This window comes from Eurosta solidaginis, chromosome 4 (assembly GCF_040869045.1).
Source record: "Eurosta solidaginis isolate ZX-2024a chromosome 4, ASM4086904v1, whole genome shotgun sequence".
In the NCBI taxonomy this organism is placed as follows: domain Eukaryota; kingdom Metazoa; phylum Arthropoda; class Insecta; order Diptera; family Tephritidae; genus Eurosta; species Eurosta solidaginis.
This window is the reverse complement of record NC_090322.1, coordinates 242,844,919-242,904,686: the sequence shown is the minus strand read 5'-3', so window position 1 is coordinate 242,904,686 and position 59,768 is coordinate 242,844,919. Positions and strand designations below refer to the sequence as shown.

At 37.3% G+C, this 59,768-nt stretch overlaps 3 protein-coding genes across 5 annotated transcripts; 1 reads left to right on the top strand and 2 right to left on the bottom strand.

Moving 5' to 3' along the window:
* The first annotated feature begins 4,109 nt into the window (after positions 1 to 4,109).
* LOC137251162 (centrosome-associated protein Alms1a-like) lies at positions 4,110 to 10,336 on the top strand. Of its 3 annotated transcripts, none has more exons than XM_067785292.1 (5): positions 4,110 to 4,485; positions 4,548 to 5,898; positions 6,842 to 8,980; positions 9,057 to 9,205; positions 10,082 to 10,336. In XM_067785292.1, exons 1-5 carry the CDS (start codon positions 4,159 to 4,161, stop codon positions 10,142 to 10,144), a joined length of 4,029 nt encoding a protein of 1,342 aa, XP_067641393.1. In that variant the 5' UTR covers positions 4,110 to 4,158; the 3' UTR covers positions 10,145 to 10,336. The 3 variants fall into 3 exon arrangements, with proteins under 3 accessions (XP_067641393.1, XP_067641391.1, XP_067641392.1); XM_067785290.1 differs by having other exon boundaries at positions 6,785 to 8,980; XM_067785291.1 differs by lacking the exon at positions 10,082 to 10,336 and adding an exon at positions 9,323 to 10,030 and having other exon boundaries at positions 6,785 to 8,980.
* Positions 10,337 to 10,456: 120 nt separating this feature from the next.
* comt (comatose) lies at positions 10,457 to 52,557 on the bottom strand. Its single transcript, XM_067785294.1, has 11 exons — positions 52,402 to 52,557; positions 40,079 to 40,268; positions 39,913 to 40,001; positions 39,525 to 39,743; positions 39,287 to 39,432; positions 27,831 to 28,312; positions 27,233 to 27,757; positions 15,948 to 16,238; positions 15,682 to 15,866; positions 15,437 to 15,595; positions 10,457 to 13,547 (listed from the first exon to the last, which is right to left on the bottom strand). The coding sequence occupies exons 2-11, from the start codon at positions 40,085 to 40,087 to the stop codon at positions 13,412 to 13,414; spliced, it is 2,241 nt and encodes a 746-aa protein (XP_067641395.1). The 5' UTR covers positions 40,088 to 40,268; positions 52,402 to 52,557; the 3' UTR covers positions 10,457 to 13,411.
* Positions 52,558 to 53,336: 779 nt separating this feature from the next.
* Positions 53,337 to 56,021, bottom strand: CycK (cyclin K). Its single transcript, XM_067780623.1, has 2 exons — positions 55,552 to 56,021; positions 53,337 to 54,556 (listed from the first exon to the last, which is right to left on the bottom strand). The coding sequence occupies exons 1-2, from the start codon at positions 55,912 to 55,914 to the stop codon at positions 53,534 to 53,536; spliced, it is 1,386 nt and encodes a 461-aa protein (XP_067636724.1). The 5' UTR covers positions 55,915 to 56,021; the 3' UTR covers positions 53,337 to 53,533.
* Positions 56,022 to 59,768: the final 3,747 nt, after the last annotated feature.

Here is a 59,768-nt window from a genome sequence, read left to right as displayed (position 1 = left end):
ATATGTCCCATCCCAAAGAACAAGATTATAAGCAGTCACATTTTTGAACGTATCCCTATTTTCGGTACTCTCAGTTAGAAGTGACGCCCCCAGAGATGCTTCTAGATTTAAAAAAAAAGCAACATCTCTAAAATGTATTCTTAATTACCGATTATCAAAGAAAAATGTATATGGAATCTTGTCATTTAATTACCGGCTAGGAGTTAAGTACGAAAATTAAATTAAGCTTGTTATGCATATATGTAACCTAGGTTTAAGTTAGTAAATAAACGTTACTAACTTTCTCTTAAGGGCGAATTAAAGGGGACTTATAAGATGGCCCATACATGACACAAAAGCCATGCGCAAATATAAAACGACGGAATTTGTGCAAATTGAAGTTTTGACATACACGGCTCAAAAACACTGCGCAATATTCATTTTTAATGTAGCGCAACAAATGAAACATGTGTATTAATTGTATAAAAAAGGCACTAATTGTATAAAAAAACACTATTTATTTTCCACAGTGCTGGTAATTCACAGTATAAGTGGAAAAACTCGCACCAGAAGCGTTTATTTTCCTTAGTATTTATAATTTTTATATTTTAGTTGCAAGACCAGCTCAACTCATTGCAGCACTGCGCAATATTCATTTTTCAACTAGCGCAACAAATGAAACTTTTTCTAATTGTATAAAAAATTATTCACCCCTATTCTGCATTTCGATTACGTTCCCGTTCTACGCTCCGCTTAAATCGAAGTTCCGTATTCTGCATTACGACGGAATCGTAACGAGAAGAGGAAGAGCAAATGATTTTTCGAAATCAGCTGTTAGTACGGAATGTGTGAACAATGGAACAAAATAAATTAAAGAAAATTTGTAAAAAAACACTGAAAAACGTTAATATTTTATTATCCAACAATTTTGTACAAAGAAAAGGAATAGAATATATTGCCGCCGAGTTATATTTTTTTGAGTGAAGAGCTTTCATAATTGTTAGTGTGTTTTTGTTGTTCTTTTGTCCAATTCCCTGCCGTGGCCACCAAGTTTTGTTAAAACGGATTCCTGCACGAATATAGTTGACATTTTCTGAATTTTATGGATGCTAATTTCATTGCAGTGGCCTAAAATACTTTATGAAGATTTATTTATTCTTTCCGCAAGGATTGTTTACGTTTTCGCTTCAACTTCCTCTACTCCGGCAGCATGCTTTGGCATATAACTGGACCCAACAAACAGACAAATTATAGCTGTCTATTATAATGGAAGCAATAGCCTCGGCATTATTTGTGGAGTTGGAAAGCAACGCATACGAAAATGGCCAAGCGAGAATGGAAAGGCTAATATTGCGAGATTTGTGTAATCCATTTGAGAGGAGTGAATTGTAAGATATTTAACTTAAAAGTGGTAAAGTTTAATGACTTTTTTTCTTATTTAGGTTCAAAAAAACTTTCGACTCAATAAGGATGCTTTCAAGTATGTTTTAAATACTTTTGCGGGGCAAATACGTCCAAGGACTTCGACATCGACATGTTGTTTTTGACCTGGAAACATATAAAAAAAAATCATAATCAAACCTTTTACGTTTCTCAACAAGTTTTACTTATATTTTTGCTAAAATTCTGTTATAAATTAATAAAAAAATAAAAAGAAAATATTTTTCCGCCAACCAATTTTCAACTTAGAAAAACGGAACTACGATCGAAATGCAGAATACACAAAATCGAACGATTCGAAGTTGGATCGAAAGAGATTGGAACACAGAATACCAAAATCGCCAAATCGAAAAAATTCCAATCCAAGTCGAAATGCAGAATAGGGCTGATTATGTATTATTGAATTTGTGGGAATTCCTGTTGCAAGCTAAGATGGTCCTTATGCCTTCGATATTAACATTTTTAAGCAACAATGTTATATTCAGCCCTATTCTGCATTTCGACTTGTATTGGAATTTTTTCGATTTGGCAATTTTGGTATTCTGTGTTCCAATCTCTTTCGATCCAACTTCGAATCGTTCAATTTTTTGTATTCTACATTTCGATCGTAGTTCCGTTTTTCTAAGTTGCAAATTAGTTGGCGGAAAAATATTTTCTTTTTATTTTTTTATTAATTTATAACAGAATTTTAACAAAAATGTAAGTAAAACTTGTTAAGAAACGTAGAAGGCTTGATGATGATTGTTTTTTATGTTTCCAGGTCAAAAACAACATGTCGATGTCGATGTCCTTGGACGTATTTGCCCCCCAAAAGTATCTAACACATACTTGAAAGCATCCTTGTTAAGTCGAAAGTTTGTTTTGAACCTAAATAAGAAAATAAGGCATTAAACTTTACTACTTTTAAGTTCAATTTCTTACAATTCGCCCCTCATCTCAAATTGATTACACAAATTTCGCAATATTTACCTTTCCATTCTCGCCTGGCAATTTTCGTATGCGTTGCTTTCCAACTCCATAAATAATGCCGCGGCTATTGATTCCATTATAATAGACATCTATAATTTGTGTCTGTTCGTTGGGTCCAGTTATATGCCAAAGCAAGCTGCCGGCGTAGAGGAAGGTGAAGCGAAAACGTAAACAATCCTTGCGGAAAGAATAAATAAACCTTTATAAAGTATTTTACGCCAGTGCAATGAAATTAGCATCATTAGAATTCAGAAAGTGTCAACTATATTCGTGCAGGAATCCGTTTTAACAAAACTTGGTGGCCACGGCAGGGAATTGACCCCAAAGAACGACAAAAACACACTTACAATTATGAAAGCACTTCACTCAAAAAAATATAACACTGCGGCAATATATTCTATTGCTTTTTTTTGTACAAAATGGCGTGGATAATAAAATGTAAGCGTTTTTCAGTGTTTTTTTGCAAATTGTCTCTAATTTATTTTGTTCCAATGTTCACATATTCCGTACCAACAGCTGATTTCGAAAAATCATTTGTTCTTCCTCTTCTCTTTACGATTCCGTCGTAATGCAGAATACCAAACTTCGATTAAAGCGGGGCGTAGAACGGGAACGTAATCGAAATGCAGAATAGGGGTGATTATCAGAAACAACGGGTAAACTGTGTAACATTCACCACACACGAAGAAAAAAGCATGTGCAATATTTGCAGACATGCGTAAATATCAAAATCGTTTTGATTTTAGCGCAGTTCTCTGCGCAAATAGCGCAACCAGTGCACACACCGGGCAAATCCTTGTGCAAATTGGTAATTGGCACAAGGATACTTGAGCCGTGTAATTGGCGTATAACCATAAGCCATAACCAGATAAAACAGCTGATCGAACCTACCTTATGGAAATCAATGTAATCGATTAATGGTGCCATATCATAACGCTAACTCGATTACATTGATTTCTATAAGGTAGGTGTGATCAGCTGTTTTATCTGGTTATGGCTTTATGGTTATAAGTCACCATTAATTCGCCCTTTAAGCTTCCTGCGAACATAATTTTTGTAGCTAAGTTGCAAAAAATATTTCTGTCATTTGAGTGAAAGGAATTTTGTTTTATGAACGGAAGTTCAACCAACTTCCAAATGAAATAATTATCCTTAAATTTTAAGGAAAACGACTCCTTAATCTATTTTGTACACTTCGCCATAATATTAAGAGGAAAAATTTTATAAATAACTCACACATTAGAATGTCAAAGAACTGTCTGGCAGCCGAATAAACAAGTTGAGTAAATGTTCAGGTGGATCAAAAATACTCGACGGTGGGTTCAGAAAGCTCAACGACTGATCAACAGTTGTACTTGCTGAAAGCGCGCAATATCATGAAATACGTGGTACTACCATAAATTGCCAATTGTCAAATAGAAAACGATAACAGCAGCTGGGTTTATTTGATCGAGTTTAGGGTTGACAAAAATTAGTGAATAACAGAATTGTCAAAATTATTGTTAAACAAATATAACGCTGTCAAATGATGTCAAAGAAGGTAGTAAATAGTGCTATTTATTGATTTGACTATAGCGCTTCATGCTCCAGCTTTCCCATTCTTATTGCAATTTGAGTATCGATAAATGCCCATCAGCCATGTCCAGGCGGGATGGTATCGCGCCAAAAGTATCGATACATGCTTGTATTCACTAATATCATTTCATCCCCAATTTTTATTTTAAACTTTCTTTAACGCGCCCAATGGCGCCGAAATAAACGTAAACAAAAATGCGTAAAAGAACGCATCTTCCACGTACATCCCGGGTCAATGAAAAAATAAGAGAATATTATATGAAATTCGGACAAGATCGAGACTTGGAAAAGTATATGCGTTTATATTCTCCATGCGGACAACGAAGTGATTGTAGAAATCTCAGTTCAGCTACCTCAATTGGCAATTGCCAAAGTGAAGAAGAAGGACGCGCTTTTAGACGATTGTTTCAACATGAAATTGAAGTAACCACAGAAAGTGATACTGACTTGAAAGAATTTAATGTGCCAATTAAACGGCAAACTGAAATGTCCGCGACCGCTATGAAAGCAAAGGGAGATGAGGTGAGTAAAATTCTATTCTTCTGATTACAAGAAAAATTGGCTTATTTCTTTTTGCTATTTAGTGCACATCGTCAGCTCCGGATTTGCACACTCCACCACCAAAGACTCAGAGATCCACTGATAGTAAACAAACGCAGACACCTGAATCAATTACGAAGTCACATAGGCGGCTTGAATGGGATTCATTGGGAGATGTCGGTTATAGAAAATCTTTGTCTACAAGCAACATTAGCATATTGGAACGTTCTGTACTCAAAGAATATTTTCAAGAAATTTCAACAAAGAGCGACTCAAAACAGGAAAAAGGAGTAGTTAATAGTAATGATAAAAAAGTTAAGAAAAACACGGAACAACCTAAAGCAGCAAACAATGTGAAAAATAATATAAAAGAAGTACCAGTTAATCATAATACACCACCACTAGCATCTAGCACAATGATGAGCAAGGATTGCGGCAAGGAAAATATTCCAAGCGGCTCACGTCCTAAATTGATATCCAGAAGTACTTCAATGTCACTACAGAAACGTTACGATCAGGGTGCACAAACTTCCATTCAGCGTATGCCACAACTTAGATCACGCGAAGTACAAGTAACACTATCATCTACGAGTACAACAACACCAGTTACATCTTCAAATGCTGCCGACACAGCAACGCCCAGCAGTTTTGATTATTATTCTTCACGCTCAACTAATTCCACAGCAGATGGTGAAGTTGGCGTAAAAAAATTGGCATCTTTCAAAGGACCCATAAATTTAATTAAATCAAAAGCGCATCAAAACCAAGTACATCCATATGTGGCAGGCATAAATGAAATGCTTAAGTCTCGTAAAGTAATTGATTCAGGCAGAATTGCTAAAACAGCGAGCCTGCAACATTTACATGATACTATTCAACATGTAGTTAATGATAATAAAGAAAACAGCAGTTCCACATTGAAAGGTGATAGCATGAAAATTGATAAAACAAAGAGTCTGCAACAAATACATGACACCCTGCAGCAAGTTCTCAATGATAATAAAGAAAGCAGCACTTCCACCTCAACTATGCTAAATTCTCCACAGTTGGATTTAGGAATACAACTTCTCTGTTCATTGATAGATGCGCGTTCTTTAGGTCAGAAACAAAAGCAAAAGCTAGTGCGAGATATCGTGAAACGCATTACTACACTTAAAACAAAAGCTGACGCGGTTAATAGAGAGTATGAGGTCCCATCTTATAATGATAATAAGTCCGTAACATTAAGAGACCAGCCGAGGGTGGAATCACAAAATGCGGAGGTGTCAGTAAGGACAACGTCGACAGTTAAGATGGCGCGAACAGCGAAGACTGCATTGGATATGAGTGATTTAGCACGACATTTGCCCTCAAGCACTAGTAGCGGCAGCATTGAGCAAATAATGCATGTTGATGGTATGTATGTATGTATGTATTTATTTGAAAATTTGTTCCTAGCACAACAATTTTGACAAATTATTTAACAGTAATAATAATAAATTAGATTAATCAAATTAAATTAAATATAACGGACAATAGTGAATTTTGGCTGGTTATAGATTGAATAGTATTTAACAAATAAAGAAAGAAGACACAGAGAAATTCATACTATGAAATACCATCACCCCAGCGGGTTAGGGGGTTAGAATATACCTGCGGTAGGTATGCCTGTCGTAAGAGGCGACTAACATACCAAATAGATTCAAGGGGTTGTGTAGCGCAACCCTTTCAGGTTGCCAGCACAATATATAGCTTCTCCAAATCGAATTGTCAAGCTCACATATCCGTGGCGAATCCTGTTTCATTAACGACTGAGGCTCTGGCGACCCCGAACTCGTCATGGATCTTGGGGGTAGAAGGGCGGGATGGCCTAGAAGGTTGTTGTTGTTGTGGCGATAAGGTTTCTCCCCGACGGATTTGGGGAGTGTTATCGATGTGATGGCCCTTTGCCGGATACAGATTCGGTACGCTCCGGTAACACAGCACCATTAAGGTGCTAGCCCGACCATCCCGCCAACGATTTATGTGGCCACATAACCTTCGGTATATTATGACCCGCTGGCGGAGGCCTAGAAGGTCGCATGTGATTGTTGTTGTTGTTGTAGCGATTAAGACACTCCCCGATGGCCTTGGGGAGTGTTATCGATGTTGATGGTCCTTTGCCGGATGCAGACGTTCCGGTACCAATCCCGGCAATCTCGGGAACGATTTGTTATGTTTATCAAACTCTACAACACTCCCCAAGGCCTTCGGGGAGTGTCCTTATCGCTACAACAACAACAAATACCCTCCATATTTTAAGTATTTCAGAAACCATCACCACCAACAACATCTGCTAAAGCTATAGCTAAACTTACAGATGAAAAAGCTAAGAAACTACAGAATATTTCCAAGAAACAGATGACACGAGCTGGCACTTTAGAAAAACCTAAGGAGGAATTAAAGCGGACGAATATTGCAGATGCCAATTTTAAGAAAAACTTTGAAAAGACACCAGGAAACGATCCATCGAAATTAGGTTATAATTCCGACAAAGATTCGTCTGCATCTAAAGCAAGCACAACATCTAAAGAAGTTACCACGCAAAAAACGTTAATAAACCAAGAAAATGTTGGATCATCCGATACGGCTTCTGACATAGCAGCACATGCAACAATGCGTGAATGGTTGAATCCTATGACGCAATCTGAAATTGAATATGAGCAAAATAAACTTGAGCTGGAGCGTAATTCTGACAAGATAAAAAAATGCATAGATGGGGAAAATTTCGATACAGAAAGAAAAACGCAACTAAAATGGATTCAAGCAGAGATTCAACGTTTAGAAATACTACGTTGTTTGCTATTGAAGACGAATACGGAATCCGCCAGTAAAGCAAATATCAATCATAAGACAGATACTGATGAAAACGCGCATGAAAATTATAATTTATATGATACAGTATTCACAGATCCAAAACGCCGTTCAACCTCAACAACAACAACGACTATACCGAGCGCGCATAGCTGTTGTGGTGACGAAAATGATGACAAGCCATTACACGAAATCGAAGTAATAATCGAAGAATCAAATGAGGATATTATTGAATTAGATGAAAGAATTAAACGTTCTAAACAACGTAAACGTGAGACACAAATCGTTTATGACAAACCTAATGATGCAGAAAATGTGTATGACAATCTGGCTGCTGGTAGAGCTCGTTTTCGTACAATGACTGAAATTGTTACTACGAATGAAGAACAAATACTACAACAAGAAACAACAGCAAATACATCACCGTTAACACCACTACCAGCTTCATCACCAAAACAATTACCAAAAGACATACAACCACAGCAACAGCAGCAACGATCAAAAGTGGATACCCCCTCAACTGATAGTAATGATTGTGCTGAGAGCGTAGGTTCTTTTGCTAAACAGCGCAAACGTGAATTTCTAGAACATTATCGGCATAAGAAGCGTTTACACTATGAATCGCTATTGCATCAGCAACAACAATTGTTAATACAACAACAACAACATATTATACAAGAATTACAGCAGCGCTGTGAACGGACAACGCACCAAAATAATGCACCAGCTGCACCTGAACACTATTCTGTACCGTTTAACATGCACAATACTGCTCTTTGTGGATGTGCTAGGCAGGAGCAGCAATCCTATCAGCAAACATATTTTGAGCAACCATGTTATGGTATGAGAGCACCAGAGACACATATGCAACGTGCAGCTCCACCAATTCAACCACATGCCCGACCGTGCGCTCCATATCCACAATATCAACAACGCATCCCCAAATCTCACACAGTTGCTGCCACATCAAATAATGCGCATAAAACAAAAACAATACACAGTGAACAATCTACATCGTCAATATTTTGCATTTCATCCGAAGTTTCAATCCCTATGGGTTCAAGTAGTACAACAACAAGTTCTACAACAACAACAACTACACATCAGTATGATGATGTTGCAGCAGTATGTGAAGCTGCTACAAGAACGGCGGGCGTAGGCGTACAAACTGGAACTTCCTTACGGCGCACACAACCGATCTTCGGTAGGCGCGTATTATACTCCACACAACGCAGAAATGTGCCTAATTTGGCCACATATAATCCACAGCCAATAAGTTCTGGTCAATCGATTAGCGTACAAGTTAAACCTAAAGCAATTGCATATGTTATACAATTCGATAAGAAGAAAACGACGTCCACCACTACTATCACCACCACTACGACAACAACAAGTAACACTACCCTCATGAAAATCGACAATGGGGAGGACATCGATGATATGAGGGATGCTCCATGCGCCCTACAAGATTATTTAGAACGTGCCAAACCACAATTTGTTGCACAAACGAAAGAACGTAAAGCTATACTAAATCAAATACAAGCGCTACGTCTGGAACGTGGTAAGGAATTACGCGATATAATTGAGAATGCAAGTGAAAATTCCATGGATACACGTTTACGACGTTTACCACCGCCCGCAACCAGTAAGTTCTCGGTACATACTTTTGTAATTTGTTACAGTTCTAATTATTTATTTTCTTTTTTATTTCGCACGACTAGAACGCTTACGTATATTTGCTACAAAAGAAATGAAAGCAATGACACAGCGACATTTTGAAAACTTGCCAGAGGTCGTAGAGCAACAAGAGCGCGCACGTGAAGAACGTCGTCGACATGGAAATCGCATCATTAGAGATATTTTCAATCAGGTACACATATTTTTGCCTTAAAACTTGTTTAAACAACACATTCTTGTGTATGTGCCCTGAACTCTTCAGTGAATATCATTATTTAACAATTTATTATGGTTATATCATGGTCTTCAGGCCTATAGGACACCGACTTCAGCCAGCTGATCATTAAAATCCAGAATGCTTTGCGCTTTCTTGTACATGAACCTTGAACACATCTTTATTGCAAAAGGCAAACTTTAGAGCACTTTCTGCTATGTAACCCAGTGCCTTCTAATGAAGAAGTGGTGCGCCGAGATTAGACTAAATATCAATCCTGGCATAATAAACACCATTGCAAAAGTAGAGGGTGGATCGCAAGGAAAATTTGGAGTCTGGGCGGAATTAGGGAAAGTAGGACCTGAACCCTTTATAGCAGCACACAATAGATGGATGAGCTTAAGAAAGTATAAGCATATCTGAGAAACCAACAGTGGATTCAAGCCACATGGTTGAGACAAGCATTGTTAGGGGGGCGCGGAACTCGTGGTGATATACTATCCAGTTTTCAAAAAAGGTATTTATTGACCGGCCAGTTTAACCTTACCTACAGCCACATAAGGATCGAACTGGGCATATATTGCAGTAGCAGGATAGAATATCCGGAGAAGAATTTGTATTTATTTTATGACTGAGCAACTTTTCAGGTAATCTTTTTTGTTTGCATTTAAATTCAGAAGTGGAATATATTGAAGGATTTCTAATATTTGTTAAAATGCCGAGCAATATTTTAGATGGTTTCCTGCTCCGCCCGAACCGGCCACATTCAAATGAGGACGGTTCACCCCGCGCTCATCTCTACTTCACCTCGTCCGTCAGCTTATTTTATTTCATAACATTTTGCCTTCTTTTCAGCGTTTACAACGACGGGTTCGCACTGGAAAATTGTCGTTGAATCATAGTAAAACAATTATATAATTTTTGGACTGCATTAGGAAATGGAAAATAATTTCGCAGATGTGTTCATATGTTATTGTAACAACAATTTCACAAAGGCACGACAAGGGAAAATCTAAAGGATGAATACATAAATATTCACATGAACAAATATATTTCTTTAGTAAAACTGATTTTTAGCAAATAAATGTTGACAAATAAATGAAAGCTGTATGAATTTGAATTGATTTGAAGAAATATTAAAATATCAAAATGCATTCTTAACGGTGTCATAAATGCTGATTTCAAAACTGAAGTTTTCTAAACTCATATATACCCAGCAGATAGAGTAAGTTTGATTGGTTTTCTTTTATTTTTCTTTATTACATATTGAATTAGCATTTTGTTTATTGTAAATTTTAATTTATATTTTGAAATAAGTTCATATTTTATCCTGGTTTGAAGAGTAGTCAACAATATCTAATGCTATAAATTTTATATACATATAACATTTTTATAAATTAATAGTGATTTTACACAAATCAGTTTTCATCTTAAGCATAGTTTATCATACAACTTCGCTCAAATATTCTATACTCTTTTAAATTATAAAGGTATATATGGATCCACAACCGCCACAAGCACTTCAGTGAAAAAAAGAAAATTTTACAGTATTATAGAAAATAATTTTCACTTAAATGATAACTAGGAAACTATTTCTGAAAATTACAGTAAGCTATGGATCTAACGAGGAATATCTGTCGCTAGTTCACATATGTCATTAATCTGATCCACCATTTCAGAGCTATTGTGATTTAAAAAATGAGTTTGGATCACGGATCGTTAAACGTAATACGGGCCTTGATTTTTTCACACGTCTATGGAATCTTTATCGGCTCCTATCAAAAATTGAAAATTTTGCCGCTCAAGTCTTGTGTCGTATGTGGCTCAGCATATGAAGGGTTATCGCGAATAACGTTTCTAGCGCCCATTTTTGGAAAACCCTTGTTTTGCAGATTACCACTAATATTGAACTCTGAACATTGCTCAAGCACCAAAATAGCCAAAGTTATGCACCACATATACAGTTAGAAATAAGATGATGGAAAATCGTTCCAATATATATCAGGTAACCATCTTATTATCAGCCGATAACCTTAGAAATATCATTTATCAGGTCTTAGAAATAAGTTTCATCCGTAGTACCTAACGACAAACATTTTTAATTTTTTCTTTGTTTTTTATTGGCTTCGCTTATTTCATAAGAATGTAACACAAAGTTAAGCAAATAAGAAACTTGCGAAGTTTAGCCTCCAAGCATAATTGACACTTTTTTGAAAATAATAATAACCACCGTGGGAGTTTTTCGCTACCAAAATATGCAATATTTTTGGCTTTCAGAATTTACAGTATTTTGCTTATACCGCGATCGTGGCACACTTCTCCAATATAACATTTAACATGGGAAATTCCATGATGTAATATTATATAGCCTTTGAGTGAAGTTGGTTCCACTTTATTAGATCTTTTAAACTAAGTTTCGGTTTCTTCGTTTCCTAAACCATATTTAGAAACTTTTTTTTATTAACTTTTTGAAAGCATTAAGTAAATTCAATTTATATATAATTTTAACATAATCAAAACTAAATAAATTGCAATATAAGAAGTAATTAATTATTAACAGCTATGAGCTATTCACAAGTTACCTTTTTTCAAAAGTTTCAATTTAAGTCGGCTGCATGCAAATGATCAAACAAATTTTTATATATATTTTTTTAAATTATAGATTGCAGATTATGAAGCAGCTAATCCGTCCTTTCGTAACAACAGTATCAAATCTGCCAAAGGAGGATTTTACATTATTTCATAGGTGGGAAAAACTTCAAAGGTAATTTGCTTTGCTTGAACTTAAATTCTGAAATGGAATATCTTGTTTTGATTTGTAATATTTATTTAATAGCCGGGAAACAATTCAGACGTTTTATTCTATGCTGGAACTGGAAAGATATGGAATATTAGGTTGAGATTTTGAAATATTTGAATAACTATCTTTGTCTAGGTAATAGAAGCAGGAAAGCAAAGCGTTACGGTTTTGGTGGGAAAAACTTCAAAGGTAATTTGTTTTGCTTGAACTTAAATTCAGAAATGGAATATTTTGTTTTGATTTGTGATATTTATTTAATAGCCGGGAAACAATTCAGACGTTTTATTCTATGCTGGAACTGGAAAGATATGGAATATTAGGTTGAGATTTTGAAATATTTGAATAACTATATTTGTCTAGGTAATAGAAGCAGGAAATCAAAGCGTTACAGTTTTGTAAGTGCTGGTCTAATGTCTAATGTATCGGAAAAGTAATTTTACTTCACATAATCCCAAATCTATTTCGCTTTCCGAAAACAAACGCATACAGTTTTTTAACAGCGCTACAATCTTTTCAAATAGAAAAATATTCTTGAAAAAGGATTTTAATAAGAATTATTCCTCGAACTAATTCAGCCAAAAATAGTTTGAAATGTCGTACATACTGCAATAATTATTTAGCTGTGAAATGCATTCGAAGTAGCGGGAGAAGACTAAGCGAGTTTGAGACTCGTAAGGAGATATAGTAAGCAAACACAAAGTGAATTTTCAAAAAAGCGTAAAGGAGAGCATTGAACTATTAACTAACCTTATAGTCTCATAGCTTTCGTAATAATACATTTCGCTTTTGTTTATTTCTTTTCGTATGTATGCGTGTATGCAAATATTGTAATTTAATTTCAAGTTAACTTTCATAATATCACCACTCAGTAACTCTTTTCAATTACAAATTTTCATATTTTGTGAAAATTCGGTGCTAATCTACAAATTGAATCTACTTCGATTTATATTTTCCACCTCAACAAATGCCCGCCCTTGTATAACTATAAAATTGGTGCTTGTGTAATTTGAAATTTAACTACCGCCCACCATCATTCCACGTTTTGTATGAACAATATTGCTGAAATGTTATTGCTTGGAATAAGCTTTGCAATAAATACATATTACGTACTACAAATTTTAACGCACGGCAAGCAAGATTTCCAATTTATCAGCATATTTTATGTGTTATTATAGTATATATGTTTATATCATATTCATTAAATCTTTGACAGTTATTAATTTTATAACTTAACATCTTTTCGTATATATTTATGTTTTTAGCTAGTGTACATACATATGTTTTAAATATTTGTAACATAATAGTATTATTCTCCACATATTTATATGCTTTCAAAACACATCTTTTAGTTCCACTATTGACATATTTAATTCTCTAGGGTATAGTTACTGATCCTTATGACTCATTCCTAAAAAATCTTCTTCTTCCATTTTTGATAAGAATTTTATGGCGCGATGTTGAGGATCTGTTTGTCGCGCCATATCGATAAGTCCAAGCAATGTTTTGATGCCAATAAATACTCTGTGAAATAAATGCTTGTAATCAGTGAATTTTCACGCAGCGAAAAATAGGGCGAGAGTATATTACAATATTCATCAAATTTTTCTTGATATACAAATTTCGTTATTCTTATATGCATATAGAAATTACAAAAAGTAATGGGCGTATCACCTCCAAGACAAAACAGATAATATTAAATTTTCAAAACCATGTTTTCCTTGTTGTAGCAGTGCTTCGCCCCATCAAATAGGTGCGACCAATCACAAATTGTCGTCAGGGTGCTCTAACGGGAGTTCAAGGAAACTTGCTGTTTCAACAGGGGTGGACCATAATGAGATGGGTGTTGGAGGCGTTGGTTCCATAATACAATTGAAGATATGGTTGGTGTCATGCTGGAACACATTGCAAGCAGGACATACATTTTGTATGTCGGGGTTGCTTCTGGATAGTTAAGAGTTTAACCTGTTACAATACCCAGATCGAAGTTGAGCTAGAGTGACGCGTATTTCCCTAGGGAGGGTGCGTTTCTCCTCTGCTAGCTCTATTTGTTGATATCACTGAGGACCTGTTTGTGCTTTTTTGCTTCATATGGCTGTGTTCTCAGGTGCCGTATTTCCTCATAATGCTTGCGGAGATGTCCCCTTAAGCCCCTGGGCGGTGTAGCCTTATCAATCAGATGTCTGTCGGGATGCCCGGGTTTCTGGGTATTCAACAGAATCTGTTTGGTTAGCATTTTTGCATTTCTCTCCCTAATGGGGAGTACCCTCGCCTGATTATGTAGATGGTGTTCTGGGGACCGTAGCGGTTCTGAGGGCAGTATTTTGACAGGCCTGTATTTTCTTCCAGTGAATAACATTTAGGCTTGGCGACCATAGCGGAGACTAGTAGCATACAATCGGCTGAGCACTTGCTTTGTTATTGGTAATGAGCGTTTCTTTACCTTTTCAGTGAAACCCCATTTAATTTTCAAAACCATCGCTGCCTTCCCTGAAACTAACCATTCGATTTGCCGGAAGTTAGGCACCAATGTAGCTTACACCTTAGACCTTTTCGGATCCGATCAAATGGCAGAAATCGAAAGTGGTTTTCATACCAAAATTACGAAGAAAGGATTATTCTTTTATGTATAATGGAACGATGTACCGTCATCTCTTGTCAAATTTGGTTTGAAGAAAAACCCGTTTGTAGCAATAAACGTTTTGGGGAGTGTTATCGATGTTGTTGTTGTTGTTGTAGCAGTGTTAGGGGTCCTTTGTCGGATATATATACGGTACGTTCCGGTAAAAAGCACCTTTAAGGTACAAGACCGACCATCTCGGGAACGATTTGATATGACCACATTGAATTTGCCATCCCGCACCCCATATCCTAGTTCCCTGCCAAAGAAACAAGATTGGCCGCGGGTAGGTGGGGTTGACAATTGGGTTGGAGAAGCTATAAATTACCCTTGTCTTGGAAATTGTATTCCGTGTTCGGATCTCATTTAAGATAAAAATGTAACCCTATATACTAATGTGTCGAATATTTAGATCAGATGTATTTCATAGCCTCAATGCTGGATTATTTCTCTATCAAAATCAAATGTATTTTTTATAGCCAGCTTAAAGATGCCTAAGTGTTTTACCGTAGAACCAGGCACTGGTTAAGTAAGACTAGGGATTTTGTCAGTACAAACTTCGAAGTGAGCATTCAACAAGATGGTTTGGTTCAGCCAACAGCTGTCCCTAACACACGGGTCTGAGCACCAAGAGTCGGGCTTACTGCGATTAGATATTTATTTTATCGCGTTTGTTGCTTTGTACATATATGAAATTTGCATCAAATAAAAAAAATGAATATTGCAAATTACTCACTGCCGTTGTTTCTTCGCTGGATGTAATTTCAGAAATGTGTATACTCCACTTCCATACCTTTTTCCGGCCATTTTCTTGCCAATGGCCTGCAGTTCACCCTTGCTGAATATTTCTGAATGTTCTAACACCGCGACAACATGCTCAGGGCTCGATAGATTCGGTACGTGTAAAATAGATGTAAACCCTGTCAACATTTCCATTTCTTCCAAAACCGCACTAAATTAAATAAATAAAAATATACCACCAAATTGTTATTTTAATTTAGGACTTCACTTTTCGCCCGAATTATGTGATTTTCTTACCGTCTGCTTGATGTTACTAAAATGAGCAATTTACGTCCCTTCGGTGGTTGTTTCTTTAACAAAACCAACAATGCTTGTAATGTCAAATTGGAATATCGTCGGCCGATGGAACCATAATCCAATAAACGTTCAACATTATCCACGACAATGCAACTCAGTGTGGAGCGATAAGCATCATCGAATATCTAAAATTTGTTGAAAAATTAAACAATAGTACAAGGGAAATTGACTTGGATCAAAAAAGCTGGATTAACTCAAAAACCTACCTTACGAATTTGTAAGCATTTAGCTGATTCGGTATAACCGACCATATCTTCCGGTGAGCATACTTTAACAAATGGAAAATCTGACATTTTAGCTAATTTAGCTGCAAGCGCCGTTTTGCCAGAATTGGGTGCGCCCTCAATAAGTACCGATACCAAGCCGGAGGATTCTGTAGCCTTTGCTTGTTGTACGTACAACATGCCATCCTCAAGTACGCTGGAAACCGGCTGGCCCCAATTTATAATGCCACGTGATAGCATATTATCCAATAATTCTTGTGCTGTGCCAAAAGCCTTTTTAAAGTAAATAGCTTATTAAGTAATATTACTGGTGTTTACTGTGCTGCAATATTTTGTGGCGTAATTTTAAGGGGTTGAACTATCCTGGAGTGACAAACCTAGACCAATATAGTCAGGTTGAACTGACCGGTTCGTATGCACCTCACATGGACTTAATTTGTACATAGTGTTACAAGAGTTGTTCAAACAAACTGGCAACCTCTGCCAGAACCAGGGGGTCAATTCCGTAACTGTGAAAAACTGAAAAATGTACACTCATTGAAAACTCATTTGCACACACAATTTACACTTTAAATTTTCATGCGATTCTGTAAATTATTGTGTACATTGTTTTGCTGAATGAGCGCTGAATGTAAAAGTCTTATGTCAGTGAGAAAATATTCATCAAACGCCATAAAAACAAAAAAGTCATTCTGCAACAGTGCATATGAGTTTTGAATGTCAGAATAGTGTACACTGGCTGCCAAGAAAACTCACGAAGTTTTTATCAGTGAGTTTTTTTGTTCACAGTTTTGCTTTACAGAATCAGAACTTCAAAGTTTACACAATTTCTTGTGTACACTTTAAAACTAACAGTTAGCGAATAGGGCCCCAGGACTTTTGTTATAAAAAAAAACCGTTGGCCTCTTCGCAAAAACAAGAAGTTTTTTTTGGGCTCACTCCTATTTCGACTGCTGAGTGGAATATCACCCTATCTCGGCTGCCATTTTGTAAACGCCCTATTTCAGAAGCTCCGAGAATTCGGTTGAAGAACGCTCTATCTCAGAATTTGTATGAATAATGCCCTATTGAACTTGAATTCAATAGATTTTGACTTTAGCTGGGGCGTTTATGAAAAAAAGTTTGAGATAGGTCAGTTTTTTCAAAATCTACTGTGCAGTGATACATAATAAAAAATCTATTATTTACTTAGTTTTATATATTTTTAATACCAAATTATAGCAATTTATTCGTTTATTAATCGCCCTTATCATAACAGAGACTTTACTAATTGTTGACTAGCTACTAGATAACAAAATAGGCCCTAACAAGTAATACAACCAAGTAAAGGTGTCTAAGTTCGGGTGTAATCGAACAGTATATACTCAGCGTGAGGTTCAATTCTACATTTCATTTCAGATAAATTACTTTTCTACATAACACGTGGCACCACCCGTTTAAAAAAAAATGTCTCCCCATTTCCTGTTACAATAAAAATTGATAAGTGAAATATCATTGATTCAAAACTATTTTTTGCTAAGTTATAGCTTATTATTCTTTCTAGTCTACGACCCTTTTAAACCTTTTAAACTTGTTTTATATCTAAGTTGCCGTGGTCTTTAACCGATCTCGTCCATTTTTTCTAGAAATATTTCCTGCTATAGGGAAAATTTGTGTACCCAATTTTATTACGATCTGTTAATTTTTCTTCGAGTTATGGCTCCCGAAACATAGAAAATTGCTTATTCATAAAAGGGGCGGTGCCACTCCCATTTTTTTTATTTTAAGTTTTTCCTATTTATTGTTATAAATCCACTTGGGATGTGAAATACCATTGATATAAAGCTCTTTTTTGTAAAGATATAGCTTATTTTATTCGTCCACGACCATTTTAAAAATCTTTTATATAAAAGTGGGCGTGGTCCTTAACCGATTTCGTTAATTTTTCTTCAAAGCATTCCTTATAGTAAAGGCAACCTATCTGCCGAATTTTGTTACGATAGGTTTAACGATTTTTGATTTATGATTAATAATATTTGTAAAATTGATTTTATCAGAAGTGGGCGGTGCCACGCCCATTTCAAAAAATTTTTATCAAGAGTCTCAATATCAGTCCACTTGTCAAATTTCAACACTCTAGGTGTATTATTTACTAAATTATCAGGTTTTTGGTGTTTTGAAAAATTTTATATATATAAAAAGTGGACGTGGTTATCATCCGATTTCGCTCATTTTCAATACCAATCTATTCTGGGTCCAGATAAGCTTGTGTAAAAAATTTGGTGAAGATATCTCAATATTTACTCAAGTTATCGTGCTAACGGACGGACGGACGGACATGGCTCAATCAAATTTTAGTTCGATACTGATTTATTTATTTATTTATTTAATAGTCTACAAACTGAGCAATTTAAACAGACTAAATAGCAAATAGCAGTACATTTACAAATAGTATGTCTTATACAAAACGAATGTGCAGTGTAAAACATTAAGTAAACGATCTTAAGGGTTATAGTTACATATTTCATATTAAGAGGTGACATGTATAATTATATGCGCGATAATTTAAATAAATAACTTAACTTTACAAGAGGGTATGCGTTTTGTATACGTATGCCCAATAAGGGGCAGGAAGGTGCTCAGAAGGGAGCTGACGCGAATTGCTCAGAAAGGAGCTGATTGCCCAGTAGGGGGCTAACGAAAGGTGCCTAGAAGGGAGCTGACGCGAACTGACGATTTTAATATATGGAAGTCTATACCTATCTCGATTCCTTTATACCTGTACAACCAACCGTTATCCAATCAAAGTTAATATACTCTGTGTGCAAAGCACGCTGAGTATAAAAATTATTAGAAATGTCTTGTAACAGCACAACAGCCTTGGCGGTAATCTCTACATGTTTCTTTGCTTGGACCAAACCCAGCTGCCCTTCCTTGGAGGTAATTACTAAATGATTTATTGTTGAATACTAAGAATATCGTCTTGACTATTGACCACACAAATTCCGATAAGGATGCCCTTTGGAAAATGAAATTCGTGTAATGCATCATTAAAGTAAAATATTATAAGTCCTATGCATATATGAAGATATCAGCGAAAGAGTGGTGTAACCGTTTGCCAGAGACCATGATAGCTATTCCTGTTTTGCGAAGACTGGCGCTAATTTGGAGCACCAAGAGACATCAAGTATACCTGCATAGTCTTATGAATGGAACAAACTTTTAGCGCCTACTCGATTTTGATATTAGACACCAACCTTGACTCTACTCGCTCCGAGACCGGAGCGTAGGTCCTGCCTATCATCTCCTCCGTATTATCTTCCGACCGAAAATAAACGCCGCTGCCCGTCTTAAGGAAATCTTCAACACTGCTAGTATATTCGCCAATAAAGATAAAAATAAATGTAAGGCGCGATGACCTCCGATTTAGAGATTTTAGGCCGAGCTTCTCTGCCAATTGGCGTCGTTCTCTTTTTACCTACTTGTTTTATGCAGACTCCGAACGGCATCTGTAAGACAGATGAGTTTTCACTGACAGCTTTTCATGGCAGAAATACACTAGAAGTGCTTGCCAAACACTGCCGAGGGCCGACCCCGCTTAGATAAATTTTCTCCTAATTGAAAAACCTTGTTTCTAAAATTATGATGCTGCTTTGCCCGGGGCGTGAACCCAGGATCTTCGGTGTGGTAGGCGGAGCACGCTACCATCACACCACGGCGGCCCCCCACACATTGGGGATTAAGCACTAATTTCATTCAAAACCACTTACAGGTTCGAAAAATCAACCGATTGCAACAATGTTTACACAAAAATTTTCGTAATTGAATTGTGAAGAGACCCACATCGCTTGATTCTTAAAATTAATTTGTTTATTAAACAATTTGTTGAAAAATAGCCTATTCTTTGCAGAACTTTATATTATAATACTGTCACGGATATTACCATCACTAAGTTATCCCATCACTAAGGCGATGCTAAGGCCATGCCAAGCAGTATTTACGTTAATAATCAAATCAAGTATACACATATATAAGGCAGCCCAGAGAGATGTCACACACAGATGCATTTACTTATACGCCTATGTGCGCGCGAGAGACTGTAAACTACAAACATTCACATCAATAATTCAATCTTTATATATCTACATAAACGAAGAAATAATTGCGTCTACACATATGTACCATGTACGAATACAAGCAGCGGAGAGTCAATGCGCAAACACATGCATATATCTGAGAAGTTTGAGAGCTACTGGACTAGTAGATTCTGGAAGCGCCTAAAAGATGTATAAAATTGTGCAATTTTAGTTATAGCTGAGAAGTTTGAGAGCTCATGGACAATGCTAGTACATTCTGGAAAAATGCCAACGAGGAAACCAAAGGATATAAAAGGCAACAGATGAAGAGGCGCAGTAATTCAGTTTGAGTTGAGCAATCAATCAGTTATTGATTAAGCACGCGATCTAGCGGCCAATAGTAGAGTTCAATTTGAGTTATCAATCAGTTTGGTTATTAAGCCAGCGAGTAGCAAAGTATAAGTGTCATTGTGAAGTACTTTAATAAAGGCCATTTTTCCATTATTCAATATTGGAGTTATTTATTCAACAGTTTAGTGATTCGAACTTAGCAGAGGATTGCAAATAAGAGGATTTGCAAGTAAATTCGTTACAATTGGTGTCAGAAGAGGAATTGTTGAATAAATTCCAGAGGACAACAACGACATGGCAAAGTTCAGTGAATTGAAGATCCAGCAACTAAAGGAGTTGGAAGCCCGTGGATTGAATACAAGCGGCGTTAAACTTGAACTTCAGGCACGGCTACGAGAGGCAATGGAAGCAGAAGGAATTGATGTGGACGAGTATGTTTTTTATCCTGATGAGGACGAGACAACAACAAAAATTGAAGAGAAAAATGAAACACCGCAGAAAATGGCGAACGCAGACCTGAACAGATATTGGTTGCAATATCGGCACAAATGTCCGAAATGTCATCACAAATATCTACCAACATGTCATCACAATTGGAAGAACAGAAAACGTATATGTCATCACAAATGGAAGCACAAGAAACGCGTATTTCAGAAATGTCGTCGCGAATGTCATCTCAACTGGAAGAACAGAAGACATATATGGCATCGCAACTGGAAGAACAGAAGACATATATGATATCTCAGTTGGCTCAGCAGTTGAAAGCGCAAGAGGATCGCATATCATCGCAGTTGGAGGGTTTTAGTGAACGACAAGATAAAATGGAAGCTGAGATGGATGCTTTGAAAGATCGGATTCAGCAGTTACAATTAAATCGTCCAGCAGTTTCAGCGAGTAATCCAAAGGTAAAAACACCATCCTTTGACGGTTCTGTTCCTTTCCAGGTCTTTAAGCTACAGTTTGAGAAGACCGCAGCAGTGAACAACTGGAATGTGGAAGATAAAGTTGCCGCACTCTTCGTAGCATTGAAAGGACCAGCTGCCGAAATCTTACAGACTATTCCAGAGTACGAACGGAACAGTTATGACGCATTGATGGCTGCTGTAGAACGGCGATACGGAAGCAGGAACACAGGAAACAGATATTTCAAATAGAATTGCAAAACCGCTACCAAAAAGCTAACGAGACTTTGCAGGAGTTTGCTTCGGACATTGAAAGATTGGCTCATCTTGCAAATGCGGATGCACCCGTGGAATACACGGAAAGAGTGAAGATTCAGAGCTTTATAAATGGCATACGGGATGTCGAAACGAAGCGAGCCACATACGCGAACCCAAAGCAAACATTTTCTGAAACGGTATCCCATGCATTGACTCAGGAAACGGCGTCATTATTGAGTAAACCAGCATACAAAGCTCATCGTGTGGAAGTAGAAAGGCCGGAGTGGGTAGATACAATTTTAGAAGCTCTGAAGGGATCACAACAGAAAAATGCCGGAGTTATGAAATGTTTTAAGTGCGGTAACCCAGGTCACATTGCACGTCATTGCAGTAGCAATTCCAATAGTTCCAACAATGTGGGTGGCCGTAAACGCAGAGCTGAAGGAGACGAGCAAATCTCCAAATCCACTCAACCGTTAAACTAAAGGGAGTCAGCCGCAAGGGGCGACGGCTGGCTCCCTCAATTGAATGCCCCATAATCTCTATCTCGCAAATTGGAAGAAGGTCAAGCAATCTTACTGTCGGAGGACATGTGGATGGAAAGGAACGTTTACTAACTGTAGATACGGGTGCATCCCATTCCATCATTCGATCAGATTTAGTCAACAAGAAGATAAGACCATTGCTTGGAGCAAGATTACGTACAGCCACGGGAGAGGACACCCAGGTAATTGGAGAAGTAGAATGTGAAGTAGCAATTGGGAACGTCACGGTACTTCACAATTTTATAGTGGCAGGTATTGTTGATGAAATCATAATTGGAGTGGACTTCTTAATCAACCAAGGCATCAAGATCGATATGCAAAGCAAGACGATGCGATATAAGAACATGGATGTGCCACTTAATTTCGGCTACGAGAGAGGCTACAGCAGTAAACGAGTGCTGGTGGAAGAGAGTCAGCAAATACCACCAAAATCAGAAGCAGTCATCTGGGCAAAGGTAGATGGAGATTGTGGGACAAACAAATTGTGGGTTGTCGAAGCAGCAAATAAATCAGCACTGAACATACTTGTAGGAAAAACCCTGACTATGACAAAACAAGATGGACGTATTCCGGTAAGAGTACTCAATGAGTTCAAGTCACCATTCAATTTGACCAAAGGAGCTATTTTGGGAAGATGCCAAGAGGCCGAAGTAGTTATTAACTGTGAACAGCTCCAGGAACACTTTTCATCTAGTAATACTGATCTTTCAAATGATATCACGGCATGGACGCATGGGCTAGAGGAAGCCTATCAGAGTAAGGCAAAACAACTGCTCCTAAAGTACGCGAACATATTTGACCAGGATGATTCTAAACCAGGCCGCACCAACGTTGTGAAACACCAAATTGACACTGGAGATGCGAGGCCGATCCGTCAAGCTCCACGTAGTGTTCCACTGGCGAAGCGGGAAGTTGTGAGTCAAATCATTCAAGAAATGAGCGACAGCGGCGTCATCGAACCATCAGCTAGTCCATGGAGCTCACCGGTAGTACTTGTAAAAAAGAAGGATGGAAACATGAGGTTTTGCGTGGCCTACCGGAAGTTGAATGACGTAACGAAAAAGGATAGCTACCCATTGCCAAGAATTGACGACACTCTGGACTCGCTATCTGGTACGAAATGGTTTTCCACGCTGGACTTGAAAAGCGGCTACTGGCAAGTGGAGGTGAAGGAGGAAGATAAAGAGAAAACAGCCTTCAGTGTCGGTGATGGTCTTTGGCAATTTACAGTGATGCCTTTTGGACTTTGTAATGCACCAGCTACTTTTGAGAGACTCATGGACCAGGTACTGAAAAGACTACATTGGAAAACATGCTTGGTGTACCTGGACGACATCATCGTATTGGGCAAGAACTTTGATGAACATCTTAAGAACTTGGAGGAAGTTTTCCAGAGAATAGCTGGCGCTGGTCTGAAGTTAAGTCCTAAAAAGTGTGCGCTGTTTAAAAAGGAAGTCAATTATTTGGGTCACAAGGTAACGACAGAGGGCATCTGCACTGCGAACGAAAAAATAGAGGCTGTAAATGATTGGCCAAGACCACAGAACCTACATGAATTGAGAAGTTTTCTTGGGCTCTGCACATATTACCGCCGATTTGTACCAAATTTTTCCAGCGTAGCCCATAGCCTCCATGAGCTTACAAGAAAAAAACAAAGCTTTTGAATGGAAGAAGGAGCAAGAAGTGGCTTTCCAAACATTGAAGGAGCGTTTGTGCACTGCCCCAATGTTAGCATATCCGATTCCAGGAGCAACATTTATTCTAGATACAGATGCGAGTGGATATGCTATAGGAGGCGTTTTATCACAACTGGTCGATGGACAGGAGAAGGTAGTTGCATATTACAGCCGTTCGATTGGAAAACCAGAGAGGAACTACTGTGTTACGCGGAGAGAGCTGTTGGCATTGGTAGAGTGCATTAAACATTTTCACAAATACCTCTACGGCCAGCGATTCCGTGTCAGGACAGATCACGCAGCGTTGAAATGGCTTCTGCAGTTCCGTAATCCGGAAGGACAATTGGCACGGTGGATCGAGTGACTACAAAGCTATGACTTTTCCATTGAGCATCGAAAAGGTAGTACCCATGGAAATGCTTATGCAATGTCACGAAGACCATGTAGTGTGGAATGCAAGCACTGTTCAAAAGCCGAGGCTAAAGAAGACATTATAGATGTCCGGCTAATTAATATAACATGTACAGATGAATGGGACAAGGAACAGCTAAGAAAGTGCCAGCTAGAAGATGCAGATCTGTCACGTGTTATGCAAGGGCTCGAACGAAATGAAAGACCAAACAGAGAAGATATGTAAGCAGAGAGTCCCATTGCGAAGTCATATTGGGCACAGTGGAACAGTTTAGAATTGATATCCGGTTGCCTTCATCGAGTATGGGAGAGTGAGGATGGTAAATACAAGAATAAACTGATAGTTGTTCCCAGAAAGAGGATTCCTGACGTGCTCAGCGAGCTGCATAATGGTCAAAGCGGAGGTCATCTTGGAATCACGAAGACGCTCGAGAAGATTAAACAGAGATTCTATTGGGTTGGTTGCCGTCAGTCGGTCACTGAGTGGATTGCGAACTGCGAGGTTTGCAGCAGAGCGAAAGGGCCCAGAACACGAAGTCATGGCCAGATGAAGCAATATAACTCAGGTGCGCCATTTGAAAGGATCGCCATGGATGTCGCAGGTCCATTTCCTACTAGCAACCGCGGAAAAAAATACGTACTGGTGGTTATGGATTATTTCAGTAAATGGCCAGAGGTATACCCAATCCCAAACCAAGAAGCAGAAACAGTAGCAGAAGTGGTTAAAAACGAATGGGTTGCAAGGTATGGTGTACCAATGGAGTTACATTCTGACCAAGGCAGGAATTTCGAATCAGCTGTGTTCCAGGAAATGTGTAAGTCATTGGGCATTCGAAAAACACGGACAACTGCATTGCATCCTCAATCCGATGGTATGGTAGAACGATTCAATAGAACATTGGAGGAGCACTTAAGGAAAATAGTAGACAAGTACCATAAAGAATGGGATACCCGCATACCATTATTCTTGATGGCTTACCGATCAGCAGTGCATGAGACAACGGGCCAAACCCCTGCAAAAGTAATTTTTGGCAATGACCTTAGACTGCCAGCTGATTTGAAGTTTGGGATAGATGCCAATGCGGAGAGAAATGTCAGGAAATCCACTAGTGATTTGGAAGAAGAGCTAAGAGAAATACATGATCTGATAAGGCAACGAACAAAGATTATGAGTGACAAGATGATTTGGTGCTGTTATACAACCCACAACGTAAAAAAGGTTTGTCCCCGAAATTGCAGTGTAATTGGGAAGGCCCATACAAAGTTGTAAAACGGATCAACGATGTAGTGTACCGCATACAAACCATCGGTAAACCACGAACCAAAATGAAAGTGGTCCATTTGGAAAGGCTGGCAACGTTTAGATCGAGAGATTTGTCTGATCGGGACGATCAGACTTAGGTGGAGGGCAGTGTCACGGATATTACCATCACTAAGTTATCCCATCACTAAGGCGATGCTAAGGCCATGCCAAGCAGTATTTACGTTAATAATCAAATCAAGTATACACATATATAAGGCAGCCCAGAGAGATGTCACACACAGATGCATTTACTTATACGCCTATGTGCGCGCGAGAGACTGTAAACTACAAACATTCACATCAATAATTCAATCTTTATGTATCTACATAAACGAAGAAATAATTGCGTCTACACATATGTACCATGTACGAATACAAGCAGCGGAGAGTCAATGCGCAAACACATGCATATATCTTAGAAGTTTGAGAGCTACTGGACTAGTAGATTCTGGAAGCGCCTAAAAGATGTATAAAATTGTGCAATTTTAGTTATAGCTGAGAAGTTTGAGAGCTCATGGACAATGCTAGTACATTCTGGAAAAATGCCAACGAGGAAACCAAAGGGTATAAAAGGCAACAGATGAAGAGGCGCAGTAATTCAGTTTGAGTTGAGCAATCAATCAGTTATTGATTAAGCACGCGATCTAGCGGCCAATAGTAGAGTTCAATTTGAGTTATCAATCAGTTTGGTTATTAAGCCAGCGAGTAGCAAAGTATAAGTGTCATTGTGAAGTACTTTAATAAAGGCCATTTTTCCATTATTCAATATTGGAGTTATTTATTCAACAGTTTAGTGATTCGAACTTAGCAGAGGATTGCAAATAAGAGGATTTGCAAGTAAATTCGTTACAATACGTATTTATGTATCACTTTCGTGACATAGAATTTTTGCTCAATACTTAAGAGAATGATATACACTTTAAGAGATAGTAGGTATTGCTAATCTGAAATTTGACATTCGTTTTGCAAAATTAATTTGTTTAAACAATTTTTTTAAAGAACATTTTGCAAAATTGTTTTTTTTTTTCTAAATAAGTGCCAAATTTGGGCTTTACAGAAAAAAAGGTCCGAAATGATAGTTTTAATAAAAATACAATTACTTATAAACAAATTATTAAATAAATAGTTCTGCAATTTTAATAAATCAATCAATTAACATCCATACGAAAATAAATAATAATATAAGTATAAAATATCATAGTCTAAGAAGGTGTAGGATTTGCTGAATTTAAATTGCCTTTAAAATTCGTAAAATCAAATTATTTAAACAAATGAGTATATGCTTAAATGAGTTTATTCTTAATAATTTAAGAATTTTTTTAAACAAATTTTAGTAAAATTATTACTTTTTTTTTTTTTGAAAAATAATAATAATTGTTTAAATTAATTAATTTTAAAAATCGGGCGATGTGAGTCTCTTCAGAATTCAATTAAAAAAATTTCTGTACAAAAATGATTAAAATCGGTTAATATTTGTGATATGTAGGTGGTTTTGAAAAGTTCGTCCCCAATGTGCGCCAATATCTTTTGTTCCTTGATTTTGAAGTTTCGCTATTGCATTAGATGTTTGTACAGAAGTTTTTCACAAATTCCTTTTTTTTTTTAGCACACTTGGCGGTCCACAAATTTTCGACCTGCTAGTGCACTCAATAAAAGATTTGATCATACCTAAATCTGTTGTCCTAAGTTAAAATAACTCTGTCCACTTGCCATGCCACTTAAATTACAACCAACTCATTTGTATCGTTTTGCCAATACTAACTTACCGGTTTTATATCATTCTCTAATGCATGCAAGAAATCGGAACGTGTAACTCTGAGCTTCTCCATTGCTTGTGGATCGACATGTACCTTGGCATCAGCTTTAATTAACCGATTCATGGCGGTAGATTGTGCTGCACGTACTAAACCCTCAATCTCGGCACCACTAAAGTTCTTTGTCAATGCGGCAATCTCTTTGTTATCCACATCGGGAGCAATCTTATTATAGTCTCGCATACGTTTGGTGTGGATATTTAAAATTTGTACGCGTCCTTCTTCGTTTGGCAAACTAATCTCCATTTGCACCTCCAAGCGACCTGGTCGCAATAAAGCTTCATCAATCATATCACGTCTATTTGTCATGCCAATAACCAAAATATTATTCAATTGTTCTACACCATCAATTTTAGCTAACAGTTGATTAACCACTGTATCGTGAACACCGCTATTACCAGCTACGGAACCACGTGCTTTGCAAATGGCATCGATTTCATCGAAAATTATTATATGCAAACCGCTGTTGGGGCCGCACTATAAGTTACAATGAAAAAAAAGAAAACACTTAGATAATAATAATAATTCATTATTGCATTCTTCAGCTCACTCTTTTTTCCTCCTCTTCGGCCTCTGCAAACAGACGTCGTATATTTGCTTCTGATTCGCCCACATATTTATCCAAAATTTGTGGACCATTAACAATTTTCGGTTCACGCGCATTCAACATGTTACCAATTTGTCGTGCCATTAATGTTTTACCAGTACCAGGTGGCCCATATAAGAGTATACCTTTGACGTGTTTGCACCCAAGTTGTTCAACAAGTTCAGGTGGAAAAACACGCGAGGCAAAAGCTCGTCGAAAAATTGCATTAAATTCATTATCCAAACCGCCGATACCCATCTTACCGAAATCCCAGTCAGGATTGATGATTGACTGACGTACAATTTTTCCCTTGGACTTGCCTTGCAAATTCAGCGATGAATTTTCAGCTTTTTCAAATTGTACCATAGTATTGCCAAGTATGCGTCCAAAGCGTACATTTTTGGTGGTCGTTTCTTTGCCTTCGCCAAGCGACTTGGGATCCACAGCTGTAAAGGACAAGGTCAAATTATTAGTTAGTTTTTGAAATACCAAAATCTGTCTATCCCAGCAGATGGCTCAATAACGTCCTATCTCAGTAGATACCTATCTCTGAATTATTTGACGAACACCTTATGTATATTAGAATTGGTTTCAGAAACGGTGAACGGCATCCTAAAAAGCAAAAAGATTCATCGCTCTCATTATATTAACGCGGTTGACTTGACTTCTGGCAATTGCAAGCTCTTCTAATAACAAATTGGTCCTCTGCAGCTTAGTTCTCCACTTGAATATTCTTTCCTTTAGCAGCACGTTAAAGAAAAAATATATACTTGGCACCTTAGAGGAGATTTAGACCGATCGTCTGTTCCAATTTGCGTCGTGCTCCTTTTAATTTTTCCTACAAATTAGCGGGACGGAACCTAGATGAACTTTCACTGAGAAGCTTTTCATGACAGAAACACAATCGGGAGTGTTTGTCAAATCACCGCCTATGCTTAGACAAACTTTTTTCTAATTGAAAACAACTTTTTTCTAAGTTTTTGATGTAGCTTTGCTCGGGGCTTCAACCCATGTTGACGGGATTTGAACCCCGCGGCTGCGCTAGCCCTAATTACAACTTACAAACATTCACACGCGCTCTTTAAACCGTGAGCTTATTCGTTATCCGTTGTTTACACATAGTTCTTATACCTTGTGCATTTTAGATTCGAAATTCGTAGAACTTTTCTGAGTAAAGTAGTACAAATTTCGCTGGATTTATTGGAATTTTAGTTTATTCGTTATCCGTTGTTTACACATAGTTCTTATACCTTGTGCATTTTAGATTCGAAATTTGTAGAACTTTTCTGAGTAAAGTAGTACAAATTTCGCTGGATTTTAGAGGTAATTCAAATCTCGTTTCAGATTTCGAATTATAATTTTTGAGAGCCTTTCGCACTGCCGCGAGCGTTCCCACCGTAGGGGTGTTATTGCATCTTAGATAAATGCGCCCAATTTCAAATTGCTTAACCAGCACGATTTTTTTAATAGGTCCGTTCCTGGCCACTCCCTCGAAAAATTTGTTCGGCCCATTGTTCACTTCCCGGAAAAAACTTTTCCAAATATTAACTTTGGAAAAAAACTTGCTATGTACCAAGCATAAGGAAAGTCGCTCAATAAATACGGCTTTTTGGAATAGGTCAGTCCGTTGCTTACATCCCAGAAAAAAAATTACCAAATTTTAAGAAAACCGCGCAACCAATACGATCTTTTTGTTTTTGAGGTCGGTTCCTGGTTCACTCCCCTTAACGTTTATTTATGTAGCAAATATAAATCGAACTCCTCAATAAAAGAGGTTTTTTTCGAATACTTCGGTACCTAGGCCACAACCCGTTATACATGAATGTATGCGCTTAACCGTTTAAACGGCTATGGCCGTCCAACAAAGCGCACCAGCCGCTTCTTCGCAGGGTTAATTGACGCCAATTGGTCACACCAAGAAATTTAAAGCTTTTTTCGTTGGACTATGTTGATGTCTGCGTAAAGCTCGTACAGCGCATCATTAAATCTTCTTCGGTACTCGCCTTCGCCAACGCGTAGAGGTCCGTAAATCTTTCGAATAACTTTTCTCTCGAACAATCCCAGAGCCGCCTTATCTGATACTGTCATGGTCCATGCTTCTACACGATATACCACGACGGGTAAGTGACTTGTAGAGCATTTTTTGCGTTTGCCGAGAGAGGACTTTACTTTTCATATGCCTACCCAGTCCAAAGTAGCATTTCAAGGTGTTTGCTGTGGTTTGTGTTAATGATGGTTTCCAAATAAACGATGTATTTTTACTATTTTGAAATTATGACGTACAACAGTGGCGTGGTTGCCAAGGCGCAAATGTGCTAACTTTTTGCACGATGACAGTAGTAGGTACTTCGTTTTGTATGTATGGAGTAGAGATATACGCCGCCGATAAACGCCGCCGCCGAATGTCAAAAATGTCGGCGGTGGCGTCCGGCGCGTTACTATATTTTCTACTCGTTTAAGACTGTTTAGGCCGTTTATTGTTCATGTCGAAAATTGGTCGGATATGGTCGAAAGTGGCATCAACGGATGCGCATCACTGCCAGTTATAAGAAACTAATTGCGAAATTTAACTCTTCCTAACTGTTCAAAAGTTACATATTTAAAAAAAAAAAACAGGCGCTTTCGATGTCAGCTTAACACGGACTTTGCATCACCCAATTCAAAAAAAAAAATGTATATTGCGATTGGCTGAAAGAATAAGCGAAATCAGTGACGCAAAATCCTTTAGTAGGTTCTAGGGGCATACACACTCCTTTGAAATGATTCTTACCTCATACTTAAGTTGAGGATATATGTACGTATAAGGGTTTGAAAAATCACTTGGGCGTACATTCAAACATCTGTTTGTCTATTTGCGAAACTATACAATAGGGTCTGAAATTTAATTTTGATTTTCACACTTAATCCTTCAACACCCAAGTCTCCCGGTTTGAGATTTCCTAAAGTTGTCGGCTCCCTTGGAGTGAATCACATTGATTATAGCCTATCAACGAAGTTTAAATATCACCTACATGTTACGACTCCTTTTACAAATGTGGATACGTAGGCACATATATTTACCAGGTGAGGCTTTGTCCTTCGCAAGAACACTCAAAGTGGTGAAGGAAAAGCTTTCCCAAGACAGTCGAACTAAGGACCGCGTGTGCTACTACCCTAACGTAGTGGACAGTCGAACTAGTCTGAAAGCTGAAGCTACGCGGTCATCCATACTGAGCTCTTTATCATAAGGCCGGAAAACAGAAGTTAAAATCTTTCAACTTAAAATCGGTCGACTTTCATTCTAAAATATCGTTTTGATTTAACGAAGACTATTGAACTCAATGTTGTGAACACAAACGTCTGCAAACTTTGGTCTACATTTTAAAAATTTTATCCAGGGTCCTTGTAAAATTTTAATTAAGTAGATGCGCCGAAGATTTTACGATTTTCACCCATTACGCAATGGCATCCACTTAGACTGCTTATGATTTCGAGGGCGGCATCTTTGGCCGAATAGTCACTCCCTAACGTTTCAAGGCGTTTCTCTGGTGTAGCTCGGCAGCATAGCGCGACAAAAGCATCCGTTGGAAAGTCTTCGGAGCTACACCTAGAGCTTCTAGGAAAGTGACATCAACGAAGGTATGTGGTCGAAGTCGCAGTCCTATAGCTTCTGTGCTGGTATATGGTGTGAGGGTCAGGAGGCGTGGTAGAGACTGGTGGTCGGGATTGCTACTGTTCGCACATCGGGAATAGCTCTTAAAAACAGCCGAAACAACTGGAGGCGCCCTGTGCCACGAGAGTCATGAGTATTAAAATATCATTAATAGCAACCGTAAGTCGCCTTTGTGCGTGACCGCCAAGGAGCCACAGATGATTTAAAGGAATTGTGTTCGCGACGATTATTAGGAGTTAACCCTAGGTGAAATAAGATTTTTCAATTAGAAGAAAATTTTTCTAAGCGGGGTCCCCCTCGGCAGTGTCTGGCAAGCGCTCCGATTGTATTTCTGCCATGAAAAGCTCTCAGTGAAAACTTATCTGCCTTGCAGATGCCGTTCGCAGTCGGCATAAAACATGTAGGTCCCGTCCGGCCAATTTGTAGGGAAAAATCAAGAGGAGCACGACGCAAATTGGAAGAGAAGCTCGGCCTTAGATCTCTTCGGAGGTTATCGCGCCTTACATTTATTTTTTTTATTAACCCTAGGTGAAACTACGCTTTGCACGATATATACAGACAAGAGTGTGACTATTTTATGTATCTCTATTTCTTTTCAGCAGACGCAGCAGTACCAATTCCAAAGACCGGGGTAAGGTTCGAAGCCTCTCTGGAGTAAGAGAACGAGGGACAATCCCTCAGCAAGGAGCTACTCCTGAAAATTTTTGAACGGTCTGCGGGATCTTGAGGCAAAAACCCGGGATATTTCCGAAATGGCCAACACGTTGATTTCCTTAAATACATACAAACAAAACCTTTCCTAAATATTATTTTTTTAAATAGAAAAATCAAGCTATTTAAAGTAAGAACACCGGCGCGCCGCCGCCGCCGATAAAGTGATCGGCGTAAACCTCTAGTATGGAGATTATTTTGGTATCAAAAATATATCCTTTATTAAGCTAAAAAATTTCGTTATTTCATTAATTAATGAACCCGTATTGCGTTATACGATCCGTGATCGAAATAAATTTTTTAAATTGCAACAGCTCTGAAATGGGTAATCGGATTAGAAAAACATGTGAAATGGGCACTACCAGTACTCATTAGATCCATAACTTATTATCATTTTTTCTGATTTATCGCTTGAGTGAAATTGCTTTTTGATACGTGATCGTATATGTAACACGATACGGATTGCTTCAAATTTCAGCAGCAACGGGTGAAAATGTGAAAAATTAAAGCTTTTTATTCGGGTAACGACCAGCACATACAACATTAATTTATACGGGCGATACCTTTTGAAGTATAGTATTTTTCTTTTTCTTTTTTTTTTTTTTTTGTAGCAAAAAGTCGCATTAATTTTCCGTTTGTCTTTCTATTAAGCAAATAATATTATGACCAGTGCTGCTAAAAATTTTTTATATGGAAGTGCGAATCACAATACATGTACAAAATTGTCTGTGCACTGAAACTTTCTTTTATTTAAAAAATTTTAATTGTTTGAGGTCGAAAAAAGTTGAATATTTGGTTTCAAGTCACAAAATATTTGCTTAAAATATTACGTCAATAGTTGTATCACCAACATACAAGAGCCAATAAATTTAATTCTGAAAGTAGCGCAAAATTACATTGACCTCTAGCCTCAAGTTTTGTGGGAACATATTGTAACGAATTTAGGGAAACTCCGCATATTTTACACCTTCTACTTGTGCAGCTTTTATACTCTTCGGTTTCCTCGTTCGCATCGCATACTTCTATGCGTTTCTTCTTCTAGAATTTACTACTTAGTTACCAGCTATAAAATTACTAGCTATAAACTACCTATGCCATATGCGCGTGTATATGTGAATAATACTTCCACCGATGATTGCATACTTTTGTGAGTATCTCAGATATATGCATGTGTAGAAGTGAGAACTACTTAGCTGATGATTGCATACTTTTGTGAGTATCCGCTGCGTGCATGTACCCTGCAAAAATCGCGAGTACTCCATGCAGGCATGTATGGAGTACTCGCTATGGACCAACCGAGTGCTCCAAAATTAACCACAATTCATACAAAAAATATGGTCCAATTAACATTGCGATGTCCTAGGACTGGACCAGCTCCGCATTACATCAGAGTAATCCATGGAGTACCCAAAGTCCCATAAACATCGTGTAGTGATTACAATCGTTAAAAACGAGCAATGATCAGCTTACAATATGTAACACATGATCCAACGATTTCTGCAGGGTACATATGTGTATACATAATGATTGATTTGTTTATGTAAATACAAGTGACTGCTTAGTATCGGCTTAGGGATGATAGTATCCCTTAGTGTTGCTAATATTCGTCACAATATTCCACATATGGCCGAAATGGCATTTGACATCTGTCAAAGAGTGTGGACGTGTTTTTACTGCTCTTATTGTTTTATTGTTTTTGCGTTTACTTTATCGTTTTGTTTGGTATAAACAATGAATGTGGAAAATGCAATAAAGGTTTCGGTAGATCTGATACTTTTATTGTTCCATGTAGTGACTATTGCAAACAGCTCTTCCATCGCGCCTGCTGTTCAGGGCCTATCACCGAATATGACGTGAAGCTGATGAATGCTAACCATAATATTCGGTACCTGTGCCCAGACTGTGCTAATGCGCCTGAAAAACTCTGTAAACTATATGAGTCTGTGCTTGCTACACAAAAATTGGTTTAGAAACACTAATGACTGCCTTTGAAATACCGAATTTTTATCTTCTTTTTGCTAATATTGCGTAAAACACTACTTCCTATAAAACTTTATTTCGTAAATCACCTAAAAACATTATATATCTTTGATTTAAAATTTTCTATATTTGATACAACACCCATTTAAAAAAAAAAACTCTGAAGTGGAAAAATGAAGAAAAATCAGCATCGGAGAAAAAGGTGAATATTTTAATCAATTATTTTCTTCATACAATTTTTAGCTTAGTATAAAGAAACTAGTTTATTTTAATTGTATTCAATTAAGTGGTAAGTGAATTACGTTCGGTATGCATGTTTGGCTGCAAGGATTAAAGCTGCAATTTTGTGTAGCGTGGCAGTGCAAAACACCCTTAGTTTTTGTTGTTTTTTTTTTTTTTTTTTTTGTAATTAAGCAATATTTTAATGACGCACTGATAAATTCTCTTAATCTGGTTGATGGAATTTTGGTATTTGTTGAAAAAACATTGAATTATAACAGGCGACATGGACTACAACTGGTCTAATATGTATAGCGTGGCAGTGATTTTACAAAAAGTATAGTTTTTTCAATAAACTATAAATTTACAGATTCGCTTAAACGAAGCTCAGCAAAATAAAAAATTATGTAGCAAAAAAAGAAGGCTGAAGAAAATGAAAGCCGCTCAAGGAAAAAATAACTAAGTACTAGAAGCGACGTGAAGTCACACGGAAAAGTGTACACAAATGTAGTGCTGTAACGGCGCATACTATTACTTGAATACAATTATTAATAATTAAGCAAATGTTATATGTTGTTATGTTCTTTTGTTATTTGTGCATTGTAGTCATTTAACGCTCGTGAAGTTCATTTTTATAACCAGTACTGTATGTAATATTAAGTTGCTATAATCTTAATAACATTCGCCACTATCGTGCAACCTAACGGTAACATATTTTCATATTTTAAATATGCACTCAATTCTTTAGCTAAATTCGAGCTTTGCATTGTAAGAATTTTTGGACATCAGGCAGTCGATCAACCACTGGCAAATAAAGAAGATTAAATTTTGACTTGCGCGTAATTTATTATTTTTCACGGCACTTATAATTGTTATGACGACAGAAGACATTCGTGGCTCTGTTGGCAAACAATTGTAAGCTATTTTTGAAGTTCCATATTGCTTTTGAGGATCGACAACTTAGTAACATCTCGACGACATTGGTCATCCGTGGTTCTGTCGGCAGATGCTATTAAGCTCCCTTAGGGAAACCAACCCCATTCCCTACAGTGCAAAAAAGGCGTCTAGGTTAGAATAGAATTCCAACAAGTAAAATTATACACCAGAGTTATAACTACCAATAAACACTCGGCAAAGCGGTGCGGAAAGTAGAGCATTTCCACAATCACCAACTAAAAAGAAAATGTGATGGCCCAAATTTTTTCTATATATTTTCAGCACATTAGAGCGCGTGATATTTTAGTTAACAACGCTTCTGAGTTTGTGCGCGCTGTATCCATGACTCCATCAAAAATAGCGGTTGAAGAAGTAAGAGAAGAACAAATTAAACGATCAACGCGGGATCGAAAACTGCTGAGTTGTTTTCAAATGCGAAACCAATACCCAATATTTCTAGTGCCCACCAAATAGAAACGCAGAAGAAAAAAGTAATTTCCTGGTTTATCTCCAAACAAGAATATAACTAATATACGTCGCTATATATGTAAATATATGCTGCGAATGTGATTTTTACGTTTTTGTATAATAACATATTGTTTACCACCTCAAACATTTATTAAAGGATATCATCGAAAATGTATCTCTGGCTCACTTCTTTTATGATTTCATAAAGCTTTAGCTGAAACTACGCTAAAAACTATATTTATAATTCGTACGTGCAGCATGGCAGTCATTTTTTGTAGCGTGGCAGTTGCCAGAAATACTGCCATAAGATATATTGAAATTGGGTTATAACGAAATAGCAGGTCTCTGGCTTTGGCTTGATATCTTGTCTGTGGCATACAGGAGAGGGAATCGTATCCCTTGTACCAGTTCGCAGATTTTTCCGAAAAAGTGTAGTAACATTTTAACACACTTCCAAAATTGTGTAGCGTGGTAGTGCAACAAAATTCACCATTACTTTTAAGCCATGAACGGCACATCGAAATTTAAATTAAAAAAAAAAACAATTTGGAATCCTCTCGAAAGGCGCTTAGAAAGTCTTACTTTAGTTAAATAGTTTAAAATATATGCGCAAAATCAATGTACGAATGTAGCGTGGCAGCGAAAAATTTCGGCCATACATACATATATCGTCGGAATTTGGGTTTCAATAATCATACTAAAAGTGAATGAAGAGATTTCCGCGAATGTTGCATTGGAAATTGCATTTGAAAACTTCTGAAATGAAATGCTTAAATGTTCAAGTTTACATACTGTAGTAGGACTAAATATAAAGTTTTAGTACGAAATAAGTCAAACTATCTGGCATACTGCAACTTAAAGCATGGTGTACTGCAGTCGGGGTAAACGATAGCGGAGCAAAGGCGTCGCTCGCAGCCGGACTGAGTGAACTTTCAGCGGAAGCACGCGGATTATGTCCAGCGCAACATGAAAAGAGTACCACAAAATCCAGCGAAAAAGACGACGGCAACGGATTACATAGAAAAGACAATGGCAGCGGCTTGCAATCAAATGACGACGTTAGCGACAATGACAACAGCGATGATAACGGCAATTGCGATGAAGGCGAGGCGGTAAGTGAAAATGACTACGACGTAAACAGCGCTGTTGGCAGCAACGTCGCTGAAAACCACAATGATGTCCGAAATAGCGGAATTTTGTGCGCCAATAACGGCGCTTCAGACAAGAGCATTGTAGCAAACCATCACGACGCTAACAAATCTGCTAAGGCCAGAACTGACTCCGACTTTTACAAATTTAAACTCTTAGAAAAAGAAATCGAGCTGCTTAAGCTTAAATTAGAAATGGAGAAAGCAGGCGCGTCTCAAAGCACCAAACACGATGTGCCGCTACAAACCGTAAAAGAATTAATGACTGAGTACGACGGTGGCGATGGCATCGAGACATGGTGCTCCCAGCTGCGACACTTCCAAAGAGTACTACATATTTCATATGAAGTTTTAAGTTTGGCGATGAGACTTAAATTGAAGGGCATTGCGTTGTCGTGGTATAACGCAAATCACATGTTTACCCGGAGCGTCGACGATACTCTCCATAAGATGGCAGCGCTATTCGCGTGCAAACAGAACGTATTAGGGATGCGCCGACAATTTGAAAAACTAGCTTGGCAGACTGGAAAGTTTTGGCAATAACGAAAAGCGCTTGCAAAGCGCTGCTTTAAACCTTTCAGTAAACGAGCTCATCGACTACTTAATAGACGTTATACCTGATCATCAATTGCAGGTTCAAGCAAAGATACAAAATTTTAAAACAGGCAACGAGTTGTTAATGGCGTTCCGAACAATTGAATTACCTCAACACATCGCAGCAAAGCTTATGTCCACACCAATCATGTGCTATAATTGTAACTGCTCAGGTCACATCTCGAAGGAATGCCGAAAGCCCAAACGCAGTCCAGGAACATGCTATGCTTGTTGAGAACGAGGCCATTTCGCAGCGAGCTGCAAAGGCTACAAGAAGCCGCCACCAGTAAATAAGTTTGTAAGTAAATTTAGTATAGAAATAGTAGCACACCCTAATGTTAACGTTGTTATAGAATGCCCAATCGATTCGGGGAGTCTGGTGAGCCTGATGAAGCGTAACCTTGTACCTAACGAAGTTATATATATAAGATAAAAAATCAAAAAAAGTGGGTCTTAAAGTGAATTTTGGGCAAGACGAAGTAGTTGCTGTCATCGTGGCCTTTGTAGCCACGTCACTGTTGAAGGATATAAATTCGAGACTGTGAAGGATTTCGTTCATTTGGGAAGCAGCATTAAAAGCAAAAACAATGTCGGCCTAGAAATCAAATGTAGAATAACTCTTGCCAACAAGTGCTTCTTTAGGAAATTGAAAAGTAAAGTCCTCTTTCGACGAACAAAATTCTCGCTCTACAAGTCACTCATCATAACTGTCCTAATGTATGGCTCGGAATCATGGAAGGTGTCTAGAGAAGATGAGATGTCTCTTGGAGTATTCGAGAGAAAAGTACTCCGGAAGGTTTATAGTCCTATCCGTGATGTCGACGGCGAGTATCGAAGGAGCTATAATGATGAGCTGTATGAGCTTTACGCAGACATGACGATAGTGCAGAGATTGAAAATCGAAAAGCTTCGCTAGCTAGGGCATGTTATGCGGATGAACGAACACTCTACAGCAGTTTGTAAACAGAGAAAAGTGAAAACCTTCACTGAGTTGGTAAAGACATTTGGAGGAAGATTTGACCTCTCTTGGTGCCCTCAATTTGGCGATTGTTATCGCAAAACAGGCTTAGCTGACCTCATTTTTATATAAAACTTCAAAAAGTGCTGTACGTTTAATTTTGGCAGGATTTACAGATCTCGCCCGGACACATTTTTTGCTTACATTCTACTCCTTTTCTCATTCCGAACGAAAAAAGTACAAAAACTGTGAGTAAAATGTGAACAAACATGTCTTAAAACCCAACAAATTAATTTATGTAATTTCATCCAATCGTCACAATCCCTTTTCATACGTATACAATAAAAGCTTCAACCAAAACATATTGCGTAGTAATACTATTTAGTTTTCAACACGACCCAAATAAACCTTTGAGATAAAAAATGTAGTAGGAGGTAAGATATGCTTTCTTGCTCTCTCATTTTTTAATGCGGGATCTGTTTATTGGTTCATGATACACAAGTGCCTGAGCTTCATACGGGAGTGCTTTTTCTTGGCACTTTCATAAGAAATTCAAGCATTTTCATATGATTCGAAATTATATGTGAGGGCATATGGGAGTGTTATCAACATTCTTTTTATATTCAAAGTGTGAATTTGAATCTGTGCCTATGATTCAGGGCAAAACATAAACAAAAGTGCTACAAGTGTATAGGGGTTGATCAGCTCTGATTATGACATTTCAGTTTCATCACCTTTCTATTTTCAAACTCACCCTCTAAAGTTTTCACTGCAAGTCCTAATAATTTTTTGCCTTGAAAATCAAATACCAAGGTTTGACCAACTGTCAAGGGCATACCAGCGAATTGCATTAAAAACTCCTTAGCCATTTGATCAGAATCATAGGGCTCCTGTGAAGTGCTGCAAATTATAAATGCAAATGTTATAGAAGCGACTTAAATTTTATAATGAAATAATCAATGCTTTGATGTCGAATAACTTTAGTATCTTACATTTTCTTTTGTAAAAAATCTGTTTCAAATGAAACAAGCGTTATGACATCGGAATTGGCATCGAAACGATATGGTCGCACATCAATATCCTGGTTAATGGAAAGGGTTGCCCATTTACGTTGTACCAACGAAAAACCAACATGGCCCCTTGCCACTTCATTCGTATGTAGAAGAGCAAATATATAATGCTGGCCAGGTCCAGGTGATATGTCGGCATACCTGCGAAAATTTAAAATTATCAAATTTCATTTTCATTGAAAGATATTTAATAAATTTGTATGTATGAATATTTTAATTATTATTAATTATGTATTGTATATTGTATGCTTTCAGCTTCTCAGTTCTTTCAACACAACGCTCCCCGCCCACTTTTCATTTTGTTACGTACTTAACATCTTCTGGAAAATCGTTGATGTTAACGATGGCCTTGTTTGTTACAGACAATTCGTCTGTTGGGCATTTCGTTGCTTTTAAACGCTATAAAATGTATATAAATATAAAATTAGTAAAAAAATTTTAATTATGTAAATTAATTAAATAAATTTGCCACTTACATAGGACATTTTGCTATTACACAAAGTGCAAAATAAATTACAGTTATCTACTTAAAATATTCCTTATTTGCCAAAGTATCCAATGCAACTGCTATGTTGGTGAAAAAATCCAGGGAAAATAAGGGTAACTGCTTGTTCTTATTATTTGTATTCCGAATATCGATCCATAAAATGGCATGTATGTATTTATCTGCAATGCGCAATGCAACAATATTTAAAATGTCAGTTGAAGTGCACAAATTATATGCTACACATTTAAAAATACTTAAATTGAATATTTTGTTAAAAAATAAAAATAGAAATATTGCAGTATCAAATTTCTTTTTCGTTTTTTTTTTTTTGTATACTGTGCCTTAATTTTTATGCACCTAACGGTACGTTGCAACGGTATAATAAACGAATCGATATAATCAGGATGAAAATTGAAATACATTCACTTCAGTAAATTTGGAGATATCTCATTGAAATTTTGTATGCGGTTTGCTTCGCTATTTAAAATTAACAAAATTGTCGATAACCTCACCCACTTTTTATACTCCTTGTTAAAATAATTACAAACCGTGCGTTAAGCGCGGTATCCAAATCATAAGAAAAAGTTCAAGAAATTTCTTTATTTTTCCTTGTAAGCCAAATTTGAAATTTGTGTATATGAAAACATATATTTATTCCTCTCTTGTTTCCTCTAGCCACGCCATTTCCCAGTTTGTTTTGTTCGGCCCGCTCAGTTTCTCCATCCTTTTTATTGTACCGTAAATCTTCCTTCTTTCCCTCTCACTCCTCATGCTTTCACTTTTATTTAAATCAGACTCTCACAATTACTCTTAACCTTGTCTTTGGTTTTACAGCTCCGGTTCACGCTCAATTCTCACGGGAATGCTCTGGATCATTGAGATACTTGAGAAGCAGACGTCGTGAAATTTTCGCACACGTGAAAGGTGATAGGCAGATGTCGCCGCTGTTTTTCATTTAACTCATACGGCGAAAGGCTAAGCAGCGAGATCTATTTTTGAAAAAGTAGGTTTATTAAAGGCAGCGTTGCCAAACTAAAAAGAAGTAATTAACAAATTATCTGGCTCACAAATTGAACTAGATTTCTATCTGGATTTATCTGGCTCAAATCGTTGATGTTGCATTTACATGCAAAATTATTTATCTGGCTCAGGATATTAAGCACAGCCTGTTTTGCAGCTGGTTATTTACCCACTTCCGCGAGTCTTCAATAATTGCCGCTAGATGGTTCTCCTAAACATTATCTACGTAATAAGCGTTTTTTTTTTTTACCGGCAAATATAGATGTCTCTACATGAAAAAAAACGGCTACTATTCCTACTCTTCCTGTGAACCTGTTATTCCTACTTTTTCTGAGACCATTACCCTTTATATTTTTTACTCTCGTTATCCCTCTTCCCCTTGGTCCGTTTACCTTTCCAACTTCCTATACTTTTCCTTCTCCATGTCTTTTTTCTTTCCTTCCTTTTACAGTTTGGCTCTTTTAGGCCCGGTTTTTCAGTACAAGTTCAACTCAGTTTGTCAGTTAAACTACGCTTAAACTTATTCTGCAGTTTTTCAGTCTACTTTAACTGAAGTTTAAGCTAAGCTTAAGCGGCCGATCTGCCAGGGTTAAACTCTAGTTAACCTATCAGTTATTTGCGTTCGTGCGAAATGGCGTCGAATGTAGCCACAAGCATTTGGGCTTGAGTACCATTAGAGCTCATGTTGATAACTAGGCATCACTAGGCATACTTCTAAAATCTCAAGAGTTATTTCGAAACAATGGCTCAACTCGAGAATCATAGCGTACTCAGCAAAAGAGGGAATATTTTATAAAGCAAAAAATTGGTGGTTTTTCCACCTCGGCGGCCTTAGCCCTAAGAGTAGTGTAGAAATTAAATTGAATAAAACAAATTATAACGTTTGAAATTGAAACAGGGTCTTTGTCTTTAAAAGGAGACGATAGGGATCATTTTCTATTTCCACAGGGATCCTGGACGGACTGAGCAAACTCGGCCAAAGGAAAAGTCCGTCACAATTATTACTTAAGTTGAAAAAATTTAATAACCAACTTGTGGTTCCCTAACTTGACTCAAATTTAAGATTCCATGGTGTTGATGTTGGATCTTCGGTGTCGTAGGCGGAGCACGCTACCATCACACCACGGCGGCCGCTAATATAATTTATTCTTGATTAATTACGCATCATTACTGCTGTCAACCAGGTGTTTATTTCTCACAATAAACAGCTGTTGGTTTGGGTGGTTTTGGAGATTTTTTTCAACTCAACCTCAACTCGATATATAATGTAAGATATCAACTCGAGAAATGGGTTGAACATTCATTTGAAGATTGTGCATTCACGAGTTCAAAATTGCTTCGTTCTGCGCATCTGCGTCACACTTGACTTCTTCAGCGAATGAAAGAAAGAGAGAAAAAACAAGAGCTAAAGGAAAATGACGTAAAAATTGCCTTTAAAATAATGCTTACATGCGCAATGCGCCACCTTCTATAATTCCATCATGGCCGGTGAGAGCCGAAATGACGTTTAAAAAAATTTTAAAATTCTCACTGCTCTCATATTTTTAGTTTTTTATTTTGGGTTTGTTTTCATAACAAAAATACAACAAACTAATAATATATTTGGTAATTCTATACGACAGCATGATACTCTTAATACACGTCCAAAAATATCAATAGAGGTATCAAAAGACGCGTTTTGGATCCAGGATCGCGAATCCGAAAGCGGAGGTAAAAAATTTTGGGTCTGTCAAGAGATATTTGCAAAAGAAATTTTGAAAATTTTCATGTGGTTGTAATTTTGATGATTTTGTGGTACCCAAAAAAATTGTGAACATAAGTGTTTTCCGCGGATATAGTTTTGGTCTCCAAACCGGTGTTGGACCCGCCCAAGGTAATTTTTTATAAGCGCGGCCAAAGGCCGCCAATGCAGAAAGGTGTTCTGCGCAAAAATACTATGGATCCCACCCTCGGTTTCGGAGCACTACGGGGTAATTTTTCGATTTTTCGTTAATATCTTTTGAACGATCTAAAGTTTTTATTTTCCGCCTTCGCATTATTGTTGTCGAGGTCAATACGAGTCTTTTGATACCTCTCTCGGTAATTTTGGACGCGTATTACCAGTGTCATGCTGTCGTATAGAATTACCATATATTATTGCGATCTAACATTAATATTATGATATTTTATCCAAAACCGAATTTTTTATTGGTGGAAATAAGTTTTTTGGTGGGAAGAAATCTCAACGGTCAACCGTATTCCAGAATTTTCAACTCAAGGGTTGTATTGTAGTTTCCCGCAAAAAGAAGCATCAGGCCACGATCCTCTTCCGAGGAATTTTCTTCAAAAAATTGTTTAGAAATTTATCTGCGTCTGCGCGACTGAAATAAAAACCGACTTACCGCCGAGGTGTACGGAAGAGATACATATCTACTAATAATAACAATTTTGTGTGATATATATCTGAGGAGATTAAGGTCTAGTTTCCATTCAATTCGAAGGCTACGTATCGTGTATTCGTTTTTCTACGAAGTGGCTCACCTAAATGCATGTTTTGTGCCGACCCAAAATGTATCTGCTAATTCGGACGAACTTTTGGTGCCAAGGTAATGCCGACGGACAATCAATACCATTTATACAAATTTTCTTAAATATTTTTGATGGATAGGCCAACACACTAGCTCTACACCACGGCGGCAGACTTTGGCCGTTCAGCCGGTAAATTCAGCCTCCACGAACTATCATACTTCAACTGGGCGATGATGTTTAGCTAAGCTGCGAAGAGCTACAGCGTTTTTGGTGGCGTGGGCAAGTTATGGGAAGATCTCCACTGGGGTCGGAGAATCAGGTGGGGGAAGACTTTGATCTCTCTTGGTGCCCCCTGAAGACGTATCAACCAAGTGAAGAAGGATGAATGAAAAATCAGTAGGGGTGGTCTCCAACATTCGCTTCTTAATTAGAAGAGGTTAATAAGTAAGGCCTTTTCTTTTGTCCCTTTGCAAAAATAGGACGTGTTGAGGCATCCATTATATTGGTAACTAATTTTTTTGCCATATACATAAAAAACGATTTCAAAAATTTTCGAAATATTTTTTCACTTATAGCATTTTATTTTTTTTGGCATTTAAAAAGTGAAAAATGTCAAACCAACAATTTTTTGTCTTTACTTTGGTTTGGCATTTCCACAAAGTTTAAAAGAGTGATTTTAAAATTTTTTTAAAAATCAAAAAACCAATATGGCCGCCAAGAAGAGTAAATGGTTTTACCTGGTAATATTTATACCATGGTATCTACAAATTATCTAGATAATAAAAAATCCAACTGCTTAGTATTTTAAATGGAATTTAAATTTGACTAGAGTTTAAGCAAACTTAGTTTAAGCTTAGCTGATAAACCGGGCCTTAGACACATTTCATTATTAAAGTAGTAAAAAAGTAGCAAACTAGTACAAAGCATTTCCCTCCCTACTACTTTAAAATATGACCGAATAATGACTGCCATCAAACTTTTGTTTATGTACTACTGACTTTACCTGTCTGGTTTTATTCCATCATGATTAGGAATAAAATTAAAATGTGACCTGAATTTCGCGTAGACAAATGCTAATATTGTTTGTAAACTAATTTTTTTGTTACCAGCTAGGCGCTATATTACCTCAAAACAAGTAATTTGAATGCGTTTACTTTGGTAACGCTTAACCTCTGCTGAAAGACTCGATTGCGAGGACACCAATTCATCACAAAATGCACTGACGTAATTGACTTAATAAGGCCCAGTTTTTCAGTACAAGTTCAACTCAGTTTGTCAGTTAAACTACGCTTAAACTTATTCTGCAGTTTGTTAGTCCACTTTAACTGAAGTTTAAGCTGAGCTTAGTTAAGCGGCCGATCTGGCAGAGTTAAACTCTAGTTAACCTATAGGTGATTTGTGTTCGTTAAAAGACGTCGAATATACCCAACAAGTATATGGGCTTGAGTACCATTAGAGCTCATGTTCATAACTAGACATACTTCTAAAATCTCAAGAGTTGTTTCGAAACAGTAGCTCAACTCGAGAATCATAGCGTACTCAGCAAAAGAGGGAATTTTTTATAAAGCAAAAAATGTTATTACTTAAGTAGAAAAAATTTAATTACCAACTTGTGGTTCTCTAACTTGATGTAAGATTCCATATTACAGTGTTTTCACGAAACTAAAATGAAATATATATTAATTAAAAAATAAATAAATGTGACACGCTAGCCTCCGAAGAGATTTTAGACAGAGCTTCTGGCCGGACGGGACCTACTTGTTTTATGCCGACTCCGAACGGCATCTGCAAGGCAGATGAGTTTTCACTGAGAGCTTTTGATGGCATAAATACACTCGAAGTGCTTGCCAAACACTGCCGAGGGGCGACCCCGCTTAGACAAATTTTCTACTAATTGAAAAACCTTGTTTATAGAACTTTGATGTGGCTTTGCCCGGATAGTGAACCCAGGATATTCCGTGTGCTATACGGAGCACGCTAGCATCACACCACGGCGGCCACCTATATAATTTATTTTTGATTAATTGCGCTTCATTACTGCTATCAACCAGCTGTTTATTTCTCACAATAAACAGCTGTTGGTTTTGGTGGTACCACCTTTGAGATTTTTTTCAACTCCACCTCAACTCGCTATGCAATATAGGATATCAACTGTAAAAATGTGTTCAATATTCATTTGAGAACTGTACATTTCTCAAAATCTCTCAAAATTAGGATAATAATTGGAAAATATTAATGACGTTGGATATAAACTTGAAAACTTTTAATTTTACAAAATTTCTCAAAGGTGATTGGATAATTAAGTTGAATATCAACTCGAGAACTATCCGGTTTAAGAATAATTAAATAATGATGTTGGATATCACTACCGGAACTAGATATGTATATATTTCGCTGGAGAACTTTTTTTCCATGTTTGTTGGGTAAACAAAATACACCTGTTGCCGTATCTACAAATTATCTTTATAATAAAAAACCAATAGCCATCATCCGGTGGCAAAATCCGGAGCCAGATAAATAATTTTGCATGTAAATGCAACAACAACGATTTGAGCCAGATAAATCCAGATAGAAGTCTGGTTCAATTTGTGAGCCAGATAATTTGTTAACTACTTCTTTTTAGTTTGGCAACGATGCCTTTAATAAACGCACTTTTTCAAAAATAGATGTCGCTGCTTAGCCTTTCGCCGTATGAGTTAAATGAAAAACAGCGGCGACATCTGCCTATCACATTTCACGTGTGCGAAAATTTCACGACATCTGCTTCTCAAGTCTCTCAATGATCCAGAGCATTCCCGTGAGAATTGAGCGTGAGCCGGAGCTGTAAAACTCACTGGATGACAGCAAATGTTGCCGCACAAAACAGCATACCCCAAAGGCGGCCTTAAACTGTGACTGAAAAACTGCTCAGCAGTTTAACTGGAGTTTTAATTTGACTAGAGTTTACGCAAACTTAGTTTAAGCTTAGCTTAACCAACTACTGAAAAACCGGGCCTAAGAGTATGATAAAAAAGAGAAAAAAAAAATAAAAGCACGGCCGGTATTACGTTTAACGATCAGTGACTGAAAACCATTTTCACTCAAACGATATCTATGCAACTTTCAAACTATTTCTAAAAATTATAAACAGCCCAATTCTAAGCATAAATTCTCTGCGAAGTTTTTCCCTTCTCCCATTTCTCGTATTCTAAATAAAAATTCCTTGTGAGTTTTCTCACTTCTCCCTTTCCTCTTATTCTGAACAATGTTCGAAAAAGCGGAAACCGCTTATGGGAGAAAAGTAGGTATTATGAATGTGCGTGAGAGGGAGATTTCTCTGCCATTTCTTAGGAGTTTTCAATTGGGAATGCATAAAAATAGTTAAAGTAAATTGGTACTTTTAAGAAAGAACACTTATTTGTACAAATTTGTGCAAAAATATGTACATTCTACTACATTATTCTGCGCAATGCGCAACGAAATTCCAAATTCGAAATTCCTATTCCCCAATTATTGTTCTCCCTAGGAGAAAAGAATTGCAGGAATTTTTCTGCGGTAATAAAAAATTGCGAGAACAAAATTCGGAGGGAATATTTAGAATTGAGCTGAATAAGTTCTAAATCTAACGAGTACTATTTGCCGCTAGTTCACGTACGTCATTAATCCGATCCACCATTTCAGAGCTGTTGTGATTCAAAAAATGGGTTTCGATCACGGATCGTAATACGTGCCCAGTTTCTGTGTTAGTTTGGCTTAAAAAAAAACAAGTGCGAACTACTTTTTGTAACTCTGGTACAGCACTTAAGGCCGCGCCATAATGAATGCATTCCAGTAACATCGCCACAATCTACCAAGATTTAGCGTTTATAAATATGAAGGAACTTCAGACTTGGCAATTGAAGTTTATTTCGTGAAGCATTTTCTCCTTATACAACAAAAATTCTTGCTAACATATTTTGTGTCGTATTCCTTTGTTATACCGTTTTCACACAGAAACTTAATCGAATTAAAATTCTATTTAATGAAATGATTAAGCTTCCCTTTTCATACAGGATCTTTTGCTTCATTAAGCCAACATCATCTGTCAGCAGCCCCAAGAAAATATATCGTTTTTACAAAAAATAGTTAAAATGGAATGTAGCCGTTTCCTTCTTAACTATAAATACAATCAAAATAAAATGCATGCGCAACTACCCATAGATGTTGCACCTAACCAAATATGTGCCTATTTTCGAAAAAGCCATATTATCTTTTGCAGCAAATGCAGCGATTTTAAATTTTTTCGTGTTTTCCTATTTTTCGTAAATTATTGAAATTAATTTATTTTTGATTGTTATTTACATTGACAATAAAATTCGAAGCACCAAGCAAAACCGACTGGATTTTTCACTCGATTAGGCATTCAATAAAGCAATAATGAGATAATTAAGAATTTGTATTTTGTATGGAAGATTGAGTTAAATTAGGGCTATAATGTAGAAAACTTTACTAATTATTTCATTAAGCCTTTGTGTGAAATCGGCATTATATTGCAGATTTTAATTGCGAAAAATGTTAGAAAATTTACCAACCAGTGGGATAAATAATTTCACTTGCAAAATGTGCCAGCACCCTTAGCCAAGGCAAATATCAAATTCTTATGCTTTGCTTGCAACAAAAGTTGCAAGTTGGCTACTTTTCCATGTCAGTGTCACATAATCTACCGTTCTCCACAAAAATACTTGCAATCTACTCATAATGCATAAGATTGAGGTTAAACGCATCTATATGAAAAACTGCTTATGTGACGGGGCTTTTAAGACCCAAACACATTCGACTACTGCGCTTTCGTTGCGTCAACCTTGAACACAAACGTTTTACAGAGACAATTTTAAGATAGAGATGTTGCAGGGACGAAAAATAGTGTGAAGCGAGCTTCACAAAATTCTAGTAGGTCACATTCACCACTTACCGCAGCACAATTTGTTAATGTACCACTGTCTGTATTTATTATTTAACAATTATTTGTACACTTTTTATTGAGCTAATCTGTTCAGAATTTTAATTTTTACTCTCTAAAACTCCATTCAGTGTATTTTGAGTGCTTAAATTATGTTAAAAATCGTGTTAAAGTTTTTGGTGTGGTGGAAGTGACCTAATAGAATTTTGTGAAGCTCCGCTGCTTTCCACTGAAGTTCGCGTATGCAACATCTTTATTTTTTAATCAAATTTGCGTTTTAGTTGCTATGTTCTCAGTCCGCAGGTAACGCCCTGATACCTTGTAAGTGTATAACCGTTCTCTCTTCTGCACGACAATGATTTTTGTTTAGGTTTCTGCACAATATAATATTTAAAAATCATTCTCAGAACAAAAGGAAATCAAAAAAAAATAAAAATATGTATGTGTGCAGTTGAGAAATTTGAAATTTTTATCAATGCGGGAAAATGGTAATATAATCAGAAACGGATATACCTGGTAGGTGTTTTGATTAAAGCAACACAAAAAGAGTTCTGGGATTGTAATCTAGTTCTCAAAATTTCCGCACTTCCTGGAAAATCTACAAATTTCCATCGCCATTCAATCAAATTTAAACATAATTTTGTACTCGTGTTCAAAAAAAAAATTTTTTTTCTTATATTATAACATGACAAACAATAATGTTTTTTTTTTTTTTTGCGTTCGTTGTGGTCAGGAAAAATTGAAGGTGACGCAGGCCTAAAACGACACAAAAGTCGAATGTGTTTGGGCGTGTGTTTCTACCGGGTCATGATGAAATGAATATTCAGGTGCTTTCATTCCGTTAATGTTTTCCCTTATTCGAACAAGTTCGGCATGCATAATTTAGAGGGTTGTCTATCATACAGAACTGCCTTAGAGTTCTACTACATTCGTAGTAGATTTTACTATACGTTTAGAAATATTATAACTATTTCTAAACGTATAGTATAGAAATGTTATAACTATATAAGCCGTTACTAGAATTGTTTAGCTAACCCAGCGGGTCAGGGGGTTAGAATATACCCGCGGTAGGTATGCCTGTCGTAAGAGGCGACTAAAATACCGGATTGGCCTGAAGGTTTAATGTGGCCATATAAATCGTTCCCGAGATGGTCGGGCCAGCACCTTAATGATGCTGTGTTACCGGAGCGTACCGGATCTGTAAACGGCAAAGGACCATCACATCGATCACTCCCTAAACCTTCGGGGAGCAACCGTATCGCTACAACAACAACAACAGAATTGTTTAGCCAAAAAGATTAACGTAACTTTGTATTCCCTAACAGAATATAGACAAAATTGAAAACTAATTTATTTGAAGAATTTGTACGAAAAATTAAACAAACCAAATTTATTCAACCCTATTCTGCATTTCGACTTGGATTGGAATTTTTTCGATTTGGCAATTTTGGTATTCTGTGTTCCAATCTCTTTCGATCCAACTTCGAATCGTTCGATTTTTTGTATTCTGCATTTCGATCGTAGTTCCGTTTTTCTAAGTTGCAAATTAGTTGGCGGAAAAATATTTTATTTTTATTTTTTATTAATTTATAACAGAATTTTAACAAAAATGTAAGTAAAACTTGTTAAGAAACGTAGAAGGCTTGATGATGATTGTTTTTTATGTTTCCAGGTCAAAAACAACATGTCGATGTCGAAGTCCTTGGACGTATTTGCCCCGCAAAAGTATCTAACACATACTTCAAAGCATCCTTGTTAAGTCGAAAGTTTTTTTGATCATTAAACTTTACCACTTTTAAGTTCAATTTCTTACAATTCGTCACTCATCTCAAATGGATTACACAAATCTCGCAATATTTGCCTTTCCATTCTCGCCTGGCAATTTTCGTATGCGTTACTTTCCAACTCCATAAATAAAGCCGTGGCTATTGATTCCATTATAATAGACAGCTATAATTTGTGTCTGTTCGTTGGGTCCAATTATATGCCAAAGCAAGCTGCCGGCGTAGAGGAAGGTGAAGCGAAAACGTTAACAATCCTTGCGGAAAGAATAATAAACCTTTATAAAGTATTTTAGGCCAGTGCAATGAAATTAGCATCATTAAAATTCAGAAAATGTCAACTATATTCGTGCAGGAATCCGTTTTAACAAAACTTGGTGGCCACGGCGGGGAATTGGCCAAAAGAACGACAAAAACACACTTATAATTATGAAAACACTTCACTCAAAAAAATAACACTGCGGCAATATATTCTATTGCTTTTTTTTGTACAAAATGGCGTGGATAATAAAATATAAACGTTTTTCAGTGTTTTTTACAAATTTTCATTAATTTATTTTGTTCCAATGTTCACACATTCCGTACCAACAGCTGATTTCGAAAAATCATTTGCTCTTCCTCTTCTCTTTACGATTCCGTCGTAATGCAGAATACCAAACTTCGATTAAAGCGGAGCGTAGAACGGGAACGTAATCGAAATGCAGAATAGGGGTGATTACTTTTGAAATACACGTAAATACTGGCATTTAGAGCTGCCGAAAAAGCAGGGATGCACCTTAACGTTAAGCTAATCGTTTATCAAAAAATTTCCACCGTTTCCGTTGAAACACTTCGAAATATTATCGATAAAGAAATTATCAAGATAAATTGTATCTCGTTTTTATCCGAAACGAAAAGCTTTCGTTAACGTTAAAAACGTTAACAAAAACGTGATACTTTATGTTTGAATTGTGCTGGCAATGCTATAGCCATGGTGAAGCCGTAAGGTGGTAACAACGAGCGCACATACACACACAAACTCCATATAATTTGTTTGTGTAATTCGTTGGTGGTAATGTCAAAAACACTCTGAGAAATGTTCGTACTGTCAAAATTCATGAGAAAAGTTGCAATCAGCTTGGCTATTGCTTTCACCTTTAATGACTCCGCCATCAATCAGCTTTGCCAGCATAGTTTGAAATTAATAATGAACATAAACGATTTGATTCCGTTTTGATATGGCAGAAAACGAAACGAAATCATTTCGTTAATTTGACGTTTTTAACGTTAATAAACGAAACGAAATGACTTTGTTTCGTTTATTAACGTTAATTATCGTAACGAAATGATATCGGTTCGTTGGTTAAGCATGCCTGCGAAAAAGTGAGGTTATGTTGTTGACATCATCTTTATTATTACATCATGTACCGGGTTGCTTTTATTAAGGAAATGTCAAAAGAAATGGGGCATTTGGCGCAGTCTAAATAAGGTATAAAGAAGTGTTGACAACACTGCTCGACACAATATAAAGTGGCATGCTAGTAAAAATAGTCGCATGCTATAATAAACAGTTGCGCTTAATGGCGTTTGTGCCGCATGACATTCGAACAGTGCTGTTTGTTTACATTTGCATTTTAACACATTTACCAAAAATATAAATCGCTAAAGCAAGTTATGAACCTAAATTACCTCATTTGAATCCACACACAACAGCATAGATATACATACTTATGAATATGTCAGTCACCTAATTGCAACAGGATTGAGGATAAAGCGAAGATATAACTCGAGCCTTTCAAAATGCGGGGCGCTATCCGTAGTATTTCTGTGCAGAACACCTGTGCATACGCGGCGTTCGCCGTAATCACTACTTTCTAAATAACACCAATTGACCTCCACGTCACTGGGCTAATATTTCAAAACACTACCGGCGCAGGAATCCGGGGAAAAACAAATAGAGGCGGAAACAACAAATAATGATTCAATTCAATGCTGATTACGGAGATCAAAATGTTTCACAGAAATATGTTCCTTGTGAGATACGAATTGTAGCTATGCGATTGGTGAAAGAATTGCGTTCATTTTTTTTTTGTGGAAAATACTCACGAATTTGCTTTAGTGACACTGGCTCTTGTAGGCTTGATTTTCACTATTTTTATGCTAATGTTTTGGCACAATTATAAACACTTTTCAGCAAATAAAATCACCAATTATTGCTACTTGTAAATTGCTGATGACAAAGACATGAATGTTACCAGATGTGAGAAAAATAAAATGTGCTTTTTGTATTTCGACCTTTAGCAAACGTCAGACCATAGTTCGAATAATCTTTTGAATTGTTTTGTAATTTGGGAGAAAATACTGTGGATCTCGTATTCTGCATTAGACCGGACTAGGGCTATTTTTATGAGTCGGATTAGCAGCCGACCCTTCTCCTGAAGCATTCAAAAAACTTATAATTGGTTTGGAACAGTGCGCATTATTCGCCCTGGAAGATCCACGGGAGTTTTACGGAAGTTGGCAGTCCTTTGCCGGTTATTAATTCGGTACAAGTCCGATGGTCGCGTTAAGAATTTTTTTTTCCTTTAAGCAGGAAGCTGTTCTGGAGGTCCAATGTAAAGGGTAGAACTAGGAAGGCATAGACTCCCTTGTGCTGAAGCAAATGGGCCTCCGGTTGTAGTTGGAGACTCTCAACAAGGGTAATACACTGGTTTTATGAGACGGTTGGTCAAGCCGATTTTGTTTTATGTTGTGCTGGTCTGATGAAACGTGCTGGAGCCTCCGATGATTTCCAAAACATTAGTGTCAGTACAACGACTGGCACTTATTGGTATCAAGCACAGCACTTACCAGGGAATTTAATGTATGCTAAACATACAAGCGGTGGATATCGCATATCATTTGGACTCTATTGGATTTACCTTCTACCGAAATGGGTATTCAGTGGGTACAGCTCTAAGTATTTAGTGCTAACGTCCCCGTCTGAGAAGCGGAGCCTCCTTATGCTTTCGCGGCTGAAACACTAACAATTACAGGCCATATATGATATCGGCGGCTAAATACCGACAGTTTTTAGATTTCAGCACATTTTATTCCCATTAGTTTGGGCACGTATCATACAATCTTATGCAAATTTCAAACACTGCTTAACTGCGCAGTGTTTGCTTAATTCTAAATGCTATATCAAAAATTAAAAAACCATTTTTGTTTTCTAACGACTTACATAATTAGTTCATAATCACATATAACTGCGTCTTGAATATTGTGACGATCCCTGGTAACCATGCTGAGGTGGCGCACCACCACCGCTACCACCGCCCGGCGCCATGGATTGAGGCAAATTTGAAGCATAATGCGAATTTGAGTTTAACGAAGGTCCTCCCCAAGGTCCACCACTAGGTGCCATGCCATAAGAACCACCCATTAGTGGTGGAATCGGTGGTGGCACGATATTCGAAGGACCTGTCGGACCGATATAATTATGCGAAGGCGGTTGTGGCGGGGCAGGTGTTGCAGAGTTATACAGTGAGTGTATTTGATGTGTTGCTGATGATGGCGGATAAATATTGTGATAACTTGTTGACGACATACCAACTGTTGGTATTGCAGCGGCAACGGAGGGCTCTGTAGCTGTGGGACCAATTGGACCCGAATTCGCCAGCGATTTAATGCTTTGTATATTACTAAGCTGCTCTCCTATTATGGGTATTGCAGCAGATGCGGCGATAGTTGTCGATGGGTTTAGAGTACTTACTGGCGTTGGTTTGACTTTGCCAGCTGGTGAACCACTGCTACTTGACGTCGGTAAAACCGGTTTCGTTGGTGTAGGACTATCGGCACGACTGGGTGGCTTTTGGGGTGGGCTATTCGTTTCGGGTGTGTCCTTTTGACTAGGTTGATATAAATCTAGCACTTGATGACATATATCTTCGAGTATTTCCATTGTTACATCCGATACGAACATATCCCACCAACGGTTATGACTCGGTTGTCTCCCAATCCAATCAACCACTGTGAATTTACTCAGTTTACTAGCTAGATGGATTAATGCTACGGCGATTATCTCGGGTTCCCATTGCAAACATACAACCGTACTTAGCGAATCATTTACAAAGTTCCATGCCATTTGTACCATTTTTTGTAATTTAACTTGATCGCCACGAAAGCATTTCGCATATTTCAGTAAAAATGTATATGGATGCTCCACTTGTAAATCGAATTTGATAGTTTGCAGCAAAATACGTTCCAATGTCATAACTTCCTGGAAATATTGACGAGGACGAGGAAATTATTCACTGATATAAATTACGAAAGAGAATATTGTATGTTTGTCATATTAAATGAATGGTGTATTAAATGATAAAGAACGAAAAATTCTCTTATGCTAAGGCATTCTTAAAATCAAAATACTAGAAGGTTCACTATATAAAACCATTACTGCGGCTGTCGACTGGTACTATAGTGTTAGTAAGGAAGTGTACCAGTGTGCAAAACCGGCAAAGGATTGTCCACATGCGTAATACTCTTCAGGTAATAAACTTTCGGTGAGTGTTTTTCCAGTTACAGAAACAAGAACGAGCAGATAATAAATATCTTTAAACGCATCGTCCCAAGTCGATCTTTACCTATTGAGCACTGTGTTGAGATTGTTGATAAATTGATACACAGGTTGTTAAAGGTGTCCTCATATCGTTCATCCAATCACTTCGCACCTTCTCATCTCGATGCATCAACGCATTTCATAATTACATATAATGCATTTGACTGTTGACCAAATGCAAAAAAATTCGCAAAAATCAATTCCAAATCTCGTCTCAGAGGTGCGTTTTTTCTTCTCCAGTAATGGTATAACATCGTCTGGTACCAGCGGGTCCAGGCCGTTCTCCATTATTCTTCATCAAGTGCTTTTTTAAGTATTTATTGATAGGTTTGGCCGGAAATGAAAACGGATAGCTTCTCATGTGATTTTAAGACACAAACAATCTCCAAAGCTTCAAGAGTCCTTACGATATGGAAAGCCCTCTCCAGCGGCCTTAACAGCATATTCTGCTAAAAGCCGACTGGATCGATAACGATTTTTAGAACTGTTAACACAACAATGATTTTTTGTTTTGCTCTCCGACATTTTGGTCTTGGGATTTTAGTGGCGGGAATATTCTAAGCCCCTTAAGCGGACATAAAAACAATTCCAGCCAGATTATTGAACTTTTTTTAATAAAAACACAAATCAAAGAAATGTTCAATCCCAGTACTTACCTCCTTCGGATCATCACCAAATGAATAAAAATAAGTGTCAGTCAGCATTGTTCTTGCTATTTTTATTATATCGCGACATTTCTTTGGAGTTTCTTCGACTTTACCCGCAAGAAACAGGCAACAGCAAGCCGTCACGTAACGTGGAAAACTTTTAAATGAATGAAACATATAAAAACGATGAAAGTATACAACTCCAGTTGCCATTGTATTGTGACCTAATCCCATTTGTGTGCCGCAATTCATTATGAAGCGTGCACCTTCTTTACGATATCGCCGCTCTGTCTCAAACGATATACCATCTTGTATGGAAGGTGTATCACGCAATTCCTTCTTATCGTAATACCAGCACGGCATGTTTTTCATTGGTATACTTTTTTTGGAAATAATTCTTCGAACTAGACAGTAAAAGTTTTTCACGAATTTTTTATGAAAGTGTTTACCAAATAATTTATCTTTTGCAAAGATAACGTCATATGAGTCACCCTCTATGTGTAGTGCTACCACCACTTGGAAAACATTAAACTCAATTCAGTTTCATAATCCCCAATTATAACCAGTTTTGCAGAATATGGCCCCTATTATGAGCATTATTCGATCTTCGATCTTCGCTGGCTATCGAACATCGAAAATCGAATTTGAAATTGGTATTATGACAACTCATCTCTGTCGAAATTTTCGCTGTGTTTCTAATTTTCAAGCGAATAGAAATTTGTAGTCGATGCTGTATCGAATAGAAAAAAATTGTTTAAAATGTAAGTTTTTTGTATTTATGTTCTACTTTTTTACTACCTACTAGTAATTTTAAACTATTTAAATTAATTTTATATAGGTCCAAGGTCGTGAGTACAAAGCAACAGCTTGAAAGACTGGTTTCAATTATGGAACAAACTGTTGCCAAAATTAAAAAATATTAGGAATATACTCGGCTCTTGTGCATTCCTGCAGCAGTTCATCTGTACTGGACAACAAGTCCATGAACGCTTCTTTGGACAGTCAGAAATTTTGAATAAATCTATAAACAAAACTTATAATTTCAACAATTTAACAACTTATTTAGAAAGCTACACTTACGTGGTGGAATTCACTTCAAAAGGATTTGAACCATGTTACCTGTCTCCTACTTCTGGCTAGCTCCAGTAAGCTTTCCTCTTCATCTGACGAATCATCAAACCACAATTCCGTTGTAGTCATACTTTTATTTTTAATATTTGCATTTAATAACTAGTTCTGCTTTTGTTTATTTATTCTATTTTATTTGACAGAGTATTGGAAATGTGCTATTGTGAACTTATGAATTTATCGAAATTCACAATAATGCTTGCCTTCATTGAACGCGCGTCGTAATACCGAATGAAAATTCGTTCGATCAGCTCTTTCGACCACAGTCGAAGATCGAATTTGTCTCATAATAGGGGCCTATGAGTTTTTAAGTAAACCAATTCCTTAACAAATTTGAGTATTTCGTGTTCTTTTCCGATTATTTACTTTTTTGTTTCAGGTAATTCTGCAACAATTTAGCTAAAGTTGAATTTACTTATTGTCATTCGTCCACTGACTGGGAGTCTCTTTTTCTGGGAAAGGATCCTTCTAGTTGTTTCTAAATTTTTAAAACTATTTTTAATCAAATTTGTATTGACAATATACCTCGAAAAAAAGTGCGTTGTTACAAGATTCCATGGTATACCATAAAGCTGAAGCGGCTAAAGAATTTGAGAAACAGATTCTTCAGAAAATTCAAACTCACTAAGTCCATGGTCTATAGATCTAGATTCCTTCACTATTCTAAAAAATTTAAAGTGTTGGGCAAAAGACTCCATAGGAATTTTGTTCGTAACTTTGAACTTGATATTAAGGATAACCCTAAAGCCGGAGTCATTGGTGCCGTATGTCGTATCGCTGTATCCGTATCCCTAACGTAATCAGCTGTTTATCGTTACGACGGTAAACCAAAACCCAATTGGTTGGCTACGATACGGTTACGACTTTAGCGGCACCAATAATCGATTGCATTGATTCTCATAAGGTTGGTCGAATCAGCTGTTAAACGGTTACCGATACGGTTACCGATAAAGCACCAATGTCTCCAGCTTAAGGCGTTTTTGGAAATACGTAAAATCCAAAAAGTTATGCTCTACCATTCCGGCATCAGTATTCTATAATACGGAGCATACCTCTTCACCTGCTGAAGCGGCTTATCTTTTTGCAGATTTTTGCCGCTCCAACTTTGTTGCGCAAACGGAAGTCCGGCCAGAGGTCCCCGTTTGGGCTGACTCATCTATCAACTTTGGCGCTTTGACTTTATCCCTTAAAGATTTTGTGGAATTGGCGATCCCACTTCTTATTTTTAACAAATTTCTCGAGTGTGGTGGATTTATTGATGCATGGAAGATAATTTTCATTAGCCCAGTTTTCAAGACGGGTAATAAAAATAACGTCGCCAATTATAGACCCATAGCAAAGTTGTGGACTATTTCAAAACTTTTTGAGAATATTGTGAAACAAAAAATGTATTTTGCGGTAAAACGTCTAATCAGTATCAATCAGCATGGTTTCATGTCCTTTAGATCCATTGTGACAAATTTAGCAATTTTCTCTGATTATTGCCTATCCGCGTTTAATAATCGTTTACAAGTCGATACTGTATACACTGATTTCTTAAAAGCATTTGATAAAGTTAGTCACTCAATCCTAATTTCTAAATTGCTTTCTTTGGGTTTCTACTCAACATTTCTTTCTTGGATAAGGTCATATCTTCAACAGCGGAGTTGTGTTGTTGTAATTGACAATACTCACTCTAACTCTTTTGCCGTCTTTCAGTGAGTTTCACAGCTCCGGCTCACGCTGAATTCTCACGGGAATGATCTGTATAATTGAGAGACTTGAGAAGCAGATGTCGTGAAATTTTCGCACACGTGAAATGTGATAGGCAGATGTCGCCGCTGTTTTTCATTTAACTCATACGGCGAAAGGCTAAGCAGCGACATCTTTTTTTGAAAAAGTAGGTTTATTAAAGGCAGCTTTGCCAAACTAAAAAGAAGTAATTAACAAATTATCTGGCTCACAAATTGAACCAGACTTCTATCTGGCTCAAATCGTTGTTGTTGCATTTACATGCAAAATTATTTATCTGGCTCAGTATTTTGCCACCGGATGATAGCTTTTTAAGCTGGAGACATAGGTGTTTTATCGGTAACCGTATCGGTAACCTAATAACAGCTGATTCGACCAATCTTATGAGAATCAATGCAATCGATTATTGGTGCCGCTAAGGTCGTAACCGTATCGTAGCCAACCAATTGGGTTTTGGTTTACCATCGTAACGATAAACAGCTGATTACGTTAGGGATACGGATACAGCGATACGACATAAAGCTGGAGACATTGGTGCTTTATCGGTAACCGTATCGGTAACCTTTTAACAGCTGATTCGACCAACCTTATGAGAATCAATGCAATCGATTATTGGTGCCGCTAAGGTCGTAACCGTATCGTAGGCAACCAATTGGGTTTTGGTTTACCGTCGTAACGATAAACAGCTGATTACGTTAGGGATACGGATACAGCGATACGACATACGGCACCAATGACTCCGGCTTAAGGCACCAATGACTCCAGCTTTGTTGCCACCTCCGGCGTGCCGCAAGGTTGCATTTTGTGGCCGCTGCTTTTTGGTAGCCTGCTTTCAGCACTCTAATTTTCTTTTGTACGCTGATATTTAAAGGTTTTTGAAACCAGAACGAATGCCTCTGACGCGGAAAGGATCCAATCTGGCTTCGACAATGTCGCTGTGTGGTGTGATACCAATAATCTGCCGCTAAATGTTGGTAAGTGCTTTCATGTTACCTTCTCCAAAGCTCGCGATAATCTCCCCAACTCTTATTTTATTAGCCGCACCCGCCTCTCAACCCTTAACGAGATAAAAGACTTAGGGGTAATATTCGATTCGAATTTTTTTTTTACAACTCACTTGAATGCTACCATTGCTAGGTCATATTCAGTGCTGGCCTTCATTCGGCGCTTTAGCTCTGACTTTAGCGATCCCTATACTTTAAAATTATTGCTCACTGCGCTTGTTCGCTCTAAGCTTGAATATGCTTGCTTTATTTGGAAGCCATATCATGAGTGCCATATTAAGAGGCTCGAAAGTGTACAAAAACATTTGTTCGTTTCACATTGCGATCGTTGAATTTGCCTGATCCGAATCCCTCGTATGAAGA

Bases quoted from the DNA above. Each gene is read 5' to 3' on its own strand.
- CycK (XM_067780623.1), bottom strand. From the start codon at position 55,914: ATGAAAAACATGCCGTGCTGGTATTACGATAAGAAGGAATTGCGTGAT. The intron at 54,557-55,551 runs GTAAGTACTGGG...CAATATTTCCAG, and splicing joins TTGGTGATGATCCGAAGGAG to GAAGTTATGACATTGGAACG.
- comt (XM_067785294.1), bottom strand. The intron at 39,744-39,912 runs GTACGTAACAAA...AAATTTTCGCAG, and splicing joins GATTTTCCAGAAGATGTTAA to GTATGCCGACATATCACCTG. The intron at 15,867-15,947 runs GTAGGTTTTTGA...AACAAATTTTAG, and splicing joins AATGCTTACAAATTCGTAAG to ATATTCGATGATGCTTATCG.
- LOC137251162 (XM_067785290.1), top strand. From the start codon at position 4,159: ATGCGTAAAAGAACGCATCTTCCACGTACATCCCGGGTCAATGAAAAA. The intron at 4,486-4,547 runs GTGAGTAAAATT...TTTGCTATTTAG, and splicing joins TGAAAGCAAAGGGAGATGAG to TGCACATCGTCAGCTCCGGA. The intron at 5,899-6,784 runs GTATGTATGTAT...CCATATTTTAAG, and splicing joins GCAAATAATGCATGTTGATG to TATTTCAGAAACCATCACCA.